Source organism: Pan paniscus, chromosome Y (genome assembly GCF_029289425.2).
Source record: "Pan paniscus chromosome Y, NHGRI_mPanPan1-v2.0_pri, whole genome shotgun sequence".
Taxonomy (NCBI): domain Eukaryota; kingdom Metazoa; phylum Chordata; class Mammalia; order Primates; family Hominidae; genus Pan; species Pan paniscus.
In genome coordinates this window covers 29,414,953-29,487,041 of record NC_073273.2, presented here as the reverse complement: position 1 = coordinate 29,487,041, position 72,089 = coordinate 29,414,953, and the positions used below count along the sequence as shown (strand labels likewise).

At 44.4% G+C, this 72,089-nt stretch overlaps 2 protein-coding genes across 4 annotated transcripts; one reads left to right on the top strand and one right to left on the bottom strand.

The window, feature by feature from the left end:
• Positions 1-37,105: 37,105 nt before the first annotated feature.
• Positions 37,106-51,534, bottom strand: LOC129395779 (RNA-binding motif protein, Y chromosome, family 1 member F/J-like). Of its 3 annotated transcripts, XM_055107238.2 has the most exons (13): positions 51,431-51,534; positions 50,688-50,746; positions 49,452-49,564; positions 48,878-48,981; positions 45,738-45,915; positions 43,675-43,827; positions 41,548-41,662; positions 40,483-40,593; positions 39,937-40,047; positions 39,390-39,500; positions 38,358-38,468; positions 38,183-38,271; positions 37,106-37,683 (listed from the first exon to the last, which is right to left on the bottom strand). In XM_055107238.2, exons 3-13 carry the CDS (start codon positions 49,558-49,560, stop codon positions 37,382-37,384), a joined length of 1,494 nt encoding a protein of 497 aa, XP_054963213.1. In that variant the 5' UTR covers positions 49,561-49,564; positions 50,688-50,746; positions 51,431-51,534; the 3' UTR covers positions 37,106-37,381. The 3 variants fall into 3 exon arrangements, with proteins under 3 accessions (XP_054963213.1, XP_054963214.1, XP_054963215.1); XM_055107240.2 differs by lacking the exon at positions 38,358-38,468 and having other exon boundaries at positions 37,107-37,683; XM_055107239.2 differs by lacking the exons at positions 38,358-38,468; positions 50,688-50,746.
• Positions 51,535-61,231: 9,697 nt separating this feature from the next.
• On the top strand, positions 61,232-63,971 carry LOC129395781 (testis-specific Y-encoded protein 3). The gene is given in 6 exon segments (XM_055107242.2): positions 61,232-61,708; positions 62,316-62,393; positions 62,522-62,633; positions 62,735-62,880; positions 62,987-63,068; positions 63,762-63,971. Coding segments are annotated over 6 exon segments (918 nt in total). The 3' UTR covers positions 63,785-63,971.
• The last annotated feature ends 8,118 nt before the right edge of the window (positions 63,972-72,089 follow it).

Sequence of the window (72,089 nt, the reverse complement as noted above, 5' to 3'; positions counted from 1 at the left end):
AATTCCTGCGGCTCTGCTTGAGGTTTCCTTAGGCTGGCTCACATCAGCATTCTCCTAGCCTCATGAGATTATCCTGAGGATCCCACAAACAGTACAAGCGAAAGTCTGTGGCCGACCCACCTCCGCAGATGTTTCCTTCTCCGCTAAGCCACAGGGACTTGTCTCTAGGCAAAGGTGGCATTCATTGAGACACCAGCCAGAGCTCACAGTTCAGGTCTGGTGCCCTGAGACCAGCGCATGCGCATTCACGAGGCAAGGTTGGGCGCCCGGCTGTCAGAGCTGTCAGCCTGCCTAACCAGAGGAAAATGGTACAGGCAGAGTGGGCCTGGTATGGGAAAAAAGGCTGACTGCAGTAACCCACTGTGGGACACTAAAAGCGTCGACCTCAGAGCTCCGTCGGGTCGTCTCCGTGGTCTGGTCTCGCTGAAGGAGGACACATTTTGAGACTGTGAGGAGGACGCGGGAAACTGCTTTTCTCACTCCATGGCTGAAAGAGGCTGTGTGAAAGAATCAGGTCCCATGGGAATTGGAATATAGTCTGGTGAGTTTCTGGGGGGGTCTTCGGGTGATGGAATCACACCTGAGACCCCAGAGGCGGGTGTCTGTGGAAGATGGCCGGGCCCTTGATCTCACTGCCTCCCTTCATCCTGCCCTCACAGGGGCTCTTGGGGAAAGGCTGGAACCATGACAAAAGGACGTTCAAGTTGAAGAAGTGTTCTCACACCTCGAACTGGCCTCTCACGGGTGCAAATGAGGTTGAGACAGTGTCTCAGAGGCCGTTTGTGGAGATTGCAAGCCTGGAATGGTGTCCAGTAGCACTGTTGAGGGGCGATGTGGACTCCCCAGTGAAAGCAAAGAAAAATCAAAGCTCGCCTGAGAGAATGAGCTGACTAGTGCTGGAGACACAGCAATGTTAAAAGATTTCTGTCAGAAGACCCTAAAGCCCCTGGCAAAGTGCAAACAAACTTGGCCCCCAAAATGAGACCACCACCCACAACCTGGAGTGTAGCCAGCCTACCTAAAGTCTGTTTTGCTCCCTGAAATTACTGGCATCCAAAAGATGTGTGGTGATAGGCAGTCCCACTCAGCAAGACCGCAATGAAAGATCCACTCAGCAATGAGAAGACCATGCAGATGAAACGAAGCAGAGGCTACATTACCAGGCAAAAGCCAAACACGGCTGCCTACTTCTCATCCTACAGGAATCATGCAGCCTTCCGAAAGAAGTGAAAGAACAAGAGTTTCCTTGTTGGCAGCTGTAAAGGCAATTTACAGGATTAAATTATCAATGAGGCACAGTCATTAAAACCTCACAGGGTTTAGAAGAAAACACTCATGCAATGGATTCCCATGAGGGTGGTTCTCGAGAATTGGGAAAATTTACTGTGGAAGTCATTGGGTGGAGACCCAGGAAACCCTAGGCCAATGAGGAACATGGAAGTCAAGAAAAGAAGAGGCCAGTTTGGAGGCCACACCCCTCCCAGTATTAACCCATTCCAGTTCCATTTGGCTATGGGTATGAAAACCATACATCCAGACTTTGCCAGGATGGGCCCAATTTGCACTCAAAATGTTCCCTGCATGTTGGATTACTTCCACCTGAATGCCGGGTCATGGTTGGACTGCTTGTGCAATTAACAGAATAGGGGGATGGGGTTGGAAGCACCTTCTGTGTCATCTGTCTTCATATTTTTTTTGCAGTTGAAATTGCAGGACCCATCCACTCCTCGCCAGATTGTATTCTCACCCCTATCTGACCTTATTTCTGCTCACACTCTATGTCCCAGGATGAAATCCCAAGACAATTGAGGAGTGCCCCTTTAACCTGAAGTACCTGCTCAGCTAGAAACCGAATTCAAGGTAAATTCAATTGGTCCTGCGGACAGGACTGCTAGTGTCCCTTGCTGGGTTGACCGCAGGACAATGAAACACTGGGAGATGTCTGCTTTTTGGTGTGTTGGTGTGGTGTGTTCCTCTTCTTTCTAGAAGAGTGTTTTGTTTTGTTTTGTTTTGTTTTTTTGCAGGGGAAGGTGATTTAGACACTGCGTATTCATGATCCACAGAAAAATAAAAAAACATGGAGCCCCAGAGCCCAAGCAGAGCCAAACAGACAAGCAACCAAAAGAAAAGGTGAGGGACTCAAATAAAGAGGATTGAAGTGTGTTAGCCACACTCTTTTAAGCAGACTCCATTTGCAGGCACACAGACACAAACACACAATGCCACACACACACACACACACACACACACACAGAAATCCTACACTCACAGCACTCCCAAAGGAACACAGAACCTGACAGCTTCTGAGGCTGCATGTTTCTGCAGGAAGCCCTACCTGGGAGAGAGCAATCCCAGGGAACACAGGTGGGCTTTACCTAAAAATATCAGAGGGGCAAGTTTCAAAAAGACACACCCCTAAAACATCTAGGCAGTCCTGAGGAATCCTGCAGATGCTTTTGGATCCTTAGGGATTTTGCAGTTTATTCCTAGGGCTCTGCTTGACATTTCTTCAGGCTCGCTCACATCTGCCATCTCATAGGATCATGAGATTATTCTGTGGATCCCACAGAGAAGACAGGCAAAGAGTGCACCACCAACGCACCTCCACAGAGGTCTCCTCTGGAGTTCAAAATCAGGAATGGTTCCCTGAGCTTAGCTCATGAACATTCGTGAGGCAGGCTCTGGTGCCCAGATGTCAGAGCTCTCAGCCTGACTAAGCAGAGGAAAATGCTACAGGCAGAGACGCCTTGGTATCAGGAAAAATGATGCCTATGAAAACCCACTGTGAGACTCTAAAAGTCTCAACCTCAGGGCCCCTTTGGGTCATCTCCGTAGTTGGGTCCCACTGGAGGAGGAGGCACTTCAGGACTGTGAGGTGGTCGCTGGAAACTGCTCTTCTGGCTGTATTCCTGAAAGAGGCTGTGCGTAAGAATTAGGTCCCATAGAGATTGGAATAGAATCTGTTGTGTTGTTGGGGTTCTTTGGGTGATAGAATTACACCTGAAAGCCCAGAGGTGGGCATCAGTGAGAGATGCCCGAGCTTGACCTCATGGCCTCCCTTCACCCTGGGCCTCACAGGGGCTCCCTGGAAAAGTCAGGAACCATGACCGAGGAAAGCCCAAGGTGGAGCAGTTGTCTCACACCTCACACTGGTCTCTCCTTGGTGCAGATGATGTTGACACAGTGTCTCAGAGGCCATCTGTGGTGATAGTAAGCCTGAAAATTGTGTCCAGCAGTGCTGTTAAGGGGCATTGTGGATTTTCCATGAAAGCAAGAAAAAAACAAGGCTTGCCTGAGGAAACAAGCTGCCTTGTGCTGGAGTCCAAGCAATGTTCAATGATTTCTGTCAGGGGACCCAAAACCCTACTGTAAAGTGCAAGCAACTTCAGCCCCCAAAATGTGACCATAGAGCAAAATGTGGAGCACAGTAAGCCTATTCGAAGTCCCTTTTGCTCTCTGAAACCCTGATAAGCTATACAATCTGTAGTGAGAGGCAGTCCCATCCAGCAACAGCTCAATGAATGAGCCCCTCCACAGTGAGAGAGCCATGCAGATTTAATGAAACAGAGCCTCGATTACTTGGTAAAATGTACACACAGCTGCCTTCTTCTCCTCCTACAGGAATCATGCAGGCCTCTGATAGAAGTGGTAGAATAAGAGTTTCCTTGTTGGTGGCTGAAATGGGAATTTATCGTTTTAAAGTATCAAAACTGTCTAGTCATTAAAACGTGACAGTGTTTGGAAGAAAACGCTCATGCAGTGGATTCCACTGAGGGTCATTCACAAGCAACAGGGAAACGTTTAGTGTGGAAGTCATTTAGCCAGACCCAGGAAACCCTAGGCTGACCAGGAACATGGAAGTCAGGAAAAGAAGTGGGGAGTATGGAGGCCACATCCCACCCAGCATCAATCCATTCCACTGCCATTTGGCTCTAGGTATGAAAGCCCTTAAATCAGGAGTTTGCCAGGATGGCGTCAATTTGCACTCCACATGTTCCTTGCATGTAGGAGTTCTGCCACCTGAACTCCTGGCTATGGTGTGGACCGCTTGTGCAATTAAGGGAATGCGGGCATAGAATTGGAAACACCTTCTGTGTCATTTGTCTTTATCTTTTTGCAGGTGAAGTTGCGGGACCCCTTCCCCTTGTCACCAGATTATATCCTCACCATTATCTGACCTTATTTCTGCTCATATTCTATGTCCCAGGATGAAATCCCAAAATGAGGGAGGAGTGTCCCCTCACAATGTATAGCACCTGATCAGCTGGGAACTGAATTCGACGTAAATATAGGGGCCCTGAGGACCAGACTGCTAGTTTCTCTCCCTGGTTGGCTGCAGGAAAATGAAACATCGGGAAATGTCTGTTTTTTTGGTATGGTGTGCTCCTCTTCTTTCTAGAAGAGTGGCTTTTATTGCACGGGGAGATACCTTGGTCACCGGCAGGCTTGGCCCACCTCCAAAATCACTGAGGATTCATGATTCACAGAAAAATAAATAACACAAGCCCGACAGCCCAAAAGAGCCACAGAGACAGGCCACTGAAAGGTTAATATACTCAAAAAAAAAAAAAAAAAAAAAAAAAAAACAACACTGAAGTGCTTTAGCCACATTCCTTTAAGCAGACTCCAGTTAATGGCACACACACACACACAGATACACAAACACACAATAACACACACACAGGCAGACATCCAACATTTGCAACACTCCCACAAAAACACATAGCCTGTCAGCTCCTCAGGCTGAAGGATTATGCAGGGAGCCCCATCTGAGACAAAGTAACTCCAAGGAAAAGAGATGGGCTGTACCTAAATATCACAGATAAGACAAGTTCCAAAAAGACACCCTTCCAACATCTAGACAGCATGCAGATGTTTTTTGATCCTTAGGGATTTGGCAGCTTATTCCTGGGGCTCTTCTTGATGTTTCTTCAGGCTGGCTCACGTCCTCCCTATCCTAGGATTATGGGACTATCCTGTGGATCTCACAGAGTAGACAGGTGAGAGACCTCAGCCGATGAACCTCCATGGAGGTCTCCTCCTTGGGAGTCTTCTCCACAAAGCCGCGGGGACTTGTCGCTAGGCAACAGTGACATTCACTGTGACTCTAGACAGAGTTCACACTCAGGACTGGTGCCCTGAGACTAGCTTATGTGGATTCCTGAGACAGGCTTATGTGTCTTGCTGTAACAGCGTTCAGCCTGCCTAAGCAGAGGAAAATGGTACAGTCGGAGCTGGCCTGGTATCAAGAAAAAGGCTGCCTGTGAAGACCCATGGCAGGACAATAAAAGCCTCGACCTCAGGGCTCATTTGGACCATCTCTGTGGTCGTGTCCTGATGGAGGATGAGGTGTTTCAAGACTCTGAGGTGGTCACTGAAAACTGCCCTTTGAAATCCATTCCCAAAAGAGAATGTGTGTCTGCAAGAATCGGGTCCCATGGTGATTGGCATATAGTCTGTCTGGTGTGTTGTTGATGGTTCTTTGGGTCACAGCATCATACCTGAGACCCCAGAGGCATTTTTTAGCAAAGATGTCTGGGCTCTTGACCTCACTACCTCCATCATCCTATGCCTAGCAGGGGCTCTCTGAGAAAGGCAGGAACCATGAAAAAGGCAAGTCAAAGTTTGAACCATATTCTCACACCTTGGACTGACCTCTTATGGGTGAAGATGAGGTAGAGACCACGTCTCAGAGGTCATCTTTGATGATGGCAAGCCTGAAAATGACGTCCAGTAGAGCTGTTGAAGGACACTGTGGATTGCCCATAAAAGCAAAGAAAAATCAATGCTCACCGGACAGAATGAGCTGCACTGAGCTGGAGTTTAAGCAATGTTCAATGCTTCCTGTCAGAGAACCCAAAAGCCTCCTGCAAATTGCAAACAACTTCAGCCCCCACCATGAGACAACAGGTCGAAACTTGGAGTGCAGCCAGACTCCTCAAAGTCCCTTTTGCTCTTTGAAATCCTGGGAAGCAAAATAATCTTTGGTGAGAGGCAGTCCCATCCAGCCACAGCCCAATGAAAGAATACCTGCTCAATAAGATGACTGTGCAGATGAAAAAAATCAGAGGCTAGACTACCAGGCAAAAGCCAGACAGGGCTGAGTGCTTCTCACCCTACAGGAATCATGCAGAATGCCAATAGAAGTGAAAAAAAAACAAGAGTTTCCTTGTTGGTGGCTATGATGGAATTTATGGTTTTAAAAGTATCAAAGCTGCCCAGTCATTAAATTGTGAAAGTGTTTAGAAGGAAACACTCATGCAATGGGTTCCCATTAGGGTCATTCTCTGTGAACTGAGAAACATGTATTGTGGAAGTCATTGAGCCAGACATAGGAAACCCTACACTGACAAGAAACATGGAAGTCAGAGAAAGAAGGGGCAAGTGTGGAGGCCACTTCCCATCTACTATCAAACCATTTCATTCCCATTTTGCTCCCAGTATGAAAGCCTGCAAATTGAGAGTTTGCCAGGATGACCCCGGTTTGCACCCCAAATATTTCTTGCACATTGGAATACTTTCATCTGAACACTGGGCCATGGTGTGGACTGCTTGTGCAATTAAGGGAATGTTGGGATGGAGTTGGAAGTACCTTCTGTGTCATCTGTCTTTATTTTTTTGCAGTTGAAGTTGTGGGATCTCATCCAGTTCCCACCAGATTATATCCTCACCCCTGTCTGACCTTATTGTTGCTCACACTCTATGTCCCAAAATGAAAACCCAAGACGATGGAGTATTGCCCCCTTATGATGTGAAGTAACTGCTTGGCTGGGACCTGAATTTGAGGTAAATTCAAGGGCCCTATGGACAGGAGTGCTAGTGTATCTCCCTGCATTGGCTGCAGGACAATGAAACACTCAGAGATGACTGTTTTTTCATGTGGTGTGCTCCCCTTTTTTCTAAGAGTGGCTTTCTTTTGGAGTGGGAGGTGAGTTTGACACTGGTGGGTCTCAGCCTGCCTCCCAATTCACTGGGGATTTATGATCCACAGAAAACTAAAGAACATGGAGCCTCACAGCCCAAGCAGTGCTGTACAGACAGGCCACCAAAAAGTTGGGAGACTCAAAAAAAAGAAGTGCTAAAATGTGTTAGCCACATTCGTTTAAGAATACTCCACTTATATTCTAACATGCACACACACAGACACACACACACACGCAGACATCCAACACTCTCAATACTTTCACAGAAACACACAGGCTGGCAGCTCCTGAGGCTGTGTGGTTCTGCAGGAAGCCCCATTTGGGAAAGAGCAACCTCAGGGAACACAGCCAGTATACCTGGATATCACAGTAGAGCAATTTCAAAAAGACTCAACCCTACGAAGTCTAAACAGGTTTGAGGAATTCTGCAGATTGTTTTGTATTCTCATGGATTTCACAGTTTATTCCTGGGGCTCTGTTTGATGTTACTTCCGGCTGGCTCATGTCTGCCCTCTCCTGGGATCATGGGACTATCCCATGGATCCAACAGAGAAGACAGGTGAGAGTCCACTGCTGACACACCTCCACGGAAGTCTCTTTATCTGCCAAGCTGCAGGGACTTGTCGCTAGGCAAAGGTGGCATTCATTGTGAAGCTAGCCAGAGCTCACAATCAGGCCTGGCGCCCTGAGACTAGTGCATGCACATTAATGAGGCAGGCTTGGGCGTTGGCTCTCAGACCCGTCAGCCTGCCTAAGCAGAGGAAAATGGCAGAGGCAGAGTCGGTCTGGTATCAGGAAATAAGCTGCCTGTGAAACCCATTGCAGGACCCTAAAAGTCTCAACTTTGGGGGTTATTCAAGCCATCTCCATGGTTGTGTTCCACTGGAGGAGGAGGCATTTCGAGACCATGAAGTGGTCATGGAAACTGCTCTTCTGATTCCGTTCCCAAAGGAGGCTGTGTGAAAGAATTGGGTCCCATAGGGATTGATATATAGTCTGGTGTGTTCTGGAGGGGTTTTTTGGGTGATAGCAGCAGACCTGAGATCCCAGAGGTGGGTGTCAGCAAAAGATGACAAGGCTCTTGACCTCTCTGCCTCCCTTCATCTAGGGCCTTGCATAGGCTCTCTGGGAAAGGCAGGAAGCAAGACAAGGCAAGTATAAGATCAACACTGTTCTCATACCTCGAACTTGCCCCTCATGGGTGCATATGAGGATGTGACACCATCTCAGAGGCTGTCTGTGGTGACGGCAAGCCTAAAAACAGTGTACAGTAGTGCTGTTGAGGAGCACTGTGAATTCTCCATGAAAGCAAAGAAAAATCAAAGCTCACCTGAAACAACGAGATGCCTTTTGCCAGAGTCCAAGCAATGTTCAATGATTCCTGTCAGAGGACCCCAAAGACTCCTGCAAAGTGCAAACAACTTCAGCTCCCACAACAATACAACAATCCACAATCTGGAGTGCAGCCAGATGACGCAAAGTCCCTTCTGCTCTCTGATATCTCTGGCAGCTAAATAATTGGTGGGAAGAGGCATTCCTATCCAGCAACAGAACAATGCAAGAGCCCCTCCACTATGAGAAGGCTATGCAGATGAAATGAAACAGAGGCTAGTTTACCAGGCAAAAGCCAGACACAGCTGCCAGCTTCTCATCCTACAGGAATCATGCAGCATTCCGACAGAAGGGGGAGAATAGGTGTTTCCTTGTTTGCTGTAACAGGAATCAATGGTTGTTAAAGTACCAGAGCTGCCCAGTCAATAACAATTGAGAATTTTTAGAAGAAAACGTTCATGCTATGGATTCCCATGAGGGTCATTCTCATGAACTGAGAAACATTTAGTGTGGAAGTCATTGAGCCAGACACAGGAAACCCTAGGCTGGAGAGAAACATGGAAGTCAGAAAAAGAAGAGGCAAGTGTAGAGGCCACATCCTACCCAGCACCAATCCATCCCACTCCCATTTGGCTCTGGGTATGAAAGTTCTCACATTGGGAGTTTGCCAGAATGGCCCCAATTTGCCCTCCAAATATTCTTTGCACGTTGAAATACTCCCACCTGAATTCTGGGCCATAGTGTGGACTGCTTTTGAAATTAAGGGAATGTTGGGATGGAGTTAGAAGCACCTTTTGTGTCATCTGTCTTTATTTATTTATTTATTTATTTTTGCAGGTGAAGTTGCTGGAACCCATTCTCCATTCAGCAGATTGTATCCTCACCCCATGTGACCTTATTGCTGCTCACACTCTATGTTCCAGGATAAAATCCCAAGAAGATGGAGAAGTGCCCCCCTCATGATGTGAAGCATGTGCGCAGCTGGGAACCAAATTCGAGGTTAATCCAAGTGGCCTTGCAGACAGATCTGCTAGTGTCTCTCCCTGCGTTGTCCTCAAGATGAAGGAAACACTGAGAGATACCTGGTTTTTGGTGTGGTGTGCTCGTCTTCTAGAAGAGTGGTTTTTTTTTCTGCAGGGGGAGGTGATTTTGGATGCTGGCAGGTCTTGGCCCACCTCCAAATTCACTGGGGATTCAGGATCTACAGAAAAATAACACGGAGCCATGCAGCCCAAGCATAGCCGCAGAGACAGGCCACCAAAAGTTAGTGAGGCTAAAAACAAGAAGCACTGAAGTGTGTTAGCCCCATTCCTTTAAGCAGACCCCACTTACAGGCACACACACACACACAATGCCACACACACTCGACGTCAAACACTCGCAACACACCCACGGAAACACACAGCATGGCAGATCCCGAGGTTGCATGGTTCTGCAGGAGGCCCCACCTGAGAGACAGCAACCCCAGGGAACACAGGCAGGCTGTACCTAGAAATCACATTGGCGTAAGTTTCAAAACCCATACAACCTCTAGGCTGGCCTGAGGAATTCTGCAGATCCTTTTGGATCCTTAGAGATTTTGCAGTTTATTTGTGGGGCTGTGGTTGATGTTTCTTCAGGCTGACTCCCATAAGCCCTCTGATCGTGGTTGACATTTCTTCAAGGCTGGCTCACATCTGCCCTCTCATAGGATCATGGGACTATCCTGTGGATCCCACAGAAAAGACAGGGGAGAGTCCACCGCCAATGCACCTCCGAGCAGGTCTCTTTCTCTGCCAAGCCGCAGGAACTTGTTGCTAGGCAACAGTGGCATTATAAGGCTAGCCAGAACTCACCGTCAGGCCTGGTGCCCTGAAACTAGCACATGCACATTCTTGGGGCAGGTTCAAGCACCCAGCTGTCAGAGATGTCAGCCTGCCTAGGCAGAAGAAAATGCACAGGCAAAGCTGGCGTCATATCGGGAAAATGGCTACCTGTGAAAACCCACTGTGAGACCCTAAACATCTCGACCTTAGGGCCCCATGGGCAGCCTCCATGGTCTCGTCCCACTGGAGGAGTACACATTTCAATACTGTTAGGTAGTGGCTGGAAACTGCTCTTCTGACTCTATTCCTGAAAGAGAATGTGTGTGCAAGGACCAGATCCCACGGGGATCAGGATATAGTCTGTTGTGTTGTTCAGTGTTCTTTGGATGATAGAATCATATCTAAGACCGCAGAGGCAGGTGTCAGCAAAAGATGGCCAGGCCCTTAATCTCACGGCCTCCCTTCATCCTGGGCCTCACAGGGGCTCTCTCAGACAAGCAAGAACCACAAGAAAGGCAAGTCCACCTTGGAGACACGTTCTCACACTTTGAACTGGCCTCTCATGGGTGCCGATGAGGTTGAGACAGTGTCTCAGAGGCTGTCTGTGCAATTCCTTATACCCAGAGAGAAAAAAATCACTTGACAGCATTGTTGGGAAACCAGCCCCACACTGCCCAGCAGGTACCCCGAGTCCACCGAAGACAAAGGAATTAGAAAGAGACAGAATGAGAGTTTAAAAGGCAGGTCCAGGGGACCAGAGAATTGGAGTCTTGTTCATGGCCTGGAGCTCTCAGCCTCCACCCAATTTATTGGTTTACAAGCTTTTTGTTCATAGGGCAGATAGGAGGAGTAGAAAGGGATGAGGGGAAGGATTAATCAGTGAAGGAGAACTCGTGAGTCATTCAATAGGATGTATAGCAGTGGCGGTTTCTGTGAATTTCCTTGAGCAAAGGTGTGTGTCTAAACTACTTAATGTATTTAACTTATCGGGACTGAAATGGGTGGGAGTAGGTTTCAGGAGAAGCCAAGACATTTGATTAGACTCCACTGCTTCAAGGGAGTGTTATTTCCCTGAGCAAGCTGTGGCATACCGCTGAGCTGTTATGCTCTCCAGGCATAAGGGCATGAAGGCAATAAGGAGACTTTTCTCCTCAGACACCATCCATGGCTCCCCATGGGAGTCTCACACAGGGGAGACCAACTCATCTGGCATCCCAGAAACTCTCTTTTCCATATGTCCCACTTTTTTGTCCCCATTTTTTTTAAAATTAATAACCACCATTGCTATCATAGCTCATTCACGGTGTCTGTCTTCTCTCCCAAGGTGCTGTCCGCAACTGTAGACTAAAAAAAAAAAGAAAGCACAAACAGACACAAACCAAAATAATATTTGCAGTTGATGATCCACCTATGGTTTTAATTCACTTTAAAGGATTATTGTTAAAAAGGCCATCAGTGGCTCTAGCAAGAATATCAGCTCCAGGCAACAAGCTGAGACGAGCCTGAGATGCTGCAAAAAATTGTTTTTTCAGTTTAGCAGTATCTAATGTTAAATTATCTTCTCCTGGTAGGCGATGTCTAATCAACTCCCAGTGGTGTTCAGTGGTATTATAAGAGCTAGGAGGAAACAAAAATCAGAAGTATTCCAATCACTTTGCATTTGAATTCTCTGCTCCAAGCTCATAATCTGACCACCCATTCAAATTACTGTTTGATGAAGATCATTAATTTGATTTGCCAATTTTTGATCTATTTGGCTTTGGGAATTCCAAAGCTTGGAAAAATTTTTCTGTCAACTATCCACAGAGCTCACAGTTTGAATAGAAGAATGCAAAGCTACACCAGCAGCAGCAGCTATAGCTGTGACCGCTATAAGGCCCGTGATGACAGCTATTAAGGTAAATATGAATCTCTTTGGTCTATTAAGTATTTCTTTTAGTACTGCAGTGATAACATATATGGAGGAAGAGGCGTCCCAAGGTCTATTGAGGGAAACAGGTATCCAAACTCCTTCTCAGGCCCTAACCAGTAAAGTGCTGTTATCTTTATTAAAGGTAGAATTAATGCAGGTAAAAATATGACAGCTGAGGCATGATATGGTTTGAGAGTCAAGTAGGATATTAACTTTTCCTGCTGCTAACATAAAAGGAGGTTTAACACAACTCTGCAATGGGACTGTCTGATTAGAGATCATGGCTACAACAAATCAAAGTTTTTCACTATGAGTCTCTGTTTTATATTCTCCTTTCCAAATCCCAACTGGGGTTTGAGCCAACATTAATTTCCACAATTCTGGATGTTCTGGACTTATAATTGGATCAATCATTTTTGGCTTTGGAGGAGCCATACCATTCTCCTCCCACTTAATAGGGCAATTTGTTTCAATTCTTCTATATAATTTTAGTGCATTATCTGGGAAGTCGTTTGCAAAGGAGCCTCTCCAAAATCTTTGCTGTGTCCGGTACAATTTACGGCAAAGTGACCCCCAGGGGCCCAATCAGTGACGATTCCAATGGAATTATTTTGCAATGCTGCAGCGCTGTTTGCAATACAATCTTCCCAGGTTAGCACCTCTAGATTTTCAGACCATTTAGTGGCCTGCCTGGTGCAGGACTTCTTATTAGGTTTAAGTTTATTAATCTGATGATGTGTCATAACATAGCCATGCTCAAGGTATTTAATAGTGTCCAAAGACTGAAATGTTCTTCCACTGATTACATGAATAGAGGTCTTTCATCCATTATGTTCAGGGACATAAACCATCCAATGTTGTTTATCATAATTTAAACATCCTGCAGCTGGCCCCAGGCAGATGGGAGGAAAGTGATAACCAATGGAAACATTCATTAACATTCCTTCCTCCTCTGGATGAGTAGGACCTTGGTTATCTATTGGTCCAGGCATCCAGACACTATCATTAACATAACCTCCACTGGGGCATCTAAACTTGTAACAGGCCTAATCAGTGGTGGGAATGCAATGTAGGTCCAATAAGTGTAATTTTGATCTGCCCCACTGCAGGGAGACTCACCACCAAGGAGATTACCACCATCATAGCTACCATTAGATTACTGGTGGTCAGCAGCTTGTGCTGAGACCGCAGGTTCTCTTCTTCAGTGTGAGCTAGTCTCTTCATCTGCCCCCAGGTCGGTGGAGTTGCTTGGTAAGTTTTACTGGTTTCCATCTGCTCAACAGAGATGTTCATCTGAGCCATCTGATGAACTGGGGGTGTAGGGACTTTCTGAGGTCTTTTCCTCTTCCTCGAATTCTGGCTCCTGGCACAGCTTAAGATGTCTTGTGGGTACCCAGACAAGAAGTTGATTCTCTTCTGGTGAGATACAACCAAATCCTCAATCCCAACAAGACCCACTGGGGCCTTTTGTTTGGGCCAGTTTTGGGGCCATTGATAAATGCTATGATTGACACATCTGCTCCTGTATCGACCAGAGCCTCAAATTGTTTTCCTTTAATAGTGACCTACAAATAGGACTATTGTCAGAGACTTGATTTACCCAATAGGCAGCCTTGCCTGCTGAATTTGTGCTTCTACATCCTCCTTTTTTTCTGAGCTTTCTCCTATCTTAACATATGGTAAAAACAACAGCTGAGCTATTCTGTCACCTGGATTAGCACTCCAGGGAACAGTGGAGGAGATAACAATTTGAATTTCTCCCTGGCAATCAGAGCCCACTACCCCAGTATGTACTTGAATTCCCTTTAATTTTAAGCTGGACCTTCCAAGTATAAGTCCCACCATGTCCTTTGGAAATGGGCCGTAAACTCCCGTTGGGATCTTCCTGGGAGTCTCCCCAGGAATGAGGAATACAGCTTTTGTACAGCATGTATTTACTGCCCCACTTTTATCTGTGGAGGGGGACAATTGCTCTGCATTTGTGCAGGGATAGACTGGGCTGGGAATCCTCTGTTTGGGGTCAGGGATGACCCACCCTGAATTGGGAATGCCCTGTTTTGAATCAGGGCCTGGTCCTGAGTTTTGCCTTTTTTGGCTCTTTGTACACTCTCTTTTTGCATGTCCTATCTGTCCCCAATTATATCAAGATCCAGGGAACACTCATGTGTTTTTTGTTACCCTTAGTCCAGCCATTGCCTGAGAAAGGAGGCTGGCCTCATATAAGGGCTCCTCACTGCCATCACAGGCTGTAATATATTCACTTACAGTTTTTTCCTCATTTAGATCTGCCTTTACCTTAATAGATCTAATTTCTGCCTGACATTCTGTATTCACAGTTTCATAAGCAAGCAGCTGAATGATCACTTTCCTGGCACAAGAATTTGAAATAGTCTTTTGAGCAGCTTCTTGCAAATGGGGTGATAAAATCTGGATAAATCTCCCTTGGACCCTGTCAAACTGAGTTAAAAGAAGGATAAATAGTAACAGGGTCATGAATTTTTTTCCTGGTATCTTCAGCGTATAGTTCTGAGCTGATCAACAGACTCATCACCCATTACCATCTGTTGATTTACAGTACCCCATGCCTGTCCAATTCCAAGCAATTGATCAGATGTGATATTAATAGGAGGTTGGGCCTGAGCATTTCTCCCTGCCTGACTTGTTGCTTCATCTGTCCACCAGGTTTTAAATTGGAGAAATTGAGAGGGAGACAGGGTGGATGGAGCTAATGACTCCCAATCCATAGGTATTAAGGGCCTGTTATAAGCCACAAATTATAATGAAGAATGAACCTAAGAAAAATTTGGCCCATATTGTCCAATTGCTTGCTTAAAGTCTTTTTAATATTTTAAAAGGAAATGGCTCCCAGCAGGCCCGAGCATGTTCTCTGGGCTCCTCAGCTGGAGAAATAATTACCAGAAACTGCCAAGCATCCAAATCCCCCATTTCTTGTGCCTGTCAAATGGATGCCTGAATTGCCCCTGCACCATAATTTGTGTTTGGACTGGCTCACAGCATTTCTCTCCCATAATTAACAGGTGGACAAGCCTAGATCATTCCCTCACCGTAATTGGCTGTTGGGCTGTTGAAGCTTCCCTTTACCATAGTCAATGGTAGGCCGTGAAACAATGGGAGTGGCAAGCTGTGTCTCAGTCTCCCTTTCCAAAAATTCATAAGGCTGAGGTGGAGGTGGTTGTTCTGCACCTTCTTCTAAAGGGGCAGTAGGGGGAACTGTTTCTTTCATACGTTTTTGGAGGTTAGCCTATACACCTTCCCATTTCTCCCCCTTTTTTAAACTAGACTGTGATGGTTGACTGTGCTGATTATCAGACTCCTGATTATTAAACTTTTTTATGTCACCCTGAAACTTCTCCTCCTCCTTCTCAGTGTGGAAGGGCTCCAGTGCTGTTTTAATTGCTGACCACACAGACCAAGTGGAGAAGGGAGTATCGTGGCCCTCTTGTTGTGCTCCTTTTAAGTCTGGTCCGATCTTGTCCCAGTCTTTTACATTCATGGTTCTGTATTCCAGGAACCAAGGAGAATACTTTTCTATGAGATGGGAAAAAGATATGAGATTTTTGGTACTCATAATTACTCCTCTATGGCTCAATAACTGCTGCACCAGGCTTAAGTAATTAACAAACTTGTTTCCAGCCTGACCCATATTTTCCTGAGGTTGCCCTGGAATTCTCTGAGTGCCCCACTTACCTGTAGAGTATGAAGGGAAAAGGTACTCGGACATCCTTTGTCAGTCATCCTGCACTTTCTACGCTCTGGTGTTCCCTCACTGGATGATTTGTAGAGATACAGGGAGCACCGTGTTGGGCACCAGATGTTGAGGAAACAAGCCCCACACCACTGGGCAGGTACCCCGTGTCCAGCGGAGACCATGGAATTAGAAAGAGGAAGATTGAGAGTTTAAAAAGCAGGTCCAGGGGACCAGAGAATTGGAGGCTTGCTCACGGACCCGAGCTCTCAACCTCCACCCAATTTATTGGTTTACAAGCTCTTTGTTCTTAGGTCAGATGGGAGGGGTAGGAAGGGATGAGGAAAATGATTAATCAGTGAAGCAGAACTCGTGAGTCGTTCAATAAGATGTATAGCAGTGGTGGTTTCTGTGAATTTCCTCTTGCAAAGGCATGTGTCTAAACTATGTAAGATTTTTAACAGCCAGGAGCAGTGGCTCATGCCTGTAATCCCAGCACTTTGGGAAGCAGAGGCGGGCAGATCATGAGATCAGGAGATCAAGACCACGGTGAAAACCTGTCTCTGCTAAAAATACAAACAATTAGCCAGGTGCAGCGGTGGGTGCCTGTAGTCCCAGCTACTCGGAATGCTGAGGCAGGAGAATGGTGTGAACATGGGAAGTGGAGCTTGTGGTGAGCCAAGATCACACCACTGCACTCCAGCCTGGGTGACAGAGGGAGACTCCATCTCAAAAAATTATAATAGAAATAATAAAAATAACTTTTCAGGACTGAAATGGGTGGGAGTGGGTTTCAGTAGAAGACAAGATGTTTGATTATACACCACTGCTTCAAGGGAGTGTTATTTCCCTGAGCAACCTGTAGCATGCCGCTGAGCTGTTATGCTCTTGAGCATAAAGACATGAAGACAATAAGGAGACTTTTCTCCTCAGAGGCCACCCATGGCTCCCATGGGTGTCTCACACAGGGGAGAAGAACTCCTCTGGCATCCCAGAAACTCTCTTTCCCACAGAGAAAGGAGTGAAACAAGCTGCCTTGTTCTGGAGTCCTAGCAATGTTCAATGATTTCTGTCAGAGAACCCAAAAGCCTCCTGCAAAGTGCAAACAACCTCAGCCCCCATAAGGAGACCAATACCCACAACCTGGGTTGCAGCCAGCCTACCCAAAGTCCCTTGTCCTTCCTGAAATCCCTGGAGACCAATAAATCTGTGGTGAGAGGCAGCCCAACTCAGCAAAAGCCCAGTGAAAGACGCTTTCCACAATGAGGAAGGACATGGAGATGGAATGAAACAGAGTCTAGATTACCAGGCAAAAGCCAGAAATGGCTGCCTACTTCTCCACCTACAGGAATCATGCAGCCCTCTTGTAAAAGCTGGAGAGCAAGGGTCTCCTTGTTGGTGGCTGTAGCAGGAACTTATGGTTTTAAAATTATCACAGATGCCCAGTCATTAAAACATGACACTGTTTAGAAGGAAACACTCATGCAATGGATTCTTTGAGAGTCACCTTCCATGAAGAGGGAAGTGTTTAGTGAGGAAGACATTGAGCCAGACCCAGGAAACCCTAGGCTGATGAGGAACAGGTAAGTCAGAATAGGAAGAGGCAAGTGTGGAGGTTACATCCTATATCGTATCAATCTCTCTCACTCCCATTTGGCTTCTGGTATGAAAGCTCTCATATGGGGGTTTGCCAGGATGGCCCCAATTGGCAATCCAAGTCTCCAAATGTTCCTTGTACATTGGAGTACTCCCATTGTAGCAGCACAAGCCATGGACAAAACCCTTCAGACACTGGCTTAAAGAAAGAAGTGACTTTATTCGGCTGGGAGCATCAGCTGACTGTCTCAAAAACCAATTTCCCCAGAGAGAGATTTCTGCCATTTTTAAAGGCTTACAACTCTAAGAGGGTCCCTGGGAAGGGGTCGTCATTGATTGAGCAAGCATGGGGTATGTGGCTGGGGCTGCATGTATGGGTAATCAGGATAGAAGAGAACAAAACAGACGGTTTCATGATGTTTCCTCATACAGTGTCTGGAATCTATAGATAACACAAGCGGTTAGGTGAGGGGTTGATTTTTAACTGCCAGTCCTGGAGTGCCGTGCATGTTCTGCCTGGCAATTGAATTCATCTCTGCCTTTCTTTAGTTTTTGATTCCTTTTTCTTTTTTTTAAGGTATGGACAATAAGAGAGGTGATCTCCCTCCTTATTCCCCGCTTTGAGAATCTCACTTATTAGTGGGAGTTCTCACTCTCATCCTCCCTTCCTAGGTCTTCCTGCAAGACAGATCTATAGTAGTTCACGTAATATACAGGTGCTGAAGCATTTTGGTGGACCAAGCAGACATCCGACACTCACAACAATCCCACAGAATCACACAGCCAGACAGCTTCTGAGGCTGCATGGTTCTGCAGAAAGCCCCACCACAGAGAGAGCAACCACGGGGTACACAGGTGGTCTGTTCCTCGAAATCACATTGGAGCAAGTTTCTAAAGGACTCACTCCTACAACGTCTAGGCAGGCCTGACGCATCCTGCAGATACACTTGGATCCTTAGAAATTTCACTGTTTATTCCTGGGGCTTTGCTTGACTTTTCTTCAGGTTGGCTCACGTCTGCCCTCTCCTAGGATCATGGGACTATCCCGTGATCCCACAGAGAAAACAGCCAGAATCCACCACCTATGCACCTCCATGGAGGTCTCCTTCTCCACCAAGCCACAGGGACTTGCTGCTATGCAATGGTGGCATTCATTGTGATGCCAGACAGAGCTGACAGCTTAGGCCCGGTAGCCTGAGAAGAGCGCATGTGCATTCGCAAGGCAGGCACAGGCGCCCAAATATCAGATCTGTGAGCCTTCCTAAGCAGAGGAAAATGCTACAGGCAGAGCCAGCCTGGTATCTGGAGAAAGGCTTTCTGCGATAACGCACTGCGGGACCCTGTAAGTCTCAACCTCAGGGCTCCGTCGGGCCATTTTTGTGGCCTGGTCCAGCTGGAGGAGTTTCAAGACTGTGAGGTGATCGCTGGATGCTGCTCTTCTGACTCCATTCCCAAAAGAGGCTGTGTGCAAGGATTGGTTCCTATGGGGTTTGGAATACAGTCTGGTGAGTTGTTCAGGGGTCTTTGGCTGACAGAATCATACCTGAGACCACAGAGGCATTGTCAGCGAAAGTTGGCCACGCCCTTTACCTCATATCCTCCCTTCACTCTGAACCTTGCAAGGGCTCTCTGGGAAAGGCAGGGACCATGGCAAAGGAAAGTCCAAGGTGGAGCAGTGTTCTCACACCTCAAAGTGGGCACTCACAGGTGCAGATGAGGTTGAGACAGTGTCTCAGAGACCATTTCTTGCCGTTGCAAGCCTGAAAATGGTGTCCAGTAGTGTTGTTGAAAGTCAGTGTGGACCCACCATGACAGCAAAGAAATCAAAACTCACCTGACAGAAGGAGCTGACTTGTGCTGGAGTCCAAGCAGTGATCAAAGATTCCTGTCAGAGGACCCAAAGCCTCTTGCAAAGTGCAAACAAATTCAGTCCCCACAAAGAGACCAGGACCCACACCCTGGAGTGCAGCCAGCCTAACCGACTTCCCTTTTGCTCCCTGAAATCCCTGGCAGCCAAGAGATCTGTGGAGAGAGGCAGTTGCATCCAGCCACAGTCCAATGAAATACTTCCTCCACAATGAGAAAGGACATGCAGACACAATGAAACACAGCTTAGATTACCAAACAAAAGCCAGGCATGCCTGCCTGCTTCTCATCCTACAGGAATCATGCAGCCCTCCAACAGAAGTGGGAGAAAAAGAGTTTCCTTTATGGTATCTGTAATGCTGATTTATGGTTTTAAATGTATCAAAGGAGCCCAGTCATTAAAATGTGACAGTGTTTAGAAGGAAACATGCAAAGAATTCCAATGAGGGTCATTCTCCATGAATGGGGAAACATTTAGTGTGTAAGATCTTAGCCAGACCAAGGAAACCCTAGGCCAACAGGGAACACGGAAGACAGGAAAGGAAGAGGCCAGTATGGAGGCCACATCCCACCCAGCATCAATACATCCCACTCCCATTTGGCTACGGGAATCAAAGCCCTCAAATCAGGAGTTTGCCAGGATGGCCCCAGTTTGCACACCAAATGTTCCCTGCACATTGGAGTAGTCCCAGGTGAACACAGGGCCATGGTGCAGACTGCTGGCGCAATTAAGGGAATGCAGGGATGCATTTGGAAGCACTCTCTGTCTTCACCTTTTTTGCAGGTGAATTTGCAGGACCCCATCCACCCCTCACCAGATTGTATGCTCACCCCTATGTGAACTTATGGCTGCTCACACTCTCTGTTTCAGAATGAAATCCCAAGACAATGGAGGAGTGTCCCCTAATGACATTAAGCACGTGCTTGGCTGGGAACCGAATTGGAGGTAAATTCAAGGGGTCCTGTGGACAAGACTGCTAGTGTCCCTCCCTGGGTTGGCCACGGGACAATGAAACACTGGGAGATGTCACACTTCCTGGGTATGACGTGCCCCTCTTCTTTCCAGAAGAGTAACTTTTTTTTTTTCTTTTTTTTTCTTTTTTGCAGGGGGAGGTAATTTGGACTCTGGTGGGTCTCAGCCAGACTCCCAATTCACTGCGGATTCATGATCCACGGAAAAATAAAGAACACAGAGACCCACAGTCCAAGCAGAGCCACAGACACACAGGTGACCAGAATGTTGAGTTACTAAAAAAAAAAAAAAAAGAAGCTCTGCAATGTGTTAGCCACACTACTATAAGCAGACTCCACTTACAGACATGCACACCCACACATACACCCACAAATACACAAAGCCACACATGCAAGCAGACATCCAACACTAGAAACACTCCAACAGAAACACAGCCCAGCAGCTTCTGAGGCTGAGTGGTTCTTCAGGAAGCCACACCTAGGAGAGAGCAACCCCAGGGTACACAGGCAGGCTGTATCTAGTAATCACTGTGGGATAAGTTTCAAAAATACTTACCCTTACAATGTCTAATTAGGCCTGAGGCATCCTGTAGATCCTTATGGATCCTTAGGGATTTTGAAGTTCATTCCTGGGGCTCTGCTTGATGTTTCTTCAGGCTGACTCACATCTACCCACTCCTAGATTCATGGGACTGTCCTGTGGATCTCTGAGACAAGACAGGCAAGATTCCACCACCAACACACCTCCAGGGAGTTCTCCTTCTCCGTCAAGCCACAGGGACTTGTCACTAGGCAATGGTGGCATTCACTGTGAAGCTAGCAATAGCTCCCTGCTCAGGTCTGGTGCTTTGAGGCTATCACAGGCACATTCATGAGGCAGGCTTGGGTGCCTGTCTGTCAAAACTGTCAGCCTGCCTAAGCAGACAAAAGTGGTACAGGCAGAGCTAGACTGGTATTGAGAAAAAGGCTGTCTGCAATAACCTACTGTGGGACCCTAAAAGTCTTGACCTTATTGACCCTCTGGGTCATCTCGCTGGTCAGGTCTCTGTGGAGAAGGAGGTATTTCAAGACTGTGAGGTGGTGGCTGGAGATGGCTCTTCTGTCTCCATTCCTGAAAGAGTCTGTGTGCAAGAATCAGGTCCGACGGGGATTGGAATAGAGTCTGGTGAGTAGTTGAGGGTTCTTTACGTGATGGAATCACACCTGAGACCTCAGAGAATAAAAATGGCTCATCACCTTACCTCACTGCCTCCCTTCATCCTTGGCCTCACAGGGCCTATCTGGGAAAGGCAGGAACCACGACATAGGCAAATGCAAGGTTGAGCAGTGTTCTCTCACCTTGATCTGGCCTCGCTTGTGGGCAGATGAGCTTGTGACAGTGTCTAAGAGGCCGTCTGTGGTGATGGCAAGCCTGAAAAAGGTGTCCAGTAATGCTATTGATGGGCAATGTGGACACCCCAGGAAAGCAAAGAAAAATCAATGCTCACCTATGAGAATGGGCTGCCTTGTGCTGGAGTCCAAGCAATGTTCAATGATTCTTGTCAGAGCACCAAAAGTCCTTCTGCAAAGTGCAAACATCCTCAGCCCCCAAAACGCAACCAGGACCCACAACCTGGAGTTCAGCCAGTCTATCTGAAGTCTCGTTTCCTCTCTGAAATCACTGGAAGCCAAAAGATTTGTGGCAAGAGGCAGTCCTATCCAGCAACAGCCCAACAAAGGAGCCCTGCAACAATGAGAAAGGATGTGCACATGAAATGAAACAGAGCCTAGATAACCAAGCAACAGTTAGACACTGTTGCCTACTTCTCATCCTAAAGGAATCATGCCACCCTACAATAGAAGTGGGAGATCAGTAGTTTCCCTGTTGGTGCTGTGTGGGAATTTACATTTTAAAACTATCGAAGCTGTCCAGCCATCTAAAACATGAGTGTTAAGAAGGAAACACTCATGCAATGAATTCCCACGAGGGTCATCCTTCTTGAACCGGGAAATGTTTTGTGTGGAAGATGGTGAACCAGACCAAGGAAACCCTAATTCGATGAGGAACACAAAGTCAGAAAATGAAGAGGCAAGTGTGGAGGCCACATCCCACCCACATCAATCCATCCCACTCCCATTTGGCCCTGGGTATGAAAACCCTCAAAGTGCAAAGCCCCAGTTTGCACTCCATATGTTAATGGCAGGTTGGAGAATTCCCACTTGAACACGGGGCCGTGGTGTGGGCTGCTTGTGCAATCAACGGAATGTGGGGATGCAGGTGGAAGCAACTTCTGTGTCATCTGTCTTCACCTTTTTTTCAGGTGCAGGTGTGGGACACAATCCACACCTCACCAGATTGTATCCTTTTCCCTATCGGACCTTATTGCTGCTCACACTCTCTGTCCCAGAATGAAATCCCAAGATGATGAAGTAGTGCCCCCTCATGACGTTAAGCACCTGCCTGGCTGGTCTGACATATTGATTAATCATACTTATAATTGTTTACATTCATTGTTAAACACAATGTTTCATTTTTCTTCCTTATTCTCCACCATTTATTTTCTTCTCATATTAGTTACACTTTGTAACTTATTTAGTTAAATATATACAATGAAGTAACACTGCAGTATTGCAGAAAACATACTGCACTGGAAACAGATTCATATTGAAACAGGAAAATGTTCCTTATCCCCCATTACTGGGCAAGAAATGAGGACAGGTTTTGGGTCTCCGACCCCAGGCAGCATCCAGGGGTGAATTTTTACAGCTCCTGAATCCCCATTGGGCATATGTTACATGGTGTTAATTTAGTTTATCCTAGGTCAGTGAGCACAGTCCTGAGGGTGGATCCCTAGCCAAGAACCACACCCTCCTCTACCAGACACTTCCCTGCCCCCCTTCCATATCAATAGTTTTTAAATTTAAAACTCCAAAAGTAGTACCCAAATCCTTTAGGGAAGACAATTGGAGAAGACGGCATTAGAAGAACCAGTCTAGGATTAGGATCACTGCATAGAAGATGGAAACACAGAGAGCATGTCCTGTAGGCCGTGGAATCACCGTGGAAACATATCTCTTACTGAGAAGGAAAGGGAAACAAACTGGCTTCTCTCATCTTGTTCTCTAATCTCTGCAGTGTCACCCATTAACTGAACTAAAATAGAAAGTCAATTTTATGTGAGCCTAGGAACCGTGCTTCTCAGGGGCCAGGCCTCTCTATAAGAGAATAGTGCCAGGGAGAGGTGAGTGATGTTATCTGTGGGCATACAAACCCAGGACCTCAAACAAAGGAGTATCAGAGACAAATATAGTATGAAGAGATTAAGAGAGAAGTAATATCAGGAACAATTCATGCATGATATTTGTGAAAAGACCAAAAAATAAAACAGAGCTTATGAGGTAGTAGACATAATAAGAACATAAAGAAAAGCAGGCAAAATTGTAAAGTCCAGGGTATTTAACTTTCCTTTATAGGATTTTGAAAATCCCTTCCAGAATCGTTTTCCCAATAGCTTCCTTTCATGGATTCATTCAAGAAATATTTAGTGAGCTAGCATGGTCTAAGAATTGGTCAGATGGCATCATATGCATTGTTAGTACTTCTTTCATTGACAAAAAGAATGTTTCTTTTTTTCTACAATGTTTTTCTCCCAAACATTCTTCATACAAATTCGAATCCTTACTGATCCAGTCAATTGTTCCTGCCCTAAGAATGTTCCCCAAACCGCTGCAAACCCCGTTAAGAACTTCATTCCTCTCCAAGTTACTAAATTGTGTCTATTTTAACACTTGTCAGAGTACATTGCAATTATCTCTGTTCTCTTTATTCTCCAATTAAACTATGACTATTTTGAAGGAAATATCTATAAACGCAATAGCTTGTCATTTGTCAATACTTATTGTACCAAAGGTTATTAGATATTAACATATAATATTCTAATATAATTATCCTAATTTTTGGAAAACAATACAAACAATGTTCACTGCCCATTCCTCATGAACTGCTCAACTTTAAACAACGTCTATGCTTTGGAACAATTATACAAACTTCCAAAGAACACCTGAAAGTGTTTTTATTTTGTTTGACTTTGTTTTGTTATATTGAATTATTTTGTAGAAACAAAGTCTTGCCCCATGGCCCAGGCTGAAATGCAGTGTGCAATCACAGCTCACTGGAACTTTGAACTCCGGAGTAAATAGAAAAACAGGTGTGTGCCATCATGCCCAATTTAATTAATTAATTAATTAGTTACCTTTGTAGAGATTGGTCTTGCTATGTTGCCTGTGCTAGTCTCCAACTCTGGGTTTGAAGCAATTCTCCCTTCTCAGCCTCCCAAAGAGCTGTGATTCCAGGCATGAACCACCAGATCTCAAAGAGGAAATTTTAGATTTTAGAATATTGCAATATGTTAGACTTCATTTCTTCTTTCAATTTTGCATTTGCAGTGGCACTTAAGAAGAATTATTTCTTATGGTGAGAGTGTGATTTCTCATATTTGGTCAACAAATTTTGAAATCTTTGTTTACTTAAACCCTAATAACTGGTAGTCAAGTCAGCTGAAAGTCAAGTACATGTCAAGTACATGGGTGTTTTTGTGTTGAGGTTTTGAAGGCAAATGTAGAGAGATATTAAGAACCAAAGACATTATATATATATATATATATATATATATATATATATATATATATATATGCTAAAGTTTCATCCTTGCAGGTGAGGCATCATAAACGGCAAGGATAGTTTTTATAAAATACCATGAAATACATAATTTAGTAAACAATTCAGCACTTGAAATTTCCCAACTTTGTTTTCACCAGGAGTTAATGATGTATGGCACTTCTAGTAAGTAAATTAATGTTTGAACTGCTGTTATTTAAGTCATTGCTCAGCTAATCATTTATCAAAGATTTTTACTTGTGCAATATCATAAATGCTGGACATTAAAAATTAATCACTAGGGTTTATGTATCTAAGAGCTACCATCTAATGTGATATTCTTCACTAAGTTGACAACAATAATTATGCAGAAAAATAGTCATTCCCATAGTGTGAGCCATTACAGCAATTTCCACTGGAGGATTTCACAGTCAGAGTCCAGATCTAGGCAACAGTGATTAATATAAAGGTTTTTTATGAGAAGAGATTTTGATATATCTAGCTGTCTTTAGATGTCAGTGCCTTGAATAGACGGTTTGGTATTAATAAGAAAGGGTGCATTGGACTGGATCCTAAGAAACATACTGAATTGTTTTTCTTGTTCTCTATAACATGAAAGCTCAAACAGAGATATAGAAACAATGGAAAATTTCACAGCATGGCCTGACATTTCACAGCACTTTTTTTTTTTTTTAGCCATGTACAAATTCTTTAAATATACAAAGGTAGGACTGTTACAGGAAAAAAGTGTTGGCGTGAGAAGTCACAATCCACAGCAAAGTAAGTGTCTTGTGGATGGCACCTTGAGTGATGAATTAGAGTGAGAATCAACTTTCAGGCTGCCAACAGGGGACAAAGAGAATGAAGTTATCATCAGTTAACATTATTGGATCAATTAAAGTGAATGTTGACAGAGATTTTGTTGGTTTTACATCAAATTGAGTATAGTACTTCAAATTGATTATTTGATAAAGATAAACTCTTACCAAATTTCCCACATGTAAAATTGAGGATTAAAAGATTACACAACCCATACATTATGGGTATCTCATATAAATTTATATACACATGTGCAAACTTGCAGTGTGCTAATATTTGTCTGTATCTAAATATATCCAAATCCACTGATGAACAGTTAGAAATTTAGAAATTATTCTCCCATTTTACCATTCCCTTTCTTAGAATTTTGTCACAAATATAATTTTTCCATCTATTTGAAGGCTACTCTCTGGAGTCATGTAATGTATGGTTACAGTAAAGCCATGAGCTATCACAGGGTTTGTATCAGAGAAATCGATAAAACTGGTGTTATAAAAGATCCACTGTGAGAAGAAATTTATACTTCACATGACTACAAATACAGAAGTGCTATTTCATTGAAAGCTGGTATCAGTCAATACAATTTGTTTTTAAAGTTTTATTTAAAATACTTAATCTCAAAAGGATTATTCAAGTAGAATAATGTTATTGGTAATAAATAATGATTAAGAATTTCCTTTCCTTTGTTGATTATTTAAAATGTAAGTAAAATACTAAAAAGTATTGTATAGTGTAGTTTCACAATGCATTCTCTATGGTTTTTGTAAAATTAATGGCCTCAATGGAATTTTTTTGGCACAGAGAAATTTCCTTATATCATTTTATTAGTGTACTTTCACTTTGTTACTTGCTTGCACATCATAACTGATGGAAATAAAAATATTTTTATTTACACATATACAAAGCATGGAATTTTGTTTTCTAGTGAGAAAAAGTCACCAATAATTTTATCTGTATAGGAACATTTTGACATGCCCAAAGTTCTTAACTTCCTTTTCTTTAGAAGTTTCATATTTCAGTCTAGGTATGAGATGGAATTGACTGTGATCATTGTTTTTATTTCACTGTGACTACTGAGTTTCTGACACAGTGATACTAATGTATAGACTTAAAAGCTTGCCACTTCCTCCTCCTCCTCTTCCTCCTCCTCCTCCTTCTTCTTCTACTTCTTCTTCCTCTTCTTCTTCTTCTTCACCTCCTCCTCCTCCTCTTCCTCCTCATCCTCCTCCTCCCCGCTTTGGACCTGTCCATGTGATTTCTGCAGTAATATGCACCGTTTTCTGAAATAAGGTTGCTGAAAGATACAAGCGTAAGTGGAATTCTTTATTTTTGGGAACCCTTAGGAAGAGACAAGTAAAACTGAAACATACTTGTGATATGAATTTAAGTCTGCAGTTTCTCAGAGAAGTACAAAAAGGATGAAAATAAATTTAAAAATACATGGCTTATCCAAAACAAGAGGTAGAATAATGAAAAATTTAAATTGACATAAAGACCAATTTAAAAGTTATAATTATTCCAGGTGAGAGAAAGTAGCACTAAAAATCCTATTTTCCCTGTTTAAATACATAACTATTACTGTATCTTCAGGCTTAAAAAGTGTTAAGTCTAACTTAAGCAACAATTTGGCAATTTCTAACAATGAGTGCATCATCTTAGAATTTCTCCAAGAATCTTTTGGGAGAAATATAATCTAATCTTGCTCTATAAACAATTGAATTAATCAAGGAAATTATTATGACTGTACTCTTGCAATTTCATTGTCCTTCTCTTTTCAGTTTTTACATATTTTCTTTAAAATTCAAAATCCCCTGGGAAAATATGATAAATAACAATGACTGAAACAGTTGAAAAACAAAAACTGAGCAGCGGACACATTTCAAGGTTTCCTTTATGAGAATGCTACACTAACCATGTAATACACACGATATAAATCACTGTGAGAAAAAAAAAAAAAAAAAAAAAACATTTGTATAGCTACTTAACAGTTTATACAGTAACAGCAAATATTCTCATTTGAACTTCAAAAGGGTTTTTAAACTTGTGTTTCATAAATGAGGAAAATGTGGTTTCTATTTCCTGTATTTGCCTATTACAGCAGTTATCACACTTATTATTCCTCATTTATCTCTGTGCCTGTAACAACTGCACTCTCAGAAGGACCATGTTTTTCTGAGCTTCTTGCAGACTGCCAGGCTTACTGTGGCATTTAGAAACTATCTGCTGAATGTTTGTGATATCTTAATGCAAGTTAGATTCTAGGCCACAACTAATTTTCTATTTGGTATTTTGGTTTGTAGAGCTATTTTTCCTTTTCAGTTTTTTTCTTTTTTTTAAATTATACTTTAAGTTCTAGGGTACATATTCACAATGTACAGGTTTGTTACATAGGGGTACATGTGCCATGTTGGTTTGCTGCACACATCAACTTATCATTTACATTAGGCATTTCTCCCGATGCTATCCCTCCCCAGCCCCGCATCCCACCGACCGCCCCATGTGTGGTGTTCCCCACCCTGTGTCCCTGTGTTCTTATTGTTCAACTCCTACTTATGAGTGAGAACATGTGGTGCTTGGTTTTCTGTCCTTGTGATAGTGTGCTTAGTATGATGGTTTTCAGCTTCATCCATGACCTTGCAACCACAAAGAGATACCATCTCATGTCAGTTAGAATGGCAATCATTAAAAAGTCAGAAAACAACAGATGTTGGAGAGGATGCGGAGAAATGGGAATGCTTTTAAGGGTTTTTTTAAGTATACTATAAGGATATACTTATCTGGACCTGGAGTGGACAGTGAGTGGACAGTGCAGGTCATGGTCAGTGGGACCTCCAAAGGAGGCACCCCATTCAAATTGGAGGCTCTGCAGGAGAGGGCAGCCAGGGCGCAGAGTTCGAAGGCACTCTTGGGGGAGGAGAAGGTGCTGGTGGTGGACAACATCATGGCATGGTCCAGGTGGTGGTTGAGGAGAAGCCTGACATGGAGCCTGGTGGAGGACCAGCAGACAGCCTGGCCCTGGCTCCAGCACACCCCAGCCAGCCACAGACTCGCTGGAGGCCCTTCACTTGAAGCAGAGTTCCATGAATAACCAGTCCACATGGCCTGCCCACAGCTGAGATGTAAGCTTTGGCAGAGGTGCCTTCCCGGCCTGGATAGCACAGGGGCCATCAGCCAGGGCATCTCCAGCTTCTGGGCCAGAGGCACATCTTTGCAGCTGCCCATTCGGAATGACTGGCAACAGGGGGTGGGCATCTGGCTTCTTGGGGTGGGGAGCAGGGGAGCCAAGCTAGGGGCACACGGGGACAACCAGGAGGCAGGGGATGGGGGATAGCGAAGGGAGCTGAGGCCAGGGTCCTGCAGATAGGAGGGCAGCTTGCTTGGGGGTGCCCTGAGAGCACATGGTAGGGACTGGGAGCCAAGCTCAGCACTCACAAGGGAGAATAGCAGTCCCATGGACCCTTCACTCACAGCAGAAACTTGAAGGGCATGTTTCCATGAGAAAGTCCTTGGAGGAAGGGGAGTCTGCAAGCCCACGCCAGCCATAGAAACCACCCTGGCTGCCCATGTCTGTGGCCAGCAGCCTTACCCCAGAAACACAAGGTGCTTAAGACTCGGGTTCACGGTGCACTGGGCTGCGGTCCTCTGCAAGGCAGGCACAAACTCCCCAGATAGGCTTTCTTCCTTCTGCCTGCACTGCACCCAAAGAGCTGTAGGCCCTGAGCATATACAACCTCCGTTGCACAAACACCTCCATTACACACATGGGAGCCCCATGGGGAGCGACAGGCACAGCCCTGCAGTCCCCTCTGTCCACAGCAGCTCCCTCAAGTGAACACGCCCACCCCTCAGGAAGAGCAGGAGAAGAGGGGACTGCACACCCGGACACCCTCAGCAGAGCCTGTCCAGCATCCAGCACACAATGACCATGTGCAGCTCAGCAACTCTGAAGATACAGCCGCCTCACACAACAGCACCCCACACCCAATCCCCTGCCTACTTGTGCCGCCCGCTCCTTGTTGGCAGGAGCTTTCTGGGCCTCCCTCCACCCTCCCACAAGACCACCACAACCACTACCATGCCCCCAACACTGGACAGAGACAGGACCACCAATGCAGGGTACCAGGTCAAAGGTTTTGGGATAGCCCTGCCAAACACTCTCCCAGCTCTTGCAAAGTTGTGGGGTGTTTCCTGGCATGCCCACCCAGTCATCTGGAGGTTCCTTGACCAGAGGCAGATTGTGCAGCACACCTACATGTCGGCAGAGTTCAGAAACCATGAGGAAGTCCTGCTAAGTAAGCTACAGGATGGATTTGAAGCTCAGGCTGAGGAGCCGGGGTCTGCGGGACGGGTCCAGGGTCCTGTTCAGGTTGAGGTCTTCCTGGGGCACAGGGGTTCTGAGTGGTAGAGCTGGGAAGGGGCAACACATGCTGCACCCCAGCCAGCAGGCCCTCAGCCCAGATAGATGAAATGGATCCTTTGAGTCTGTCCTCTTCTTCTTGGCATGGCAGGTGGAGGAACTCAGCCATCCGGGGTACCGGCAGCAGGATGAAGTATTCCTTTCGTCACTACCTTTATTTCCACAATAAAGTGATCATTAAGGAATATCGTGTTCGCATCCTTGGTAAGGAGTGCCTCCTGGTGTGGTAGAGAGGGTGGAGTGTGGGACGCTAGGCCTGGCATGAGCCTTTCTGACTCTTGTTCCTGGATGCAGGGCTTCTGGCTCTAGTGTAGTCCAGTGGTTCTAGAGTCATCAGAAGAAGCCCCACCTTCAGTAAGGACACAGCCTACCTGAGCTTCCTCAGCTAGTTGGCTGACTGTGACCACTCAGGGTCAGCCAGGACTGCTGAGGCAGGGGCCGCTGTGGGGCGTCATGGGAAAGGACCTTGCTGGTCTTTCTTTGGCATCTTGGGAACTGGCTTTGAACTATGACCTGACCTTTCACAGACCACTTTCCCCACTCCTCCAGATCATCAGTCAGGGCTTCCGACTCAATCCCCTGCAGCACTACCTAAGGATTAGGTCCTCAGAGAGGGAACAGAGAGGAGGCCAGGTAAGCAGCCCACAGCTGGGCGCTCAAAGGCCTGTGGGTCCTGCAGCTGTGACACACATGGAGAACTCAAGGCTCAGGGAGGAGCCTGCAGTGAGAAATCCCAGGCCATCCCTGGACTGGGGCAGAAAGGCCCATCAGGGAACTGTAACACTCATATTTCAGAATTGGGGAACCTGAAGTGCCTAAGAGGCAGAAGTGGCAAAGGTCAATGGGTGAGAAGCAAGGCTCAAGGGATAGCTGTCTCATCATCCTTCTCTGGCTCCCTTCTATGCCTTGAGGCCTGCTACTACCTGGGGCTCAGTTTGGGCTCAACTAGAGTGCACGCAGGGCATGCCTAGGTCTACGTACTTCTAGAATGGCTATCCCAGCCATGTCATGTTTTGTTTCAATGACCCCAGGCTCCCCTGACATGCTTTATGCCCGCTGCCATCCTCATTCATGCTTCCCCGGCTCTCAAGACATTTCCTATGACATTAAAAAATAGACATAAAGTTTTTTAAATGCCTTAATAATATAGATGCAGATAAAAGATTTCATTATAAAAAAGTGCTTTTCCTCTTTACTTGTATCAAAGTCTTTTTCATGATGGGGAAAAGAATGCAACATACTTTGGTAAGTTAAAAAAGTATAAAAGTAAAAATAAATCCTACTGCAGATGATCAATTAAATGGCAGGGGATCTTCTGTGTGTGTCCAGGGAGGGTACGTGGCTGAGCAGTAAGCCTCACCTGAGTATTGGTGTAGACACCCAGTTTCCCTCGTACCAGTGTGGGTATGGGCACGTTCCAGTTTGCGTGTCCAGCCTGTGTGTCTAAGCTGATGAACGCATGTGCACACCTGTGCCTGTGTGGCTTTGTGTACCTTGGTTTTGGGAGGGCCGACACTCCTGCCCACAGGTGTGCCTCAAACTCAGCTCTTAAGCTGGCAAGCAGGGTGCCGCTGGGTTTGGCAATCCAACTTCAGGACCCGTGAAGTCTGCATGCTAGGGAGAAGCAAAGAGTCCTCATGGTTCTCACAAATGGCAGAGGGAAGAGGAAAAGGGTGGCTGGCACGAGCTACCTAGAGGAGATGTCATAAACCTGAAATGACACCCAGAGGGATATAAAACCTAGTAGCTGCCTGTGTTTACCTGTGTGTTCGGCCGGGGCATTCAGGTAAGAATCAGTGAAACCTGCAGGGCTTTGGGATTCGCTATTCGGGAATCCCTGTGCACCAGAGTCTCCGGCCCATGAGAGAGGACAGCATGTGGGTCTGGCAGGACCTGAGTCTCCAGGGAGGCTGGCATTCTCCCCAAGAGGTCATGGGTCGGTAGGTGGAAGAGAAACCTGGGCTGTGGGTTCAGGTAGATGGGACACTTACCACTTAGCCAGGTGGGAGCTCAGGAGAGGGCCTGCTGAGCAGCGACCTAACTGGCCGGTGACACCCCGTTCCAGTGCCGGGTGTGTGCACACCAGCTTTGCCCCATGCACCCTCTCCAGGATGCCTCACCTGGGCAGACAGGAAGCAAGGCACCCAAGATCCTAAGCTTATGGTCATGAGTGGACCCAGACTGGGGGGTCCCTAGGATCACTGTTCCCAGGAGAACCAGGCATGCAGGGTCTCTTCAGGACAAGGGTAAAATGCATAAGCCCAGCTCTCCACCCAGTGGGTGTCTTGCCCTGATGATGTCAGCCATGGCAGATACAGGTCTTCCACCTAGATTGCAGATCCACAGGCTTACAACCTCCCCCTGGCCTTCTCTGGGACAGACGCCTGGACTCTGGAACAGCCAGTGCCCCAGGACTGTTCCTTCCCCACCTCCAAGCTTGCGGGAGGCTCAGTGGGGACTCTCCTCCTAGTACATGGCCACCCACAGGCACTGTCAACAACCCAGGGCCCTTCTACATTCCGCGGTCCTGCCACCTTACCCAGCAGTGGAATAATGGGAAGGCAAAGAGCGGGAACAGACAGAGCGGGGGCCACAAGCCTCACCCTCCCACATGACAAGGGAATGAGTGGATCCTTCTAAGCGCAGGCAGCTGCTTTCAGAACATAACTGGAAGCCCAGCACCAGCTGAGGGATTCATTCTACCACAGCTGGGCATGGGGGATTTCATTGTGTGCCAGGGAACTTGATCCTCATTACCATACCAGGTGTACCTCTCTTCCAGATCACAATATGCTCACACCCTCCTTTACCTGAATGGACTCCTTGTCCTCACCACATGGTGTTAGCTGGAACTGCTACTCCTGGTGCCCCAGCTGCAGTTTCAAGGTAAAGAGATAGAGCAGCACACCCCTGAGTCCTTGTCCTCTTATCCAAGTAATATCCATAGAAATAGTAAAATAGTGGCACATTAGACCTATTGACATTTTTAAGGCTGATTTCTTTATAAGCAACTTTATCTCATGTATTTTATTTACAACTCTCATTTCAAAATCAATTTTTGCTCAAGAGTTATTTCAACTTATAGCCAAATGTTCAGAGCTATGCTACATAGATTTCAAGTTTAAAAGTCTGTATCTGCTATTATTTTGGGAAAAAACCTAACCATCACTTGTAAAAATAAGTAATTATTAGGCATGGTCACTGTAGTGGTCTAAAACACACTTTGAAATTCTTCTCAAACCCATTTGAAAATATTCCTGATGGAGCTGAACACAGTACTTGCTTCTAATGTATAGAAAACACTGCACGCAGTTTCTGGATACTGGACCACCTCTGGCCTAGTTTAGAGACGGTGACACGGCTCTGCCTAAGTCTCCTGCTCTCATGGGGACAAACCCCTTAGGAGCCCCCGACCAGTACATCACGCAGTCTAACACCCTGATAACACTATGCAGAAGGGACATCCAATGGAGAGACTCAAAGAAACAGAACAAGGTGTCTGAGCATCTCAGCAGTCCAGCCCCTGCTATTTGAGTCACGCTAGCCATGGCACCAGGGAGATGAGAAGACACCCGCCAATGTCCCCATCTTTGGCCATCACTAGATTGCATCCTCCTGAGTGCCCCTGAACCACATTCATTTGGCTAAGAGACTGAGGGCGATTGCAGAGACTGACCGTTAGGAAATTATAATTATGGTTTTAAGCCACTAAGTTTTAGATAATTCTGAAAAGCACTTTAGACTCCTAGAAAAACTGAGTTGTCTACTGACTTCATTGCAGAGAGCTGTAAGGCAAACATCATGAATGCTAATACCCTGGAAAAGTCAAATCATCCAGACTCTTCTAAGCACAACAGATCTTTAATGTCCGTTCGCTATGGCTGGAGAATAATCTAACATGTATCTGATAGAGTTGTTTGAAAGCCTCTGTTCACATCTCTCAGACTGGTATGGGTCGACTCTGGTCTGGTTTAATTCTAGGCAACTGCAGCAGCTCACCTTTCATTTAGGTCGTGGCCTACCCTGATTTTTTTGATCACTGACTGTGTCTTTGTCTGCGTGTATATGTTTTGTGTGTTACCATATTTTATCTGAGGAGGCTAAATAGTAGTACTATAATTGTTTTGTAAACATAAAACTTTCCAGGAAGTCAATATTGCTGATCAATCCAGCTTTAAAACAGATACGCAATTAGACATGTCAAGATGCCACATCTAGTATCATACCAAAGCTAGCCAAGCTTGGTGGCCCATGGATGTTATCCCAGCTACTTGGAAGGCTGATGCAGGAGAATCCATTGAACCCTGGTGATGGAGTTTGCAGTAAAGTGAGATCACACCACTGTGCTCCAGCCTGGGCAACAGAGCGAGACGCTGTCTCAGAAATAAAAAGAGAATAAAATAATAAAATAGGAGAGATCACGGGAGAGAGAAATGCATACAGCTGGGTGGGCACTGTGGCTCATGCCTGGATCCCAGCATTTTGAGAGGCTGATGTGGGTGGATCACTAAAGGAAAGGAATTCAAGACCAGCCTGAGCAAATATTGTGAAACCTGGTCTCTACTGAAAATACAAAGAATTTGCCAGGATTGGTGTCATATGATTGCAGTCGCAGCTGCTTAGGAGGGTGTGACTGGACGATTGCTTGAACCCGTGATAAGGAGGGAGCAGTGAGCTGAGATCACGCCACTGCACTCCAGCCTAGGTGACAGGGCAGGATTCTGTCTGAAAAAAAAAAAAAAATCAGTGAGAGAGAAAGATACAGAGACAAAAAGAAAGAAAGACAGGAAGGAAGAAAGGAAGGGAGGGAAGGAGGAAGGGAATGAAAATTTGTACCTAACAGTTGTAAATACTTTTGGCATACATGTGATATTTTGATACAAGTAATGTGAACTGGTAAGGGAGGGATCAAAGAGGGGATGGGGGTGGGTTAAATTATACTTGCTTAGAAGGAATCATATCTAGTGTTCAGTGGCACAGGATGACTACACTTAATAATGATTTATTGTACATCTCAAAATAATTAAAAGAGCAAAGGTGAAATGTCGCTGATACCAAGAAAAGATACGCCAGACTCAGTGAGGTGGAATGTCGCTCATAATAAGAAAAGATATGCCAGACTCAGTGGCTCACTGCTATAATCACAACACTTTGGGAAGCCAGGAAAGGAGGATCATTTCGGTCTGGGAATTTGAGACCAGCCTGAACAACATATCCAAAACATTGTCCCTACAACACACACACAAACACAAAAGCTGGGCATGGTGGTTGGTGTGTGTCTGTAATTCCAGCTACTTGGGAGGCTGAAATGGAAGGCTTGCACATTTGAACCCCGTGTTCAAGGCTGCAGTGAGCTATGATGGTGCCACTGCAGTCTAGGCTGGACAACAGTGTGAGACCTTGTCTCTAAAAAAGAAAAAAAGAATCGATAACTGCTTGAACTGAAGGATACCCTATTTATTATTGATATATTTGTTGATTGATATAATTATTTTTGTGTTGGAGTCGAACTCTGTCACCCAGGCTAGAGTGCATGGTGCAATATCGGCTCACTGCAGCATCAGGCTCCCAAGTTCAAACCATTGTCCTGCCTGAGCCTCCCAATTAACTGCAACGTACTACAGGCAGGCACCACCATGCCCGGCTAATTTTTGTATTTTTGGTAGAGATGGGGTTTCATGGTGTTGGCCAGCCTGGTCTTCAATTCCTGTCCTAAAGTGCTCTGCAAGCCTCGGCCTCCCCAAGTGTTAGAATTAGAGACCTGAGCCATCACACATGGACAGTAAGATACACAAGACTCGGGGGATTTATCTTTTCACTTCATCCTCACAATGCTACAGGTGAATGAAAACACTTCATAACACGAATAACTCACCTGAAAATCAAAGTTGGTAACTTCTCCCTTTAAAATTATTTGTAAACTTACCCTATAAAAATTGATGATTGTGTCAAAATTTTTCAAGAACATACTTCCTCCTTGCAGATTAGTCTGTCAATTGTAAGAATTATGGACTGCAAAACTTCTGGAACTTGATGTATTTCATTTCTTTAGTTTGTATAATCAGGAAAATTAATTCATTTAGTTATTTCGGTCTAAATATTTTTATCATTCAATGATGTCTTAAAACTTTAAGCAATCCCGTCGGAAACTTTATGCTGTTGTTTATGTTTTATACACTTCACTTTCCTCTAAGTATGAGGTTTAAAGTGTTTCCATTCATATTATCAATTAAATACGATAGGCTGACAGTGGAGGCACATGCCTATGATCTTAGCACTTCGGGAGTCTGAGGAGGGTGGATCAGGATTTTAAGAACAGCCTGGCAAACAAGGTGAAACGCTGTCTGCACTAAAAATACAAAAATTGGCCCAGCTGTGCTGCACACATATCTAATACCAGTTACTCAGGATGCTGAGGCAGGAGAATAGCTTGGACCCAGAAGGCAGCGGTTGCCATAAGCCAAGACAGAGCCACTGCACCCCAGCTTCGGCGACAAAGCTACACTTCATCTCAAAAAAATGTGATACTATCCCAACCACTCTAGATTATTCCTATCTCTAAGAACATATTACTACACCATTATTTACAACATCCATTGGCAAAATATTCAAGAAAAAATTACCGTGGGTACCTCACAAGACAAAACACTTACTTTCCACTATTTAAACTACGAACATTTAAATTCATTATGGTATGCACCTGAGAAACTTAGCTGGTTCACTTCTGATTTAGGTTAAAAAAAAAAGTTTTCATTACCGTTATCCTCTTCAGTCACAGAATGCTTCACACAGAATGTTCTGGATGTCTTAAACTTTAGTATCAATACATCTAATTATTTCCTTTGACCTGTACTATTCCTCTAAAAAATAAACATTTTCTGGTGAGGCAGACAGTTTTGTAGTCTTTCTGAAGACTTCTCCAACATTTTAACCTTGTTAGTTTTTAAAGAGAAACAGCCTAATTAGAAAACTTGAGCAGCTTGCAAGGGCGACATAACACATCCCTAATTTTGCATCTGTGTTCAAAGAAACAAAGGAAAACGTACAACAAACTACACAATTTACTCTCCTATTGAATTTGCTTTAAGCATGTGCGGCTAACCAATAACACCAGGCATCTTGCAGTACATGTAAAATTTTATTGTGAAAATTTTAAGGTAGATATTACATCTAAACACTTTCCAAATAGCATCAACAAGTATGAAATTACTTTGAAAACAATTCCTTTTCCTTTGAATACCTCAAAAAATTCATGGAGGAAGTCAGTATCTACCTCTCTCCACAAAACCAACATGTTTCTGTCAGTAATATGCAGGTAACGATGCAGAAATAACATTTCAATTTTTGATTTGCAAACAAGGTTTGGTATGCAATAACTATTATTTTGAATGCTTGCTTTAATATCTGCTCGAGTCTCCTTTTTCAGATCGACTCTCCCCACCATCTACTATAGATGCCACATAACTTGAGCTACCATATGCTTCACGAGGATCAGGGAGCACCCTACCCAGAGAAGGCGGATTCCTTTGGTCTTTTCTGCAAACATGCTCACGATCACAATAATGAAAATCACCACAGCTCCTTGAGTAACTCTCCCAACTTCTGCCATATCTATCTCGTGTATTACTATATGCATGGCAGGTGCTTCCACCATAAGACATCCGAGGCCCTCGTGCAGGTGGTGCATCATGAGACGTCCCTGCAGGGTTGATAAAATAATATGTGGGACTACATTTAAACATTTTTACTGCTATCATTAAAGCATGAATTAGTTAAAGTACTATTTGGAAATATCTGCTTTCCTCCGCCTTTGTTGACAGGATATTAATCAAGTCTTCAATAGTCAGAAGGTTTTATTTAAGAGAAGTGTAAGAGTAGTATTTTGCAGCTTAACAAACTTAATTCTAAAGTAAATGCTCAGTCACATTTTCTTAACGTTAACTGAAGTTCTCACCTTCATATCATTCCCTAGGCTTTATACTGATAATGAGTACCAGATAAGCACTGTTTATTTTATTATTTGTGCACAATGATGAAAATGAATAAATATGTTTCTGGGATGATCAAAAAAAAAAGAATACTCAATATTTAAACATGTTGCATATGTCCTTTACAATTTTCCTTAGAATTTCATTAAAATAACAATCCGGTCTATTAAATAAAATTCTGTAATTTACAAATCCATCCTGGACCCTTACCGTATCCCTGAAATGCATCTCTATAAGAACTTCCACGTAGATGTTCAGAATGATCTCTACCGAGGGCCTCACCGTAGCCATCGTGATAACTAAATTGAAAAAAAAAAAGTCTTTTCAATTTCCGAATGAACAATTTAAGAAATCCATTTGATAAATCCAGATAACATGACAGTACCTATATCCTCTAGAGGAATGTTCATCCCAACTAGAATGACCATAATCACGGTATGCATAGTCTCTAGGTGGTGGAGTATAATCCCTGGTTTCTCGGGAACTTGGACTATTTCTGCGTGCACAAGTTTAAGCAAGGAATGTTAAATTGTCAAATTGTAGTATCCAAAATAGAACTACATTACAACTTAAACACAGTTAAATTGCCAACCATCTAAATAAAATACCCACAGATCCCAAATGCCCAAAATGCCCAAATGCCCAAAAAGCACATGAAACAGATACTGATAATCAATGATGCAGGAAATGCATTTCAAATAAAAAAGGAGCTTCCACACTTCACACACACACACTGGAAGGGCAATAAATTTTCAAAAGCAGGAAATAACAAGTGTTTGAGAGGATGTAGATAAATTGGAGCCCTGACACAATGTTATTTGGAATGAACAATATAAGAAATCTATTTGATAAATCCAGAAAAAGTTACAGTATCTATATCCTCTAGAGGAATGTTCATCCTGCATAGAATGACCATAGTCTCAGTATGCCTAGCCTCTAGATGGTGGAGCATAATCCCTAGTTTCTCGGGAACTTAGATGATTTCTCTGTGCATAAGTTTAAGCAACAAATTTTAACTTTTCATCTTCTAGTATCGAACACATGACTAACTTACAACTTTAAATTAAAAGGCCAAACATCTAAATAGATATTTCTCCAAATAAAATAGGCAAATGGCCAAAAAGCACAAGGGACAGATACTCATATTCAGTGATTCAGAAAATGCATTTCTTTTTGTTTTATTATACTTTAAGTTCTAGGATACATGTGCATGATGAGTTAATGGGTGCAGAAAATGCATTTCAAATCCAAAATGAGATATCATATTTCACACACACAGATGAATGGCAATAAATTTTCAAAAGCAGGAAATAAAAAGTGTTTGAGAGGATGTAGATAAATTGGAGCCCTGATACAATGTTAGTTGGAATGAACAATTTAAGAAATCTATTTGACAAATCCAGAAAAGGTACAGTACCTATATGCTCTAGAATAACTTTCATGCCGACGAGAATGACCATAATCATGGTAAGCATGGCCTCTAGATGGTGGAGGATAATCCCTAGTTTCTCGGGAACTTCGATGATTTCTGTATGCATAAGTTTAAGCAACAAATTTAAATTTTCTACTTCTAGTATCTGATATATGACTAACTTACAACTTAAACAAAATTAAAAGGCCAAACATCTAAACAGATATTTCTCCAAATAAAATGGGCAAATGCCCAAAAAGCACATGGGACAGATACTCATATTCAGTGATTCAGAAAATGCATTTCTTTTTTTTTATTATACTTTAAGTTCTAGGGTACATGTGCATGATGGGTTAATAGGTGCAGAAAATGCATTTCAAATCCAAAATGAGATATCATATTTCACACACACAGATGAATGGCAATACATTTTCAAAAGCAGGAAATAACAAGTGTTTGAGAGGATGTAGGTAAATTGGAGCCCTGATACAATGTTAGTTGGAACAAACAATTTGAGAAATCTATTTGACAAATCCAGAAAAAGGTACAGTACCTATATCCTCTGGAATAAGTTTCATGCCGACGAGAATGACCACAGTCACGGTATGCATGGCCTCTAGATGGTGGAGCATAATCCCTAGTTTCTCGGGAACTTCGATGATTTCTGTATGCATAAGTTTAAGCAACAAATTTTAAATTTTCAACTTCTAGTATCCGATATATGACTAACTTACAACTTAAACAAAATTAAAAGGCCAAACATCTAAATAGATATTTCTCTAAATAAAATGGGCAAATGCCCAAGATGCACATGGGACAGATACTCATATTCAGTGATTCAGAAAATGCATTTTTTTTTATTATACTTTAAGTTCTAGGGTACATGTGCATGATGAATTAATGGGTGCAGAAAATGCATTTCAAATCCAGAATGGGATATCATATTTCACACACACACACTGGAAGGGCAATAAATTTTCCAAAGCAGGAAATAACAAGTGTTTGAGAGGATGTAGATAAATTGGAGCCCTGATAGAACGTTAGTTGGAATGAACAATTTAAGAAATCTATTTGACAAATCCAGAAAAAGGTACAGTACCTATATCCTCTAGAGGAATGTTCATCCCGATTAGAATGACCATTATCACAGTATGCATAGCCTCTAGATGGTGGAGCATAATCCCTCGTTTCTTGGCAACTTGGATGATTTCTGTGTGCATAAGTTTAAGCAACAAATTTTAAATTTTCAACTTCTAGTATCCAATACATGACTAACTTACAACTTAAACAAAATTAAAAGGCCAAACTTCTAAACAGTTTTTCCCCAAATAAAATCGGCAAATGCCCAAAAAGCACATGGGACAGATACTCATATTCAGTGATGCAGAAAATGCATTTCTTTTTGTTTTATTATACTTTAAGTTCTAGGACACAAGTGCATGATGAGTTAATGGGTGCAGAAAATGCATTTCAAATCCAAAATGGGATATCATATTTCAAACACACATTGGAATGGCAATAAACTTCAAACAGCAGGAAATAACAAGTGTTTGAGAGGATGTAGATCAATTGGAATGCTGATACAATGCTAGGTTGGAACGGAACATGATGCAGCTACTATGGAGAAATGTGGTGGTTCCTCAAGAAAACAAACATCATTATCATAGGACCATGCAATTCCACTCATATACACCCAGAACCGAATAGGCATACTCAAACAAATATTGGTGCGTAGAAATACTCGGGTGGAAACAACCCAGATAAAATAATGGGTTAATAGCTTGTGGAAGGAGTGAAGTGCTATGATGTAAATGAACCTTCAGGACATCATGCAAAAGGAGAGGAGACAAATACAAAAAGTCATGTAGTGTTTGAGCACATTAACATTAAATACCCACAACAGGTTAAGTTCAGAGGCAGAACACTGACTGGTGTTATCTAGCAGCTGAGGAAAAGGAGAAACTGGGAGGGACTGCTTAACTGGTAGTTGGAGTTTTAATTTGGAGTAATGAAAATGTTCTGGAAGTCGATGGAGGTAGTTGTTGCCTGGCACAGAACGTATTAAACACCACTTAACTGTTAACCTTATAATATTTAATTTTGTTATGTGAATTTCATCACCACAGAAAAAAAAATCAACTGTGTTTTTTAATTTTTCCTTTACCCATCGTTAGTTGCATAACCATCATATCTTGGTGACATGCGATCATTTCTCCAGGAAGATATTGTCCCTCTGCGTGGAGGAACTCCATAATTCTCTCTTCTTTGTGACATGGGACCTTTAACATTCAAATGATGGAACATTACGTAAAGAACACCAAATCTGAAACGCTATTTTCTCTTCTCTCAAACAACTTTTTTAAATTATTTCTTCTATGACTCCATTCTTTGTTTCCTAAATTACTAGACAGACATGACACTGTGAATATTTCTCATGGCTTTGGATAATCCCATGGCTTCCACAAGGCCAGTTCTTCTAATGAAGCTGAAGGCAAACATTAATGCTTAGGTAAAAGTTCATTTGTAATGGTTAATAACTACTTAGTTCTTATTTTCCTTTTCATGTAAATTACTGATGACTGTGAGTGACACAGGGAAAACACGTAAAACCATCAAACTCTTCACTGATTTTAAAGTTTACATACATTGTCCTTTCTCAGCCAAAGAAGGTAGATTTTCCAATATCATTCAGTCCATCTCACACACACATAAATACAGCTACCTTTAAATGACTCTATGCTAAATGTTTACATAAAAGTTCTTTATCTCTAACTGGTTGGCTCTATCTTAAATGTTGACAAATTTAAATGTATTAGTGAAGATTTTCTAATGATGGTCAGGATTTGCTTTTACTGCAAAGAAAGCAATGCTATGCAAGGGGTCATTACAACATTGTTGCTATTTCAAAATAGAAAGTTTCTCCTTTAATATATTCTTCACTTGCTATTCCTTAGAGGTCAGTGTTTCACATATGATACCTTCACTGGCTAATTTTCCAATGGAAATGTGTTGGCTTGGGTATCCTGAAGCCAATAAATACCTCCTTTCACCGATACTCTACGTATGAAATGTAAAATTGAAAATGGCAGTTTTTAACTTCCTCCATATGTGGATGGAGGACTAAGAAAGAATTTTAATTTGCTCTGCTTAAACTTCCTTGCTAAGAACTTTTATTTATTGTCTTATTTTCTTCTGCTCAGTCTGCAGTCTTACAATTCTCAAAAGTATTACTTGCATTCAACCCTACTGCTCACCTCATGTTGCTTAGTTCTAAATTCTCTCCTCAAATAATTTCAAATCTTACACTAAGGACCTTGTGTTAATGTTTAAACATCCCGGTACAATCTCAATTACTGATTTACATACACCTATATTTCACAACTCTGCATTTCTGTGATATCCACTTAATTTAAGAATTTTGGACTCCTACGTGTCTACCTCTCGAGCCTTAAATTTATTTTTAAATCATATTTAAGCCCAATGACTCCTTGTCTGCTAAATGCTCTTGTAGTTCTTTTGAATCTTCATGCAAGCAGTGAGTATGCCTTGCACATACGCATTACTGAGGTCTCAGAAGCTGGATGGCCAGGCTTAGCGGCTCACACTGTGAGTGAGTGTGGAAGGCTGAGGCAGCTGGACCGCTTGAGCCCCAGGCTTTAACATCAGTTTTGACAATGTAGTCAGATCCTCTCTCTACAAAAACATAGGAAAAAAATGTAGCTAGGTGTGCTGCTGCATGCCTGTAGTTGCAGAAACTCGGGAGGCTGAAACAGCAGAATTGCTTGAGCCCAGGAATTTGAGACTATAGTAAGCCGTCATCTCACAAATTTGAGGCTATGGTAAGCCGTCATCTCACATAGTGCACTCTCACGTAGTAAGAGCAAGACTCCAACCCGGCAAAGTCACCGAACAAGCAATTTTTAGAATGGGACACCAGGGGACTTAGGAAATGGAAGAATTAATTACATCAAGAAGCCTACCATCAAAGAATACTGCTAGGAACTTTTAGAAAAATTAAGGGGAATTTTCTAGCCAACACAGGATTAAAAGGAATGTTGGCCTCACTCTAATCACTTCTTTGATCTGCAATGAGAAGCTCAAGTATTTCTTCAACATAAATCTGAAAGGTACCTAGTGAGATAGAAACTATAATAAAAGCTATCAATCAGCAATTATGCTCACGTATGTGTCACTTCCCTTTTGTTCAATGAACTTAAAGCTAAGCATTCAGGTAAAACGGCTCATTTTCAGTCATACAAAAACTACGGTCTTTCTGTCAGGTAGCATTTACCTTGGCTTCCCATCCAACTACTGCTTCTTGCCACAGCAGAAGGAGCAGATTTTTTCAGAGGAGGACCTCCACTTCTTGAAGATGGACCTCTTTTAACTGGAGTGAGTCCCCTAGAATAACTCATCTTGAGATCAGGAGTGTATCCACCATCATCTGTATTTCAAACAAAATCTTTTTAGTTAACTAACATCACTGTTTCTTAAATGGCTAAGTTTTAGTTGTTTACAAATATTTTCTACATTTTATAACAAATTCACATTTTGTCTAAACTAATAAAATTAGCATTCCTACATGGTATTAGTACACTTCAAGCAATAAAAGTTCATTTAGAAAACCTAGAAAGGAACTCAAGTATCATAATATATCGGTATGAGGGAGAGATGTGGGAAAATGGGGCGTGAACAGGGCAGAAACCTATCACTAAAATATCTAAATATAATAGGCATAAAAATATTAAAAGAAAAATGATAACTGACTGTTTATATCCTTCTGTAATGAGGAAAAATTTTCAAAGCACATCATAAAGATAAACTAATTTCCATTCAAAGAAACTCAAATATTTCCAATACCAAGAAGTCACATATCAGGAAAATACATTGTCTCTAAAATTTGTTAACACAATATAGAATTCTTAAAATTCCCTTATGAGACACTAATTTTCAGATGAGACTATGCTGAATTTTAACAGTCTTTAAGAATTGCATATTCGGTAATATAAACATTTTTATACATCTACAAAAATGTAGATATATGCCAATTGCCAGGTGGTGTTACAGGTTAGAATTTATATATACATTCTCGTCCGTGGCAGAGTATAATTGAACCTCACCCTCAAGATCAGTGGAGACAAAATAGCCATGAAACTATGCATCTTAAACTGGAGCAAACACTGCAATTTCAACTTGAAAACAATCTCCAATTAATTACACGTCTGGTTATTAAAACTCCAAGTTAATTGTTAGAGTTTTGAAGGTTGGTTAATAGATAATACAACTTAACCAACAGGTTTATTTATTTATTTATTCAGATGCACTCTTGCCCTATCACGCAGGTTGGAGTGCCATGGCATAACCTTGGCTCACTGCAGCTTTTGCCTCCCAGGTTCCCGTGATTCTCCTGCCTCAGCCTCCTGAGTAGCTGGGATTACAGGTGCACGCCACCACGCCCAGGCAAATTTTTTTGTATCTTTAGGAGAGACAGGGTTTCACCATGTTGGCCAGGCTGGTCTGGAAATCCTGACCTCGTGGTCCACCTGCCCTGTACTCCCCAGGTGCTGAGGTGACAGGCGTGAGCCACCTCGCCCAGCCCATCCAACAGTTTTTTTTTTTCCTTTTTTTTTAAATATATGGTTTGTTTTTCTTTTGGATGTAAAGATGGACCCCTCATTTCTATTAAGTAAATCACTCATAAATATCATTTTCAGTGACTCAGCCTCCAGCAAAGAAAGATTCATACATATCTGTGAAGCCGTGGTTTTTAGAACTTTCCAGAGTCACACACTCTTTTCAGAAATTAAAGTTCTACATTTCTTCAATTGAAAATGCTTTATGGCAGGCCAATGTACAAACTCTCTGTATCAAAATTACAAAGCAATACATTTGCATAGATGTTTCCACATGTAGACACAAGAAAACAAATACTGCAAAATCAATCTTCAGTATTCAGTTACTTTTTCCTGTTGGAAAATTTTAAATATTACATCGTACTTTGATAATACAACTGACACAAAGTTCTGGGCCCTAAAGTAGAAAACTCTAAAGTATAATGAATATAAATGGGTTCTGCAGAAAACCGGTTGAGTACAGGCAATCAGCATTCACAAACACAACCCAGTTTCAAATGTGTGTTACTTCAATGCAAACTTACTATAATTTTAAAACAAATGTTAGATATTAGTTCAATCATTCTTCTAATACGCCTTTAGTACTTAGAAATAAGTTTGCTTATTATCAATAAGCTAATTTTCTCTTCATACAGGAAATAAAAAAATTGAGAAATTTCGATATCGTCAAACTTATTTTCTTTCAGTCCTATGGTTCCATCTTTATATTTTAAAACATTACCCAGGTGTCCTTCATGTGAGGGAAGCCACCCTCTTGTTCCTCCACTGCTTCCTCTTGCAGATCTCAGACTTCCTGAAGGGCTTCTGGTTCTCGAAGAAGCTGGTGGTCTCCGCCTACCATCACTTTGAAAAGATGGTTTCTTGGCTTGTTCTACTTTTATTGCTTTTCCATCCAAAGACTAGAAGTATTAAGGGTACTATCAATAACACTGGCACATTTAACGTATGCACATTTTACAAACATTTTTACATCAACTGTAGTTCAATTCGAGGTATTTTCTCTCAAAAGGAAACTTTTTTTTCTCCTAAAATGAACACATCTTTCGCAATGCCAAATTTGAGACAGTTACTGAGCACATGCCTTCCATTAAGGGATCAAACACAAATTCTATTTTTCAAATTCCTTGAAAACTTCTCCATTATTAAAAAAAAAAACCTCAAACATAAAAAAAAAGATTGACCCATCACACATTCTATGGAAGAATGTGGCACATCTGTTTTTTACAATATATAATCCACTTCATCTTTGTAGTCACATCACTGATTTGAAAGTTGCAATGTCCCAACGAAACTTGTGTCATTTAAAAAAAAATGAGCTTACTTTTTCAGAGTGATTAGTCACATTACTCATTATGAGTTGTTTCTTGTTGGATTTGCTAACACTTACATAAAATGTCCCCATATGATTTACAATTCTATATTGACTCTAAAAATGTTTCTGTAAATGTGATCCTTGTTTGATCTCATTAAGTTTTCTTGCCTTACTCATTTCTTACCTTGCCTTAGACGTGCCCCTAAAAAACGAATCTTAATATAGTACTTCAGGTAATTTCTCAGAAATGCTTAACTATCCTAATTAATTTCATAATAACATTTTTCACTGTAATCTTTTCTACAGGCCACAGCAATTTTTGAAAACAGTTCAGCTAATAATGCGATTTTAAAATTACATGGCTTTTGTTATTTGGAGGAAGGACTTAAATCCCTGAACAAGACCCCTTGCAGCCACATCGCCCGTTGTTCCTACCTTGAAACTTCTTTTGTTATTTCTGGGCTCAAAATATTTTCCCCAGATTTGCCCACGGCTGCTTCCTTCCCAGTGTTCTGAAGTCAGCCAAAATTCCTTAACTGTTAATTCCCCCTGAAAACTCGAAGAACCTCCTTTATTGGCCATCTTAACATTAATGTGCATACAACATTCATAGTTATTTTAACACAATAAAACATGTGAGATGAAGTAATTTAGAAATAACGTTGGCTGGGCGCGGTGGCTCACACCTGTAATCCCAATACTTTGGGAGGCCGAGGCAGGTGGATCATGAGGTGAAGAGATACAGCTCATCCTGGCTAACAGGGTGAAACCCCATCCCTACTCAAAGTACAAAATTAGCTGGGCGTGGTGGCACGCCTCTGTAGCCCCTGGTACTGGGAGGCTGAGGCAGGAGAATCGCTTGAACCCGGGAGGCGAAGGTTGCAGTAAGCCAAGATGGCCCCACTGCAATCCAGCCTAGGGCACACAGCGAGTCTCCATCTTAAAAAACAAACAAACGAACAAAAACTTTACACAAATTATCTGCCCTTTTGCTTGAAAACTAGAGGGAAAAAAGAAATTATCATAGATTCCTATACAGAAGTCAAAATTATCTCCATACCTACCACAAAGCCATGAACCAAAAGCAACTCTCGGTTTCTACCACAGCTTGAAATACTAATTTATAAGGGTGAATAAAAATGTACTTTCTGCTATGTGACAGGAAGTGTGCTAGATGTAACAGAAAGAAAAGCAACTAGCAAGACTTAAATATGCACTATATACAATTTCACGATCAATAGATTAATACATAGTACAGCGAGTAGAAAATACCTACAATACGCAATGAGGAAGAAAATATGAAATCTAAGTGGTTTTTGAAGCATAAATTTTATTTATGAGCCATACACAGGGAAGGATAATTCTCAAGAAGTCTAAAAAAGCACTTTGGGAATAGCGTGAAGACTAACAGGACCTAAAAACAGATTGGGATAATGTTATTTATTTATTTTATTTATTTTTTGTTGTTTTGAGACGGATTCTTGCTCTGTTGCCAGGCTGGAGTGCATCGGCGTGGTCTCGGCTCACTGCAACCTCTGCCTCCTTGGGTTTAACCGATTCCCCTGCCTCAGCTTACTGACTAGCCGGAACTACAGGCACACACAACCAGATGCAGCTAATCTCTTTTTTTTTTTTTTTGTATTTTAGTAGCGACAGGGTTTCACCATGTTGGCCATTATGGTTTCTTTCTCCTGACCTTGTGATCTGCCCGCCTTGGCCACCCAAAGTGTTGGGATTACATGCGTGAGCCACCATGCCCGGCATGATTGGGATAATGCTATAAAGCAAAAAACACTAAAGAGCACAGAATGGAATGCTCTTGACTACAATGTAAAGGAATTCAATAATTAATATAATTACATAGAAGTTTAAAGCTTAAGTAAACACACAATCTCTAGATTTAAGACTCAACAGGACAAGAGACCATTGGTTCAATCAAAACAAGTCCTCAAACACACTGGGGAAATGAGTAATTAGCTATTCATGTTACATAAATTACTCTGGTGACAGGAAAGAAATGTCCTTAGGAGAAAAAGCAAGCACGGAGCCAAGAATGCCAGTTACTTCTTCTGTTATCTGACTTCAATGTTCTCATATTATTTTCTATTTTCAACTACTTAACCTTTCCGTAAATGTAAGGGTCTTATTTAAATACACTTTTGCAAGAATATATTTTCATAAAATACATTCTTCAAGAAGGAAAGAGTCTTTCCTTCTTGTGCATCTGTTATTAATAGCATTTAATAAATATTGACTTATTACTTTCATTTACATGAGGGTTCCTTTTAAGTTTTAAAGCTCTTCAAAACCTTTTAAAATCTATTTGCACTCATATCGAAATACAAAGATAGAAAAAGGTTACCAAATATTAATTTATAGAATGTTAATTCCAATACCCTTCCAACTACACTTGCACATATATGGCACAAAAAAGAGGATGGCTTCATATGTCATTCTACTATCTTCAAAAGTTTAGTAATATTAAAAAGACCTAGAAATATTGTTAATTGAAGAACAGAGTTAGAATATTAGTAATAAGGGACTCTTACCTTTCCATTCATATCTTTGGCAGCATTCTTAGCATCTGCAGGGTTCTCAAAAGTAATAAATGCAAAGCCTCTGGATTTGCTGGTTCGATCCTTTATCAAAAGAACTAAAATATATGAAAACATTTTACATTCATATAATGGACTCATCAAGGTACTCACCATCTAAAGGTTACATCAAACTAAAAAATAATTGCATTTCACATCACTATTATGGTTCTCAGTACTCAGTCACCCCTACAGTCAGTCTAGTTTATTCCAGTTTGTTTCGGAACTCCACAGCACATTTACTTTCCCTCATTTTCCTTTCTAAGTAGTAGGTTATCCTTTCCACAGAACCTTAACCTACTACTATGAGAATTTTCCAAATATCAAACGGATACTACAAAATAAGAGTTTAAAATGCATAAGGCATTTTAACGTAGGTATACAATGAACTTCGAAAAAATATATTTTTTCAAAACATATATATATAACATACATATTTTAAACATACATATTGAAATATACATGTGAAAATACACACACACACACACACACACACACACACACACAGAGACACGGTTTTAAGAGTTACCTTCTGATATGGGACCATGTTTCCCAAATACTGCTTTAAGCATCTTCTCATTGGTTTCTCTATTGAGGCCAGCAATGAAAAGCTTCCCAGGATGATCTGCTTCTACCATTGTGCTGTAAATGGTAAAAAAATTATCTATATTTAGATATAAATAAGCTAAAAAGAGAAAATTTTATTACGTACTGTGCTGAAAACCCAAGTAAAATTCCCTTCCCGAGGCTGACATCTTTTTAGTATTTCTTACTTTATATATGTAAAATTTGTAACACTCAGAGCAGAGGGGCACTAACTTCATGGACAAATGCTGCATTTTAGTATGTACCTGACAAAATCTCACTTCTAAAAATTAGATAAGAAAAGCTATTGTAATTTTCCTCAGTTGCAATATGAAGAATGTCCCCATTTAAATAATTTTATTTGAAAAGAATCTATTTATGAGGTACAGTGTGATGTTTTGCATATTTTCTTTCTTGAGATGTATGTCTCCTGTTGCCAAAGTGAACTGCTCACTGCAGGCTCTTCCACCCAGCCTCAACTGATCTTCCTACATCTCAGCTTCCCAAGTAGCTAGTACTACAGGCGCTTTCTACCACAGCTGGGCAATTTTTTGTATTTTTAAAAATAGACAAGGGTTTCCCCATAGTGCCCAAGCTAGTCTCCAAATCTTCGGCTCAAGTGTTCTGCCGGCTTGGGACTACCAAAGTGATGGGATTTCAAGGGTGACTCACCACACTCAGCATGATATTTGGATAAGAGATTAAATCGAGCTACTTAAAATGTTCTAGGAGGAGAATATTCTAAATATTTTACCATCTTTTAGTGATTTGAAATATACAATAGGTCAAAGATCCCCAAACCCTAGCCTTCAACCCGTACCTATCTGTGGCCTGAATGTGATGCCGGAGGATGACATGTAATACCTGTCTGTGGAGAATGTAACGCCTGAGGATGACCTGAGGTGGTACACTTTTATCCGGAAACCATCCTCCCTACTCCCTCGCTGGCCCTCCCTGTCCCCGTGACAGCCTCACTGCCCCACCTGGCCTCTGTCACATTGCTCCTACCGGAAGACCCGCCCCACCACGTGCCCCTCGGAGCCCTGCCGCCAGCCCCCACTCCCAAACGTGTCCACCTCGCCGCCTTCTTCCCCTGCGCAACCCTTGTCTGAGGAAAAACTGACTTCTACTAAACCAGTCCCTGATGCGAAAATAGCAATGAAAGAGTCCATTACGTTACCCAGGCTGGTCTCAAACTCCTGACTTCAAGCCATCCTCCGACCTCCACTTCCCAAAATGCTAGGATTACAGGAGTAAGGCAGTGTGCCAGGTTAACAGAATAACTTAAGCGCATCTTATTTTGTTCCAGTTTTCGGCTATCTAACTCCATTTATCTCGGTTACACCCACTTATTCGGTTTAAATTATTTACGGTGCCAAAGATACATGAAACATCTTTCAAATACTGTCATACAACGAAGGAGACAATCACAGGCTTTACAGAGGCAAACTGAAACTCAGATTATTTGTGGCCCCATATTTCTACATACACTAAAGTAACACAATTTATGTCAAAATTTGATAATTTCTTCCAAGCAAATCAGACACGCGACATGTGCTAACTAAAAGTGTGACTTTTTAATCGCAGTGGTTAAGTGTATTGCCTGTATTCTGAATTATGACCACATTCACAGAGAAAACCCGCTTTAATAAAAAGTGCACATGAAAACAAATGGCGGCTTAGCACCATCTCCCACAACTAGTCGGACATATTAGGCACTTAAAGGTAGAATCCTCAGCAAAAACCAATGAGTTTAACGAAAGTGAGTCTCTTAATAGCACTGAGGAGTTCTTTCCCCCACTGACTCCTCCCGTAATACAACACCCACACATAGAAAACCCATCCCCTTTTATAGACAAAATCCCAAACCTTTGCTTTCTATTCTTGCCGAGAGACCCAGCTGTCCAGAGAAACAGAAAATACCTGCGATTTTTAGTAGGACAAAGAGCCTGAGGTTCGCCTGGCCCTCAGGCCGTACGGAACCGGCTTCGGAACACCACAGGGCCAACTGCGGGAAGGACAGCGGCAGCTACCCTGAGAGGGAAGGACGCCAGAAGCCGTGCCCGGAAATCCCGCCTACCTCCAGCGGCCAATCATTGCGAAGGCGGTGGGCGTCAGCCAGTTCCTGCGAAGGCTGTGGGCGTGTCCTGAGGCCCCTCCGCCCCAGCTGGCCTGCAGCTCCATCATCTCGCGGTAACTCTTCCGAGACCACGCTTGTGCCATGTGGCGGGCGGCGGTGGAATAAGGCACACGCGAACTGTGAGCCCTTTGCAATTGTGGGCATGGAAGACCTACACCCTAACTGGCATCCTGAGTGTGGCAAGACATTAATTAACCCACAGGGAACACATGAAACATCTCACTTCATTAGGCAGGCTAGGCTGATGGTACCGAATATTGCAGATCCAGAGGGGAGAGAGAGGGACAAGCGCTGCCCGCTGGGGCGAGGGCAGCGGCGGTGGCTTGGGGGGATTGGGGCAGGGCGGGTGCGTGGGACTCAAGTTGACTGGTACGTTGCTGAGGTGGAATTCCTCTGCACCAGAAGCTGAAACCCTGCAAGGATTCTGTCAGGTCTAGGCAAATACATACTCCGAGTTCCATGGTTCCTCCCTGAGGATGCTGTACTCACAGGGGCATTCCAAAGGACTTCTCATCCTGTGTCCTGGGCACACGGGAGGCCTACCGCCATGGTCGCCAATGCAGTGATCCGTGTGCACTGCTTTGCTGGTGCAGAGGCTCTCACAAGTGCAGTGGTGGCCGTGGTGCCTGCTAGCGGGGCTCTGGAAGCCAGGGCCTTGGCATCCGACTCCAGGGCTGCTGTGCGCAGCTAACCCTGCTGGGTATCTGAGCCGCAGTGTGAGAGTGACAGGCTAAGGGCCCTGTGGGGCTCCCCAGGAACCCTGTTCCACATAGGTGTAGGATGTGGTTCTCAGCAGGGCAAGGCCCGCAGGCCTCTCCTGGAGTTGCCCCCAGAGTCGAGGGGTGCCGTGGGGGTGGGGTGGGAGGCACAGGCTTTGCTCTGTTGGAGCCTCAAGGAGGGCACCATGTTAAGGCTGGAGGCTGTGCAGGAGAGGATGGTCTGTGCACAGAGCAGGAAGACAACCCTGGGGGAAGAGGCATGCTAGTGGGGGATGACATCATTGCAGAGATGGAGGTGGTGGCCAAGGAGGAGGCCAATGTGGAGCCACAGCAGGAGGACCTGCAGGCACAGCCTGGCCCTGGCCCCAGTACGCCCCGGCCAGCAAGAGACTCGCTGGACGTCCTTCACTTGGAGCTCCGCTACGTGAATGTCCCAGGCCACAGGGCATCCCCGGCTTCTGGGCCAGAGCCATATCCTTGCAGCTTCCAATTCGGGATGGTTGGCAGCAGGGGATGGGCGCCGAGCTCCCGGGAGCGGAGGTGGGGGGAAACAAGGTGGTAGGCACTGGCGGTCAGCCAGGATTCAGGGCATGGGGGACAACAAGGGGAACCGAGAACAGGCTCATGCACATAGGAGGGCAGCTGAATTGCATGTGCCCTGAGGGCATGTGGTAGGGACAGGAAGCCAAGCACAGCACTCACCAGGGAGAACAGCAGCGCCAAGGACCCATCATAACAGCAGAAAGTTGAAGGATACGATTCACTGGGAAAGTCCCTGGAGGAAGGGGAGTCTGCATGCCCATGCCAGCCATGGAACTTCCCTGCTCCCCTTGCCTGTGTCCAGCAAGCTTACCCCAGAAACACAAGGTGCTCAAGACTCGATGTCACTGTGCACGGGGCTGCTGTCCTATGCAAGGCAGGCACTGTCTCCCCAGACACAATTTCTTCCCTGTGCCAGCACTGCACCCAAAGATGTTTAGGCCCTGAGTATATATAAGCTCCCTTGAAACCACTCGAGCTCCATGGGGAGAGCCAGGCACAGCCCCGTAGCTACTTCTACCCACAGCGGTTGCCTGGGGTGGACACGTGCACCCCTCAGGGAGACCAGGAGAAGGAGAGACCACACACTCAGACAGCAGCAGAGCCTGTCTAGCACCCAGCACAGGAGGGCCTCCTGCAGCTCAGAAACGCCGAGCAAGTAGTCGCCTCACACAACAACACCCCGCCCCCAACCCCCTGCCCACTTCTTCAGTGCCAGTCCCTGGTCAGAGCAGGTTGTCTGGGCCTGCCTCCACCCACCACCAAGACCACCACAGCTCTGATGGTGCCCTCCACGCCAGACAGAGACAGAGGGCCTGGAAGGGAAGGTGCCCTGCCCCACACTCTCCGTGCTCTTGCAAAGTTGCAGGGTGTTTCCTTGCACGCCCACCCAATCATCTGGCGGCTCCTTGACCAGAGGCAGCTTGTGCGGCACACCCAGATGTTGGCCGGGATCACAAATGATGATGAAGTCCTGCTAAGCTACGTACGTGATGGATTTGCAGGTCAGGCTAAGGAGCCTGAGTCTTCGGGAGGGGTCTGGTGTCTGGGTCAGGTTGAGGTACCCCTGGGACCCGGGGGTGTCTCAATGAGAGAGTTGGGAAGGAGAAACACACGCTTCACCCCAGCTAACAGGTCACCTCACCCCAGCTACATGAAATGCTGCTTTGAGTACGTCCTCTTTCTCCTTCTTGGCCAGGTAAGGGGAGGAAAGCAACTCTTCCAGGAACCGGCGGCAGGATGAAGTTTTCCTTTTATCACAGTCTTTACTTCCACAATGAAGTGATCATTCGGGAGTACTGCCTTGGCATCCTCGGTAAGGAGCGCCTCCCAGCATGGTAGGGGAGCTGGTGTGTGGGAGGGTAGGTCTGGCATGAACCTTCCTGACTCCTCTCTTTGCAGGATACGGGATGTCTCATTCCACTGCAGTCTAGTGGTTGTGGGATCAGGAAGGTCAAGCCTCCAGCTGCAGGCAGTGACAGAGTGGAACGAGATTTCAAAACAAAATAAAACAAAACAAAACAGGCACTGGAAATATAATAAAATACATAAATGTGGGATGTAATATGTAATCGTGATAAAATAAACTGGATTTTTTGTATAAATTATACATATAAATGTAATGACAAGACAGTGATAAGACAACTCATGGTCTTATCTCAATACTTAGTGTCTTCATGTAACATACGTCCTTTAGGATAGTTATCGACCATTTTCTTTCCAGGAGAGACAGATGAGAATGCAGAAATGTTAAAGTGCAAGTGCCGGAAGCTTCCAGCTGTGCCCACCTGTATCCTGACATAGACAGTTTCACTGTTTGCTTCATTAATCACGCCAAAGGCTCTGATGCAAATGTGGTACAGAGTCACATGTTTTTGTATCTACATGATAGAAACTATAACTTCATCCCTATATAAAAGGGTATACAGCATATGCCTCGATGATAAATATAAGTGAATCATTGATCAGTAGGAAACCATTTTAAAAGTCTTTCACAACAGAAAAAAATCCCTGAAAACATTTTCTTCTCAATCTCTGAGTTTTCTTACATGGCTTATGAACCTCTATCCACACTCAAGACATAGTATGCTGCTCTTCCAACAAATTATTCATTGTACATAATTCCTGTAATCTAATAACAGTACTTTTACACCTCGGGGTTTAAAATGACTCCAACTTTTTTCTGTTTCTCCAATTAAAATAACTTTTTTAAGGTTTAATTTTCACTAATTTTTTGCAGTAATATTTTTGAAGGTATTTGACCAGGATGATTTGGTTATATACCTGTCTGACGTCTCCCTTTCCTCTGAATACATATTTTATTACCCACTTATTAGATCTCAGTTTAAGAAGTTGAAATAGGGATTTACATCTAAATTCTACATTTGAATTTACAGGAGTCAGTGAGTCCAGGAAGTGCCTTTATGCACAGACCAATATCTGGGAATGGCACTAGGGGACAAATAAGCTTTACCAGTCTCAAAGCCCTGGCTACTACAGTGAATCCACCCTTCTCCTGGGTCTTATCTACTTCAGCAAAAGAAGTCCACCCACTAAACCAGGCCCTTGTACTTTGGGCGGAAACTCCTAAGTCCTCTAGTCTCCTCAAACGGACAACCAGGCTGCCAATTTTCACAATAATAATTTCTATAGCACTGAGTCTTTGCTAGCCTTGTAACTATAGCTACTGATGCTACAGTCTGGTCCCTGTATGATAAAACACCAGAGCAACAGAAACAAAAATATTGACTGAAGCCTTCTAAAATCTCTGTAAATATATCTTCAATAAATATGTTCTTTTTTTTACAGAACGACTGCTTTCAACTTCCTGAACTAATGCTTCGCCTTCGCTAGTTTTCATTGTTGAAATTGATGGAAAAGTGTACATTTAACATGAAAGTCAATACAGAATTTCATATGTCAGCAATTAAAATTTTCAAAATGATGCAAAATACAAATGTGAAACTGTATTTGTGAAATTTACCATTCATTGAAATTTGTTTTCCTACCTACCCAGGCACAGAATTTGTTATAACTGTCTGCATGTTCTCCTCACGTGGGGGAAAAACAGCACCAGCCGGCACGGGAATCCTTTGAAGCTGGAGGGAGAGGTTGCAATGATCTGAGAGTTTGCCCCTTCACTGCAGCCTAGATGACACAGTGAGACTCCAACTGAAAACAAACAAACAGACACACACACACACATACACCCAAAAAATTGATAAAAAAAAAAAAATCCATACTCGAAAACATGCTAACAGGCTAACTCCCATTTCTAACACACGCACACACACACACACACACACACACACACAATTCCTTTAAAACGAAAGTTCCACAAGGGCGAAACAAGAAAACAAATTTAACACCCCCCATAGAAAGTACAAAGAGTAACCTCAAAAGAACCCCAGGGGAAAACAATTCAAAATTTACAACTATCTACCCTAAAAGAAGCTGAAAGTCCCTCAAAACTTTCCAGAGGCCATGTCCTTGTATTACAAAAATGATCATAAAAACTGGCAGGAGTAGAAGAATAAAAATGCATCTTAAAACTTGCTAAAAACATCAAGTCTCCCATAAGAATTGTAATGGAAAATGGATCAGTCGGCAGTGTTTTCCATACAATTATGAACTAATTATATTTCTTCATATTTAAATTTGTTTTTTCAATATTCTAAGGAATTAACTTTTATGTTAATAGTAGGTGATGTAAGAAAGCAGGTCTTTATCAAGACAACTGGCACTGCATGTCCACACCATTACGCAGGTGGGCCTTTATTCCCAGCGAGGTTCCCTCCCTGGACACACACTGAAGGTCCCCAGCCATTTGGCAATCTCTTCACATTCCCAGCCCGGGAGGTAGCCCTAAAATACATGTACGTGAAGAAAATAAAACGTTGCCTCACACTGGAGCCCAGTGTGGTCCTCCAGATTCCGTGGGAGGTGGACTAACTTATATGGGAAGGCAGGGCAGTGGGAGTGAGGATGGCAGAGAGGATAACACATGTCACGGCAGCCGGGTTCATGGAAACAAAACATGACTGGCCTGGGAGAAACACTGCGAAAGGACATAGACCTAGGTGGGCCTCAGGTGGACATCCTTCTGGAGAAAACGGGGGCTCTGGTTGATCTCAAAATGAGCCCCAGGTGGCAGCAGGTCTTACCGCAGGGCAGGGAGCTGGCGAGTGATGATGAGACAGCTATCCCTTTAGCCCTGCTTGTCACCCGCTGACTTTAGCCATATATGCATCATAGTGGCTTAAGGTGCCCCAATCCTGAAATGCGGGTGTTACATGTCCCTGATGGGTCTCTCTCCCCCAACCCATGGATTGCCTGGGATTGCTCACTGCAGTCTCCTCCAGGATCCTTGGGTTCTCCATGTGGGGCCCAGATCCAGGTCAAAAGGCCTCTCAGTTCCCAGTCCTTCCCAGCCCTAGGCTGCTCGCCTGGCCCCCTCTCTGTTCCGCCTCTAAGGCTGACCCTCTCTCCATGATATAGAACTGCAATAGATTGAGCCATAGGCCCTGGCTGATGATCTAGGGGACTGCAGACGTGGGTCCAGGACAGTTCAGGTGACAGTTTAAAGCCAATTCCCCAGAGACCAAGGAATGACCAGCTAGGTCCTTTCCCATGATGCCTCACCTTGAACACCACCTCAGCAATCCTGCCAAAACCCGGGCAGTCATGTTCAGCCAAACAGCTGAATAAGCTCAGGTAGGAGGTGTACTGCCTGCAGCTGGAGACTTGACCTTCGTGATCCCAGAACCGCTGGACTGCAGTGGAATGAGACAACCTGTAGCCTGCAGGGAGAGGAGTCAGGAAGGTTCATGCCAGTCCCACCCTCCCACACACCAGCTCCCCTACCATGCTGGGAGGCATTCCTTACCGAGGATGCCAACAAAGTGCTCCTTCATGATGATTTCACTGTGGAAATAAAGGTTGGGATGAAAGGAAATCATTCTGCCACCGGTAAACGGGATGGCTGAGTTCCTCCACCTGCCGGATCAAGGAGCAAGAGGATGGATTCAATGGGACCATGTCAACTAGCTGGGCTGAGATGGCCTATTAGCTGTAGTGAACCATGAGTTTCCCTTCCCAGCTCTCCCACTGAGACAACGCTGGTCCCCAGGGGGACCTCAAACTGACTCAGACACTTGACTCCTCCCACAGACCCAGGCTCCCCAGCCTGACCTGCAAATCCATCATGTAGCAAAGCAGGACTTCCGCATGCTTTCTGAACCACGCCAACATCTCCTGTGCCAAACAATCTACCTCTGCCCAAGAACTCTCCAGAGGGTTGGGTGGGCAAGCCTCGTGACGCCTTGCAATTTCGCAAGAACACAGACAATGTGGAACAGCGCCATCTCCCAGACATTTGGCCAGTCACCCTTCATTGTTGACCCTCTATCTCTGTCTGGCGAGGAGGCAACGCCACAACTGTGGTGGTTTTTGGAGTGGGTGGACCCCGGACAAGAAGGCCTGCGCTGACTAGAGACGGGAGGCAGAAAAAGTGGGCAGGTGGTTGCAGCTGAGGGACGGGAGGGACGGGGGGTGGTGTGAGGCGGCTGCTTCTCTGGGTTTCTGAGATGCAGGAGGCTTTTGTGTGCTGAGTGCTGGACATGCTCCGCTGATGTCCGGGTGTGTGGTGTCCTCTTATCCTAGTCTCCCTGAGGGGTGGGCATGTCCACTTGAGGGAAGCCTTGTACTTAGAAGCGACAGCAGGGTTGTGCCTGGCGCTCTCCAAGGGAATTGCGTGGGTCCAAAGGAAGTTATATAGGCTCCGGGCCTACACACCTTTGAGTGCAGAGCCTGCAGGTGGAAGAATGCGTATCTGCGGAGCTGGTTCCTGCCGTGAGGAGGTCGGCAGCCCCATGCGCCGCGAACCCCTCTTAAGCACCTTGTGTTTCTGGGGTGAGCCTGCTGGAAACAGGCACCGAGAGCAGGGGTGGTTCAATGGCTGGTAATGGCATACAGATTCCTCGTCCTCCAGGCAAGTTCCCAGGGAAACGTGTCCTTAAAATTTGGGCTGTGCGCAAAGGGACCTTGGCACCGCGATTCTCCCTCGTCAGTGCTGGCCTTGGCTCCCCTTCCCTACCACGTGCTCCCAGGGCTGCTACAAGCGAGCTGCCCTCACAGCTGCAGGAATGTGGCCTCGGCTCCCACGCTGTCCCCCATCCCCTGCCTCCTGGCTGACCCCCACGCGCCTCCCACCTGGCTCCTCCCCCCAAACAGCCCCCATAGCCCCGAAGCCCGATGACTATCCCCTGTTGCCAGCCATCCCCAATCGGCAGCCGCAAGCATATTGCTCTGGCCCACAAGGCGGCGATGCTCTGTGGCCTGGGGCATTCACGGAGCCCAGCTCCAAGTGAAGGACCTCCAGCGAGTCCATTGACGGCCCCGGTGTGCTCGGTCCAGGGCCAGGCTGTGCCCGCTGGCCCTCCTTCTGCCACCCCACGTCGGGCTCCACCTCAACCACCACCTCCACCTCAGCCATGATGTTTTCCCCCTTCAGCACCGCCTTCTCTTCCAAGGCCGCCTCCTTGCTCTGTACCCCGGCCGTCCTCTCCAGCATTGCCTCCAGCTTCAACACGGTTTTCTCCTGGGTGCTCCCACAGACCCCGGGCCTGTGCAGCCCAGCCCAGCCCATGCCCCGCACCCACAGGCTCTGGGGGCCCGCTCCCCAGCAGACCCGCTCCCTGAAAGACCCACGGGCGTCGCCCTGCTGAGAACCTAGTCCCACACCTATGTGGACCCAGGTTTCCTGAGGAGCTCCGCTGGACCCGCAGATCCCGCACTGGCCAAAGGGCTCCGGTCCCCACAACTGCGCACAGGAGCTCGGGAGCGAGAGGCCCCGGCCCTGGGCTTGCAGAGCCCCACCAACAGGCACCGCAGCCGCTGCTGCGGGTGCGGAAGCCTCTGGGTCGTCAAGGCAGTGCACAACAGCGTGCGCGCAGGCCGACAATGGCCAACCCTGGCGGCTGGCCTCTGGTGTGCCCGGGACATAGGACAAGAGGCCCTTTGGAATGCTCCTTGGAGTACAGCATCCTCAGAGAGGAAGCATGGTACTCGGAGCCTCTATTTGCCTCGACCTGTGAGAGTGTGTGCCGGGGCTCTGGCCTCTACAGCAGATCAATTCCACCTAAGCACACGCAGGCGACTTTCCTCCCACGTGCCCGCCCTGATCACATCCAAAGGTAGATGAAGAAGAAGAAAGCAAGCTTGAAACTCTATACATTCCTAAAAGCATATCAGAAACTCACAAATAACAGTGAAATCAAAGAATGATCCCAGCCAATTCCATTACATACCTAGACTGAAATATGAAACTTCAAAGAAAAGACAGATTAGAACTTTGGGTTTGTAAAAATTTTCCTAAATAGATATAAGTATTGGTAACTTTGTCTCACTAGAAAACGTAAACAAAAATCCATGTTTTTCATGTTTGTAAATATACATAGTTTTATATCCATCAGTTATGACATGCAAGAAGTAATAAAGTGAAAGTACAATAAAATGATATATGGAACTTCCTCAGTCTTAAAATATTCCATGGAGACTGTCAATTTTATGAAAACTATAAAGAATGCTTTATGAAACTACATTGTACAGTGCCATTTACTATTTTACGTACATTTGAAATAATCAACAATTAAAGGGAATACATCAACATTATTTAATACGAATAACGTTATTTTTCTTGAGTAATCCTGTTGAAATTAAGGATTTTAAATAAAACATTAAAAACAAATTATATTGACTGCTTTCAGCTTTGGATGAAATCATACTTGTGTATTTGTAGTAATGGGAAGCATAACTTTCTCCTCACAATTAATCTTTTATAAGGCAGGCGACTTTCCTCCCACGTGCCCGCCCCGATCACTTCCCCCAGGACACCCCTGCCGCCCTAGCCCCAGGAACCAGAGAGTTTTCTCTGGATCTGCAGTATTACTTCCGTACCATCTACCTGGCCTGCCTAACGAAGAGAGACGTTTCCTGTGTTCGTGACACATAGAGATGTTCATGGCTCGCCACCCTGAGGATGTCAGGGCACAGGGCTGCCATGCCCACAATTCCAAAGGCCACGCAGCCCGCGTGTGCCTGGATGCCTAGCTACCCGGCACAAGCTCCAAGGGCTTCTCGGAGGAGGCTTGGGCAGGGAAGGCGGGGGGTGGGGGGCTGGAGATGCAGGCCCGCCAGTGGCTGTGCCGCCCAGGGAGACGCCCACCGCCCTCCCATTGATTGGCCACGACGGGAGGAAGTCGGCCTGGGTGCGGCCCCTCGGCCCTTCGCGCGCAGTCCCTTAGGGGGCGCCTGGAAGCCCGGCGCATGCGCCCTGAGGGCTCGCTGAGCTACCGGGTGCCATAGAGGCTGCGGCAGGGTTCCTGTGGCGTGGGTCGGGCAGCACAGGCCTTGGTGCGTGCGAGTGCCGAGGAGGGCACCGCCTTCAGGATGGAGGCTGTACAGGAGGGGGCGGCCGGGGTGGAGAGTGAGCAGGCGGCTTTGGGGGAGGAGGCGGTGCTGCTGTTGGATGACATAATGGCGGAGGTGGAGGTGGTGGCGGAGGAGGAGGGCCTCGTGGAGCGGCAGGAGGAGGCCCAGCGGGCACAGCCTGGCCCTGGGCCCATGACCCCAGAGTCTGCACTGGAGGAGCTGCTGGCCGTTCAGGTGGAGCTGGAGCCGGTTAATGCCCAAGCCAGGAAGGCCTTTTCTCGGCAGCGGGAAAAGATGGAGCGGAGGCGCAAGCCCCACCTAGACCGCAGAGGCGCCGTCATCCAGAGCGTCCCTGGCTTCTGGGCCAATGTTGTATCCTTCTCAGTGTTTCTTCGGCCTTTCTAGTGGAGAGGTGCTCTCGGGGAAGTGTAAGTGACCGATGGGCAGCTCGGCGTCGATGTGACTCTTTGGGGAACAAAGGGGAGTTGCCACGGACAAATGTGGCTGCGGAAAGCCACAGCAGGCGTGGGTACTATTGTCCTGCAAGCGGCAGAGAAACCCTTGGTGATGCCGAGCAGCAGACGTTTGGGGCATCTTTTTGAAGAGCAGAAGCGAGTTCAGACCAGAAGAGGTTTTTCGGTGAAGCAAGCTATTTTTAAGGGAGAGTGATTGCTGCCCCTTGCTAGTCCGATCTGGGACTGGGCGTCTTCGGCTCTAAGCAGATTCTGCCACTCCTCAGACACCAGCAAGTCTCTGCAAATCGCACCTCCCCATGTCAGTGCAGTCAGCCTCAGAATCATACACCCTCTGTGAACACAGGAGGCCTTAGTTTACGGGGAGGGGGAGGTGAAAGGAGATCATACATGGAAGCAGATCTGAGAAATCCCCTACCCCAGCCTCTGGGTGCTCTTAGGCCTTCTTCCCTGTTGCTCGTCGCTTTCCCTTCCATCGTGTATAAAGTCTCTTTGACCTAAATCAGATTGCAAACCACCCCCAGATGTCAGCCCTGATCACTGACGAAGATGAAGACATGCTGAGCTACATGGTCAGCCTGGAGGTGAGGCCAGGAAGACTGAGGCTAGAGGGTTTAGCGGGGGAGGGTAAGGGAAATAATTCATTCCTGTAAGCAAGAGTGAGCACCTCACCCGAAAACGTATTTAAGCTTTCTCCACCTTGTCCTGACAGGTGGAAGAAGAGAAGCATCCTGTTCATCTCTGCAAGATCATGTTGTTCTTTCGGAGTAACCCCTACTTCCAGAATGAAGTGATTACCAAGGAATATCTGGTGAACATCACAGGTGACAGGTGGCTCCCAGGATGGGTAGTGGAAGGAAGATGGCGGGTGGATCATTGCCGACGTGATCCAGCCCCCTTCCCACAAAAACTCCTGTCTCTGTAGAATACAGGGCTTCTCATTCCACTCCAATTGAGTGGTATCCGTATTATGAAGTGGAGGCCTATCGCCGCAGACACCACAGCAGCAGCCTTAACTTCTTCAACTGGTTCTCTGACCACAACTTCGCAGGATCTAACAAGATTGCTGAGGTGAGTCCTCACTGGGAAACATGAGAAATGACCCCGTGTGTTCCCAGCTGCTTGGGTCACCTTTCTGAGCCCTGATGAGGCCTTTCCCGATTGAGTCCCCTGACAGATCCTATGTAAGGACCTGTGGCGCAATCCCCTGCAATACTACAAGAGGATGAAGCCACCTGAAGAGGGAACAGAGACGTCAGGTGAGCCGTTAGTTGGGACTGGAGCTGTTTGATGCCTAGTATAAGGGGGTTGATGCACCTGCCTATTCAGGGAGCCTGGGTGCTCATTTCAGAAATGTAGAAATTGAGGCTCCTTTGGTACATGTAGAAATTCCTTGAGAGGAAGACAGAGAGTGACAGAATCCAGGACGTTCATGGCATTGGGCTGAAAAGGCACATTAGAGACTTCACGCAAAGCAGGTGATAGCTGTGGAGTCTTAAGCCCAGTGAAGAATCGTCCATTTCCAGAATCAATGAGGAGTAAAGCTGAAAATCATTCAGTTCAGTCTGCGGCACTTGATTCCATGGCTGTGAACCCCTCCGGCAGTCATCCTACCAACCCCATAAGATTGGGCTCCCTGAATGTGCGTCCTGATCATCCTTGCCCCAAACCACAAAGGACTGTTTAGATTGATGGATTTCCTTAAGCTGTTGCCCCATCAGACTTCTGTGTGCTTTTAGGGTACAGTGCATCTTGTTAGCTGACTCCCCTCACAGACAATACTGGGAATGGGGCAGGGATTGCGCAGAACAGTTTGTAACACGTGGTAGGAGGAAGTTTAGGGGATCACAAATGGGGAAGGGATATCCTTTTCTCAGCGGGCCCCACAATTGAAACATTTCAAAGTATGGCTCAGAGAAAATGCGTTTTAACGTGAGTTTGTGTTTCTCTAGGGGACTCCCAGTTGTTGAGTTGAATATGATGGAGCATCAGATTTTACCTAATACAGCAGAACTCCTAAAAAGTTACAACAGTATGCAGGACGGCAGTACTCAGCATGGTCTTATGCACAGGAACTAAAGGAAAAAGAGATCGAGTCACCAGAAATCAGGAAGAGGGGGTAAATTTGGATTGTATGGAATGAAAAATAAACATTCTCAAGGATGTGTGATTCTGTGTCTGTGTGTGTGTGTGAGTGTGTCTTTGTGTTTGTGTGTGTGTGTATGTTTATCCACTTTATTCGGGTGTGCTAATGAATTGATCCATCCACGTGCTTTATTCTCTTCATGGAAATTACCAGTCTGCGTTGGAGCTGGGCCTCTAAAGTTGTAGAGTGAATGGGTGTGGGATGTGTTGGGATTCTTCCTACAGGACAGAGTGGGGGAGGTAAAAGCAAAAGACAGCTTAGTTGGAGGCTGACTTCATCCTATGGAAGCAGAGATAGTTCAAGGAATGGGGTTACTGGGTTTCCAGGTCCCAGTTTGCTGGGACCTCCAAAATCCTTCATTTTGAGTATCATCATACACAATAGATAAGCACAGGATGATGGAAATCTTAAAGTTCGCTTTCGTGTTGAATCCATATGTTCTTTTAAAGGTGAATGCATAATCCTTTTCTGGGACAATCAGCCTCTCAGGACTTCTGAAACATCAACGTGAGAAGAAATGGGCATGTCAGGTGTATGGAGGGACTGTGGGAAAGGTGACAGAGGCATGTGGGAAGGCATTCAGGATACACTTTTGGCATAGATGACTACGGGAAAAGACAAACTTACAGAAGTGAGGGGAAAGGGCGTGGATTAGTGGAATATAAGATTGTTGGAGAATCCATCCAGGGACTCTCTTGTCACTTGATGACCCTGGATATGGACACTCTTGTGGATGTTTACATCTTTAGTTGGGTTAAGCTTTTCTCCAAGATTCTATGTTAGGTGAGGAGCCCATAACGTATGTAGCTAACAACACTACGATTGCATTTTGTGCTCTTGCAAAGTCTAGTGAGTCTCTATATTCTCCCTCATGATTGGCACTGCAGATTGTTTCTGGAGCCCAGGGCCCTTTAATTTTCTGTGGCCTCTTCAGCATACTTTGCCTAAGGTTTAGAATGTAAAGCGAATATAGTTGTAGAGTATGTGTTGCAAGCCTCACACAGGAGGACAAAACATACAGCTTTCATTCGCGAGTGGGAGGCTGCTTCCCAGGAACACCTGTGTCTATGCACAAGACAAGGGGTTGCCTCTGTCAAGGATGGGGCAGGAGGATTTCAGTGTCGGAGGCAGAACTTTCTTTCCTGTTCCCAGATGAAAGAGTTCCAACATGAGCATCCATGTTGACCACACGCTAATAGAGTGCTAACATTCCTGTCCCGTATAGACTCTGGTCAGCACAGCTTCTGTGAGAAGAGCTATGTTGTTTCAGGGAAGAGGGTTGGACAGTCAAAGTTCCTGAATCTGTTGTGGTGCCTTCAGTATGCATTCTACCCCTTCTGCTCGGTATCAAAGCAGTTGAGCTTTGAAAATCTATCGCCCGGTTTTGTCCCTGCTCCTATGCAGACAGCTGAAGCTGTGGAGCGGGAGTCTTGTCCTCCCTGACTACCGTCCCCCTGACCCACAAACACAGGAGAAACACGTTTTCTAAGCAAATTATTCTGAAAACAGTCGGAACTCTTTGGCCCCCTCAAGCTGCCCTCTATCCTACTGTGTGCATGTCAAAGACACTGTGGTCCAGTACGGTATCCGTATAGTGGCAACGGGGCAACAGATTGGTGTGTGCACTCTGCGCAACTCAGATTAGGAAACGTCTGGGGACTTGCCTATAACGAGGTCGTCTTAAAATGCGTTTCCCCAAATTTAATGCATAGGAAAATGTTGAGGAAAGGGTCTTGCAATGATTTTTCTAGGAGGTAAATAGATAAGAAAATGACCGTAAATGGATGCCAGGACTAGTTTTGGAGCTAGCCTGTTTTAAAGTGGTGGTAGGGGAGGAGCTTTTTCCAAGGCAGGCAGCAAACCAGGAACTGTCTACAATGGATGGGCGTGCCATGGGTTGGTGGCTCAGCCATATTGCCACCCCACCGAGTGAATGCAGCAGACTGGGCTTCTTCCTTGAATCCTACGTGCAATTCAGTCTAGTGATTTCACATGAGATCCCTTCTTCTGGTATTATCACAGATCGTGCTGAATTATAAAGGCTGTGTAACACTTCTTCCACTGAATATCCGTGCACGTGGGCCACAGATGCTAAGGGCACTGACAAATTTGCATTGTGCCTCAGTAACTCGGAAGCACATCTGTGATTTGTACCGACAGGGACTTGGTGTCTTTTCATGTTTAAACTACCACGTGTGTGTTTGTGGTTGTGTATGTTTATTTCTCTGTGCGAGTTTGTATATTTTCTCTGACTCCACCTAGGTCTCCGTGGTTCCGATATTTTTCCACACTCCCTGTGGCAATTTGCACATGCCTATCTCTACAACCATTGTAGACTTTGTATCTGTGTCTTTGAACATCTATCAGTCTCTCTCCCTTCCTTTTTTCCTTTCCTTCCTTTACACCCCTCCTTTCATCCTTCCCTTACTTCCCCAACACACGCTCTCCATCTGTATCGTCTGTCTTTCTATTCTCTATCTGGGTTTACTTTCTAATTCTGAATTCAAGGGCATTGAATTGAAAAGAAGCACTCTTTGTACTTTTATGTCTTTTAACTCATTTGGGGAATTTGGCGTGTTATTATTTACAGTGTTCTCTCTGCCCTTTCTCATTGTTCTCCCCAGCTGGGGCTGTTATTATGTGAAAGCTGGTTTCCTTCATCAGATCGCATAGGCTCTGATGATGTTTCGTTTATTTTGATTCTCCTCACACTACATAGTTTTAATTTACCTAATGTGACTGTTTTTTGTTTGTTTTCCGAGAATGGGTCTTACTCTGTCTTCTAGGTTGGACAGCAGCCCCACGATCTCAGCCCACTGCAGCCCAGGCACCACACACCCATGTGATCCTCTCAACTCAGACTCTCACACACCTGGCAGTACAGATGCATGCCACCCCTCCAAGCTATGTATCAATTAACTAAATACTTACTTTTTGAATGTGGGTCCATGTTGCCCCAGGCTCATCTGGAACTCCTGAGTGCAGGCAATCCTCCCACCTCAGCTTACCAAAGTGCTGGGATGACAGGTGTAACCCATGGACCTGCCATGGCTTTGTGTTTTTTACTTTTTTCTTCCTCCTCCTCACGTCTTGTTTTGAAACATGCACTGAAGGTTTCAATTCATGGACTATAGTCTCTGTGCCTGGAATTTCTATCTTTCAACTCATCATCAGCATTCATAGGGATTTTCATATATATATACACATATATAAAAATACATATATACGCACATATATACGTATATACATGTATATACGTATATATGCACATTTATATACGTATATACATGTATATATTATATATATACATGTACACAAATGTATTTATTTCTCAAGTTACCAAAAGGCTTGCATTCTTTCCTGTGTCATGAAAAAGACTTTGCTAGAAAAGAAAAGCACTGCTTTATAATACAATATTTTATTTGCATTTATTTTGTTAAGGCATTTTAAAAATTGTAGGTTTAATTAAAAAATGTCATATGAAATGATACATATTTACCACTTAAGGCGTGATGTTCAACAGGTCATATACATTCTGCATTGGATACATCCAGCCAATCAACATATGTGTGTCCTCACATAGTTGTCATTTTTGTGGTGAACAAACATGGCATGCACTGTATTCAAATATTTTTAGAGAAAGAATATGTTACCACTAGTTATAGTGAGCATGCTGAAGAAAATATTTTTAACCTATTCCTCCTTTATAACTAGAAGTATGAGTTCTTCATCCAGCATCTCGTCAGTGCACCCTCTTCACCGCAGTCTTTGGAGTCTTACTTCTCTGAAGTCCGCTTTTTTGATTTCATATAAGAATGAGATCACGTGCTATTTTCCTTTCTGATACCTGGCTTATGTCACTTAACAGAATGGCATGCACACATTCAACAGATTCCCATATTCAACATATTTCCATTGCGCATACGTGTTTTTGCTGCATTTTTTAATCCATTTATCAATGGAGGGACACTCAGATTGCTTCCGTATTTTGGCTACAGCAAAAACGTAATGAGTGCAGCAATAATTGCATGGGTGCACGCACCACTTCAACATACTGATCTGTGTACTAGTGGGCGTGCCCGGGTATTCTGATTTGCTGGATCATATAGTGGGTGGTTCTACTTGTAGATTTCTGAAGACTGTTTATACTTAAATAAGAGCCATAAAGCTTCTTTAATGCCAGCACTAATTTACATTCTCCCCAAAAGTGAGCAGGGAATTCGTTTTCTCTGCATCCTCACCAGAGATTAGGGTTTTCTTTTCTTTCTTTTTTGTTTGACTTTCGGATAATATGCATTCTGACTGAAGTGAGAAGAAATCTCATTGTGTTTTTGATTTGCATTTTCGTGATGGATTGGGGATACTGAGGACCTTTTAGTGTGTCTTCTGGGCAACTGTATGTCTCAGTTTCACAAATGAGTCTTCGCAGCCTTCGCCCATTTGTTTTCATGCTATTGAGTTGTTGGGAGTTCCTTCTGTACTGTGACTATTCAATCATTGCTCCCATCCTGTAGGATGTCCCTTCTGTATGTTGAGTTTACTATGGTGTGGTGAAGCACTTTAGTTTGCTATGATTCCATTCTCTGTTTTTGATGGTGTTTACTGTGTTCTGGCAGTCACTTTGAGACCATCATTGCACACACGGACGCCATGGAGCTTCTTCCTTGTGATCTCTTCTGCTATTTTTATCGTTTCAGATCTGACACTGGAGTTTGGTGATAAATAATCCACTTGTAAAATCCTTTGTGTGGCTATTCACATTTCCCCAACCTAGTTTATAGAAGATACTTGATTTTGCATTGGGCGTTCTTGCTTCTTTGGGTAAAGGCGGTGAGATGCAAATGCAGTGACTTAGTTCTGGGCTCCTGTTGTTTTTCCTGAGCTCTAGTCTCTGCTTTTCTGCCAGTGCTATTGTATTTTGGTACAAAAAGTTTTGTAGTAGTATATCATGAAGTTAGGTAGTGTGGTGGCTCCAGCTTTGTGCTTTTTACTGGATTGCTCTGGGTATTCAGGATCTTCTGCCATTTCATAGCAAATTTGGGATTCCCAGATTGTTTTTCTAAGAAGATTGTGTCATTGATATTTTTACAGGGGTTGTATAGAATCTGAGGATGCCTCAGGTAGTAGTGATGTCAATGCCGTTTAGACAATGTGCGTGTTTGTGTGCACATGCTCAGGGCCAAGAGACACTGGGTGTCCTCACCAATACTGAGGTGGGCCTTAATATCCAGGCAGATTGCCTTCTGGAAACACACAGAATGTCCTGTTCTGTTTTGCCGTCTCTTCACATTTCCTCCCCTGTGAGCCCTGTGTGGTCCTCCAGATTCCCTGTGCGGTGGCCTGCCTTTTTTGGGGTGGGGAGTTGGTGGGTGAATGAGGATGGCGGAGGGAAGCAAGCATGTCAGTGGAGCGTGGTGTCATCCAAACGGTACTTAGCAGGCCTGGGAGAGTCATTCTGGGAGGACGCAGACCTAGACAGGCCTCAGGTGGGCATCTGTGTGGAGGGTGAGAGATCCCTGGTTGAGCCCAAACTGAACCCCAGGTAGAAGCAAGCCTCAGGACAGGGAAGTAGCTAGCAAGGGATGATGAGGCAGCTATCCCTTGATCCTGGCTTCCCACCCACTGACCTTAGCTGCTTATGCCTATTAAGCAGATTACGGTTCCCCCATCGTGAAATGTGGGTACCACAGTTCCCTGATGGGCATTTCTCCACCAGCCCATGATGGCCTGAGTTTCCTTACTGCAGTCTCCTCCCTGAGCCTTGGCTTCTCTATGTGTATCCTACCTCCAGGACCCACAGGCCTCTCAACCCCCAGCCCTGGGCTGCTTCCCTAGCCTCTTCTCTGTTCCCTCTCTGAGGGCCTAACTCCCTTGGGTAGTGCTGCAGAATATAGAGCCACAGGCCCTGGCTGATGATCTGGTGGACTGGGCAAATTGGCCGTGACAGGTCAGGTTCTGGTTCAAAGCCAATTCCTCCGATGCCAAGGAATGTCGAAGAAGGTCCTTTGCGATGATGCCCCATAGCTGCCCCACCTCAGCAATCGTGCCGTAACCTGGGCCGTCACAGTCAGACAACCAGCTGAAGAAGCTCAGGCAGTGACCTGCGGGAAACTCGGGCTTTCACTTGCATGACCCTGGAACCACTGGACTGCAGTGGAGCCAGTCGCCCTGTATCTTGGAGGGAGACGAGTCAGGAAGGCTCACGCCAGGCCCAGCTTCCGAGGTACTACCCCCTCTACTCCTCATGGAGGATGCCAATGCAATACTCCTTAGTCATCACTTTGTTTCCGAAGTAAATGTTGTGATGAAAGGCAAACTTCTTCCTACCACTTGTATTCAGGGTGGCCGAGTTCCTCCACCTGCCTGTCCAAGAAGGAGAAACAGGGCTGTGAAGGGGCAATTTCATCTAGGTGGGCTGAGGTGGCATTCTAGCCGGGGTGAAGCATGCGTTTCCCCTTCCCAGCTTTCCCGCTGAGACACACCTGAGCCCCAGAAGGACCTCAACCAGACCAGGACCGTAGCACCCTCCCCCAGACCCAGGCTTTCCATCCTGACCTGCAAATCCAACATGCAGCTTTGAAGGACTTTCTCATGGTTTCTGAGCTCCTTGCTCTCACCAGAAAGAATCAGAACTTTTAAAGTGTTCTTTACGCCAACTTAAATTTTTCATTTGGACTACCTCATGTTTTGGATGAGGCATGTATTTTTACATTTATTTTCACCCTTATTGTACCTCTATGATAAACTGCTTGCTTACATTCATACCATAATTATGTCTCAGGTTACTTGTCTGTTCCTAAAGATTCACTGAAACAAAGAATTGTATATATGCTTGTATCTTTCAGCAGCCGTATGTCAGATAGCACTGCACATTACTGCAGACATCGCATATACAGGTCCAAAGGTAGATGAAGAAGAAGAAAGCAAGCTTGAAACTCTATACATTCCTAAAAGCATATCAGAAACTCACAAATAACAGTGAAATCAAAGAATGATCCCAGCCAATTCCATTACATACCTAGACTGAAATATGAAACTTCAAAGAAAAGACAGATTAGAACTTTGGGTTTGTAAAAATTTTCCTATATAGAAAAAATTATTGGTAACTTTGTCTCACTAGAACACATAAACATAAACAAAAATCCATGCTTTGCATATGTGTAAATATACATAGTTTTATTTCCATCAGTTATGACATGCAAGCAAGTAGTAAAGTGAAAGTACAATAAAATGATATATGGAATTTTCTCAGTCTCAAAATATTCCATGGAGACTATCAATTTTATGAAAACCACAAAGAATGCTTCATGAAACTACATTATACAGTGCCATTTAGTATTTTACTTACATTTTAAATAATCAACAATTAAAGGGAATACATGAACATTATTTATTACGAATACCGTTAATTTCCTTTAGTAATCCTATTGAAATTAAGTATTTTAAATAAAACATTAAAAACAAATTATATTGACTGATTTCAGCTTTGGATGAAATCATTCTTGTGTATTTGTACTAATGGGAAGTATAACTTTCTCCTCACAATTAATCTTTTATAACATCGGTGTTACTGTTTTCTCTGACACCACCATTGTGAGATCGCACAGGTTTACTGCATGCATGCTTTACATGCCTCCAGAGAGTAGGCTTCAAATATATGAAAAATTATATTTATGAAAAAATTCTAGGAAAGGGAATGGTGAAATGGGAGAGAATTTCTATCTTGTTAACTGTTGGTCACTGGATTTGTATATACTTGGATATAGACACATATTGGCACACTGTGAGTCTGCCCATGTACATATACACTTATATGAGAAACCCATAATATATGGGTTGTGTAATCTTTTAATTAATCCACAATTGTATATGTGTGAAATTAGATAAGTGGTTACCTTTTCTTTACTCAATTTGATGGAAAACCAAAACAATCTGTCAACCTTCATTTCAATTAATCCAATACCGTTAACTGCTGGTAGCTTCATTCTCCTTGTTCTCTTACGGCAACCGGAAAGTTAATTCTTGCTCTAATTTTGATTTCAAGCTGCGATCAACAAGAATGTCACCTTGCTGTGGATTGTGACCTCTGACTCCACCTCTGTCTTCCTTTTGCAGTCCTACCTTTGCATAGGTA

What these genes read in the sequence shown, in the direction of transcription:
- LOC129395779 (XM_055107238.2), bottom strand. Translation starts at nt 49,560, where the DNA reads ATGGTAGAAGCAGATCATCCTGGGAAGCTTTTCATTGCTGGCCTCAAT. An exon ending in CCAAAGATATGAATGGAAAG is followed by an intron (nt 45,916 to 48,877) that starts GTAAGAGTCCCT and finishes TAATACTTCTAG; the next exon opens with TCTTTGGATGGAAAAGCAAT. An exon ending in AGTTATTCTAGAGCATATAG is followed by an intron (nt 38,469 to 39,389) that starts GTACTGTACCTT and finishes TTGTGCACGCAG; the next exon opens with AAATAGTCCAAGTTCCCGAG.